Source organism: Elaeis guineensis, chromosome 3 (assembly GCF_000442705.2).
Source record: "Elaeis guineensis isolate ETL-2024a chromosome 3, EG11, whole genome shotgun sequence".
Classification (NCBI taxonomy): Eukaryota; Viridiplantae; Streptophyta; class Magnoliopsida; order Arecales; family Arecaceae; genus Elaeis; species Elaeis guineensis.
In genome coordinates this window covers 2,926,557-2,998,645 of record NC_025995.2, presented here as the reverse complement: position 1 = coordinate 2,998,645, position 72,089 = coordinate 2,926,557, and the positions used below count along the sequence as shown (strand labels likewise).

Below are 72,089 nucleotides of genomic sequence, written 5' to 3'. Positions count from 1 at the left end.
ACTTTATATCTTTTATCACAAAATTGACTAATGCTTAGTAAATTATGCTTTAAACCATCTACTAACAAAATATTTTCAATATATTTGGAGGGAGTGATACCAATGTTACCTATACCGATGATCTTTCCTTTGCCATTGTCTCTAAAGGTGACCATCCCTCCATCCTTAGCATCAAGCGTGATGAATTGTGATTTATCACCAGTCATGTGTCTCGAGCACCCACTGTCAAGATATCATTTCCTGTTTCCTCCTTTGGATGCTAGACACACCTGCAAGCAAAAGTCAAGTTTTTGTTTTAGGTACCCAAGCTTTCTTGGGTCCTTTTTGGTTAGTCATAATAGTTCCTTTTGGAACCCATATTTTCTTTATAGTTGAGTTTGCAGATTTGTTAGAGAAGCAAGTGTATGATTTATGTCCTACTATACCATATTTGAAGCATGTAATATTAGAAGTCTTGTTGCTTAAAGAATTTACATAAATATTTTTCAGATATTTCTGTTTCTTCAAGGGATTATAGCCAAGTCCAGCCTTATCATACACGGCTTTTTGATTATCAAGAATCATATTGAGTTTATTTGAACTTAAGGTGAACTTTTCTACTATTGGTTTTAGCTTGGCAATTTCATTCTTTAAGCTTTGATTTTCTTGAAGCAGGGTGGATTTTTCAATTGAAATGTTTTCATTTTGTTTCAATAAAGATTGATTTTTCAATTTTAGATCTTTGTTCTTCATCCCTAGTTTCTTTAATTCATCAACTAAATTATAGAATGCTTCATGTAATTCTTCAAATGTAAAGTCACAAGGACTTTCGAAAATTACCTCATTTTCGTGTGCCATAAGGCACAGATTGGCTTGTTCGGTTGAGTTTTCCTCGTCGGAGCTTGAATCATTGCTCGCACTCCAAGTGGCCATCATGGCCTTCTTCTTGTACTTCTTGGGACCTTTCTTCAGTTGTGGGCATTCGGATTTGAAGTGTCCAGGCTTCTTGCATTCGTAGCAGATAAAGGGTTGGTCTTTCTCTTTTTCTTTGCTTTGTTCCTCTTTTGTGAATGGCCTCTTCCTCATCCCCTGTTTCCTTTTTCTCAAAAATTTCTTGAATCTTCAGGTAATGAGTGCCATCTCTTCATCCGGTTCTTCATCTTCAGTGTCATCAGTTTCTTCATCTGGTGGAGCTGTGGATTTGAGGGCAATGGTTCTTTTCTTTTTGACTTCTTCCTCTTGATGTTGCTTCATGCTCAGCTCATGAGTCATCAATGATCCTAGAAGCTCTTCCAAGGGTAGAATGTTCAAGTCCTTAGCTTCTTGAATGGCAGTCACTTTGGCTTCCCAAGTTCTTGGTAAGGACCTGAGAATCTTTCTCACAAGCTCTCTGATAGTATAGGACTTGCCAAGACTCTTTAAACCATTAATAAAATCAGTAAAGCGAGTAAACATTCCAGTTATGAACTCATCATGCTCTATTTTAAACAATTCATATTTATGCACAAGCATGTTGATTTTAGACTCCTTTACTTGATTGGTTCCCTCATGGGTTACTTCTAACCTATCTCATATTTTTTTAGCAGATGAGCAAGTAAAAATACGATTAAATTCGTTAGCATCAAGAGCACAATAAAGAACATTCATTGCTTTAGCATTTAATTGGGCCATCTTTTTATCAACCTCATCCCATTCTTTCTCGGGTTTGGTTGATTCCTCACCATCTATAATTTTAGTGGGTGTGTGAGGACTGTTCACTATGATACTCCACATATCATAGTCGAGTGCTTGAATGAATATTTTCATCCGAGCTTTCCAATAGGTGTAATTAGATCCATTGAAAAGTGGAGGTCGGTTGGTGGATTGCCCCTCGACTAGAGAAGTGCCGACATGGGTTGCCATAGATCTTTGGCTCTTTGATTGTTTAGATCAAAGAAGGGCTAGAGCACCGGGCTCTGATACCACTTGTTGCCCAGCTATGCAACCCAAGAGGGGGGGCGAATTGGGTTTCTAAAAATTTTAAGCTTAACTTATGACTTGAGAGAAATGTTTGACAAAGCTTAATAGATAAAGTAAGTACAATTAATTCAAGGCTAATAGCAAGAGCAAGAATGCAAGAGAATAATGAAGAGATAAAGAAGAGCAATTAGACACACACCAAACAAAAGGATTTATAGTGGTTCGGTGCCAACCTTGTACCTACGTCCACTCCCCAAGCTCCTACTTGGGAATTTCAATCCACTAATCTTGTATTCAACCTGAATACAACGTTGGAAACTCCGACTCTAGCTATCCCAAGCTAGACCACTTATTTTTCGGATACAAGCCAACCCAATACACTCCGATTCTAGGTTCGGATCAACCTTCCCTTATTTTGGAACCCTTCCAAAACAAAAACAATTACTCAAACCGAGTATAACAATTTTTAGCACAAATAAGTACAAAGAAAGCTCCTTCAATGAGCGAATATAACTTTAAATACACTTTACTCAAGAGAAGAAGATCCTTTTTGGATTTCCTCAAGGAGGTTGGAGACTTGAATGTGCACTTGAGGAGTTGGTGAGCTTGGATTAAAGGCTTCTTCAAAGCTTTGAATGAGCTCTTGCTTAGGGCTGAAAAGTTGGCTTGAAAAAATCCTTTTTCAAAATCTCTCTTCTTGAATGCACTTCTTGATTCCCACCTTTTTGTTCCTTTTTATAGCTTTTTGAAATAGAGGAAATCATTCTAGACTGAAAAAGAGCCGTTAGACTGCATTAAATGAGCATTAAAAGCATCTAAAACGGGTTAAAAACTAGCCGTTGCGGAAGAATCCCGTCACAGGGGTCGACTCATGAGTCGACTCATGCCTGGGGGTCGACTCATGGGTCGACCTCTGTGAAAAAATGACACAGAAGGGAACGGGATCCATGGCTCTGTAAAACTGGCAAAAAGATCCGCAGAGGTCGACTCATGAGTCGACTCATACCTTGGGGGTCGACTTATGGGTCGACTCACAGGCATTGCCAAGTCTGTGCCAGCCAGAAAATTTGGCGTGCCAGTCATCTCGTGTGCCATGAGTCGACTCATGGGTCGACTCATGATATTCAAACATGCATATCTTTCAAAATATAAGTCCAAAAATAATGAAATTTTTGTCAATAGATCACAAATTTTTTGTTCTATCATTTGATGCTTTCAAATCAGGATTTTGGTAAAATTATGATTTTGCCCCTGAAGAGCAATAAGTCTTTTTCAAGCGAAAATCATTAATACCCCTTCAACTGCTTTGTAATCATCAAAATCAATCTAGGGAGCAACAATCTCCCGCTTTTTGATGATGACAAAATACTTGAACAAAAGCATCTATGTGAATCATGAATTTCAAAGGAATGAATGCATTATAGGTAGTTTGAAGATAAATAGAAAATTTATTACCAACTTATAAGTGCATTTGCTTGAAAAGAAGATTGATTCTTTTGGTATGTGATACAAGTGCCCATTTGCATAAATAATTTGGTATGTGATACAACTTCATCTGGACTCTTACGGGAGATGGACTCCGCCCCCGACTTCTACTGCAGGTGGACTCCGTCCGGACTCCTACGGGAGCCGGACCTCGTCCCCGACTCCAAATGCAGGTAGACTCCGTCCGGACTCCTACGGGAGCCGGACCTCATCCCCGACTCCAACTGTAGGTAGACTTCGTCCGGACTCCTACGGGAGCCGGACTCCGTCCCCGACTTCTACTGCAGGTAGACTCCATCCGGACTCCTATGGGAGCCGAACCTCATCCCCGACTCCAACTGCAGGTAGACTTCGTCCGGACTCCTATGGGAGCCGGACCTCATCCCTGACTTCAACTGCTGGTAGACTCCGTCCGGACTCCTACGGGAGCCGGACCTCGTCCCCGACTCCAACTGCAAGTAGACTTCATCCAGACTCCTACGGGAGCCGGACTCCATCCCTGACTTCTACTGCAGGTGAACTTCGTCCGGACTCCTACGGGAGCCAGACTTCGCCCCCGACTTCTACTATAGGTAGACCCCGTCCGGACTCCCACGGGAGCCGGACTTCGTCCCCGACTTCAACTGCTGGTAGACTCCGTCCGGACTCCTACGGGAGCTGGACCTCGTCCCCGACTCCAACTGCAGGTAGACTTCGTCCGGACTCCTACGGGAGCCGGACTCCACCCCCGACTTCTACTGCAGGTGGACTCCGTCCGGACTCCTACGGGAGCCGGACCTCATCTCCGACTCCAACTGCAGGTAGACTTCGTCCGAACTCCTACGGGAGCCAGACCTCGTCCCCGACTTCAACTGCTGGAAGACTCCGTCTGGACTCCTACGGGAGCCGGACCTCGTCCCCGACTCCAACTGCAGGTAGACTTCGTCCGGACTCCTACGAGAGCCGGACTCCACCCCCGACTTCTACTGCAGGTGGACTCCATCCGGACTCCTACGGGAGCCGGACCTCGTCCCCGACTTCGACTGCTGGTAGACTCCATCCAGACTCCTACGGGAGCCAGACTCCATCCCCGACTTCTACTGCAGGTGAACTTCGTCCGGACTTCTACGGGAGCCGGACATCGCCCCCGACTTCTACTGCAGGTGAACTTCGTCCGGACTCCTACGGGAGCCGGACTTCGCCCCCGACTTCTACTGCAGGTGAACTTCGTCCGGACTCCCACGGGAGCCAGACTTCGTCCCCGACTTCTACTGCAAGTGAACTTCGTCCGGACTCCTACGGGAGCCGGACTCCATCCCCAACTTCAATTGCAGATGGCCCTCGCCTATAGTACTAATGCTCAAGGCACCCAACGGTGGACGGCCCGCCAGCAATAACCGAGCTCCTTCCAGATGGATAGCCACCACTCTCCGTCAGGTGCTTCAACCGAGCTTCGACCGACGGGCCTGGACTCCCTGACAGGCCACAATAACGGTCACGACTCTGCTCCACCTCCTGCGACGGATTCTGTGCAGCTCCACCACTCCCCGCAACAGGCTCCACGCGGCAGGCCGCAGCAATGGCCACAACTCTGCTCCACCTCCTGCGACGGATTTTGCGTGGCTCCATCACTCCCTGGCAGGCCGCAGTAACGGCCACGACTCTGCTCCACTTCCTGCGACGGATACCGCACAGTTTCTCCACTCTCTGGCAAGTCACGACAACGGATGTCGCTCCACTACTCACGACAGGCTCCACATGGCAGGCCACAGTAATGGCCACGATTTCGCTCCACTACTCTTCGTAACAGACCCCTCTTGGCTCTGAACGGCGCACTGACAGACGATTACAAAACGTCGCCATCAGTCTATTGCACCCTCCGCCTATAAAAAGGGAAATCCCAAATACGTTATTCTCTAAGCTCTCATTTTCTATCTAAAAACTTTGCTAAAATTTTCGTTCGAGCACTCCATTCTTGTTGAGGTAGAGAACTGACTTGAGCGTCGGAGGGTCTTGTCGGAGCAACCCCAACTCCAGTTTAGACTTCCTTTGTAGGTCCCGACGGCGACCGTGACTCCCTCGACTCCAGCTTCTCCGATGCAGGCAGATTTTTGCACCAACAGCTGTTAAAGATGATTTTATACCGATCTGATACTTCAGGTCGAATGGCAAAGTGAACAATAAAACTCAACGAGTTTGATATTCAATATCGCCTACGTCCATCAATGAAGGTACAAGTTTTAGCCAATTTCATCATCGAGTGTACCATAACTGACAATAATTCTGAGGATAAATCCATTGACGAAATAAAGCAAGTTTAAACTCTTGAGTCTGACTTAATATCGATGTGGGTGCTACATATTGATGGAGCATCCAACGCACAAGGTAGTGGAGCCGGTCTCATCCTCACCAACTCCAAAGAAATTGTAACCGAATATGCTCTTCGATTTAATTTCAAAGCTTTAAATAATCAAGCCGAGTATGAAGCTCTCCTAGCCAGCTTGAAGATTGTCAAAGAGCTTGACATTGACAATCTGAAGGTGTTCATCGACTCACAGTTGATTATCAGACAAGTTAAGGACGAGTTTAAAACTCGAGACCCCATTATGATGAAGTATCTTTAGAAAGTAAAAAATCTTACATCGATTTTAAAATATTTTGAGATCTCTCATATTCTAAGAACAGAGAATACTCGAGTTGATGTACTTTTTCGACTTGCAACTACTACATTCAACTCATTGGGTTGGACATTCATCAAATATCTCGAGCAACCGAGCATTGATAAAGTCAAAAAAGTACTACAACTCAATAATGAGCCAAGCTGGATGGACCCGATCATTCAGTACTTGACTGATGGAACTCTACCTGCAGATCCTTTAGAAGCCAAACGACTATGATGGATGACCTCACAATACATCTTAATAAATGGATAACTCTATAAAAGGTCGTTCTTTCTTTCCTTACTGAAGTGTTTGAGACCAGCAGATGCCGACTATGCAGTCCGAGAAGTTTATGAAAGAATTTATGAAAATCACTTGAAGAGCAAATCTTTAGCTTATAAAGTTTTACGACAAGGATATTATTGACCCACCATGAAGAAAGATGCAGCTGAACTTGTCCGAAGATGTGAACCATACCAGAAATATATTAATATACAATATCAACCGACCAGTCAGCTGACATCAATTGTTGCACCATGATTCTTCGTACAATAAAAAATTGACATATTTGGTCATTTCTCTCCGACATTCGATCAGAGAAAGTTTATTATAGTTGCCATCGATTACTTCACCAAATAAGTAGAAGCTAAATTTTTGACACAAATCACCGAAAGTAAGATGGAAGACTTCATTCAGAAGTCAATCATATACAAATTTGGTCTACCACACACCATCATCACTGACAATGATCGATAATTCGACAATCAAAACTTCAAAAAATTTTGTACGAAATTTTATATTACGCACAAACTCACATCAGTCGGCCATCCACAATCTAACGATGAGGTGGAAGTAACCAACCAAATAATTTACATGGTGTCAAGATCAGAATGAACGAAGCTAAAGGCCTCTGGATAGAAGAACTGTATCTGATCTTATGGGTATATCGGATAACTCCTCGCATACCGACGGGAGAATCGCCATTCAGCCTGGCCTATAGAACAGAGGTGATGATTTCACTTAAGATCAGATTGCCATCAGCAAGAGTGGAACAGTGTAATGAGCCGAGCAATTCAGAATATCGAAGAGTCAATCTAGACTTACTTTCGAAAGTCCGACAGTAAGCTCAAGTTCGGATGGCAGCATATCGGCAAAGAGTAGCCCGATATTATAATGCAAAAGTTAAGCCAAAGGTCTTCTGTACAGAAGATCTGATCTTAAGAAAAGTAGAAATTTCAAAGCCTCTGGATCAAAAAAAATTATCTCCAAATTGGGAAGGACCTTATAGAATAATCGAGATACTTCAATCGGATGTATATCGGTTAGAAACTCTTAATGGAACAACTATTCCTCAGATTTAGAATGCTGATAATTTGAAAGTATATTATCAATAAAGTTGATCACATGTACAATATTCAGAATGAAACATTGAAATTCAGAAACGTGAAAGCTTCAATCAACTACATCTACAAAATGTCATTAGGCTGATAAATAATCGATCAATATTTATCGACTATATCTTAGTTTTCTACTGTAAAAACTGACATACCAACTATATCTCAATTTTTCACTGTAAAAACTGACTCTAATCGAATGACTACTTATGCCGATTTAGTTTTAACTAAATGAAATATTATGCCAATTCGACTCTGATCGAATCAAAAATACACTGACTTGACTACGGTCAATCGAAGGATATTCGACTTACCACCATCTATCAAATATCTAAACATACCGACTTGACTATGGTCAATCAAAGGATTTCGGCTTATCACCATCTATCTAAATGCCTAAAAGGCATATAAGGTATGTCAGCTGACACTCGACTAATAGACAAAAGCTACTGCAATTATTATTGAACATCCGATTCACAAATGGATAATCGATTGTATGACTGTCATTCCACAATATTGAAAGTACAAATAAAAAAAAGAGTCTATACTTAGAAATTTTTTTTTTATTTATTGAAGAGAAGGTTACAAAATTGGACCCAAGATCTGATTATAAAATTTGTCTGATTACAAAAAGGAGAAAGAAAAGTGTTACACCGATCATCAGTCAATTTCTTCATCATCTTGCTCCAGTACAGCCTCGGTAGTTAGAGCAGGACTTGGTGCAGTCGGTGCATCTCCTTCAGCCGGCGTGGCACCCTCTTCAGCAGTCTCTTCTCCCGAACTAGGAGGAATGATGCTGCTCAAGTTCAAATTTGGATATAATTTTCTGACTGCATCTCGACCGTCCTCGTATCTGACACAATAGGAGACGAATCCACCCTCGAGATGAATCCTCCCTCAAGAATCTTCTCCTTGAATTCTTCTAAATCCTTGAAGTTCTCAATAGCCAGATTCAAGACACCTCTCGCCAACTCTGCTTCAGCCTTTACGGAGGCTGACTCAGCATCGGCTAGTGCCAGCCTCTCTAGGGTGGCCCGATGCCTTCCGCACTCCACTTCCAGCTCATGCAGCCATCTCTCTCTCTTCGGAGCCGACTGATGGAGTGCTTCTTGCTCTTGATCTGAGACTCGAGAGACATGATGTTCTGATGAGCCGACTCAACCTCGGCTCTGGAGGACTGAAGGTTGGCTGTTATATGGGAGATCTCTTCTTGAAGCTTCTTCTCCCGTTCAATTACCGCTTGGAGTTGTTTGACCACAGCAGTCTTTTCAGCATTGGCGGCCGCCACCTTATCCATCCATGATCGACGAAAGTCGGTGATTTTTTAATATCCACTCTCTAAGGCGTGCATATCGTGCGCCCATTGAAAAGGAAAAACAAATCAAGTCAAATCAAAAAAAAGAGAGAAGAAATATCGAAAAATTATCCCAAGTATTATCGGGTAAAAGGAAGAAAATATCTAGGACACTGTCTGATTCTTCCTGTTCTCCCTATCAGTCGAGAAAAGAGGAGCTTCAATGAGTCATCTAGCCAATAATGGATTGGCCAGAGCCATCTCACCGGTGGGGATCCGGATGTCGAAGAAGGTGGGAAGGCCCGCGGACGACCCATCATCGGCAGAAGTGGCCAACGCCTTCCCACGATCTCTAATCGACAATCAAGCACTTGAGACTGCCATGAAATCATGGCTTGACTGTGTCCGAGACCACTCTACTAGAGGAATAGCTGGCGCAACAGCATATTATTTGGGTTCGACCGCGACTGTTGATTCGATCCGAACCCCCACTAATGGAGCCACTGATGGTTCTATCGCGGTCCCTTTGTCTCTCGCTGTCCCGACTCCAACGGACGGTGCATTAGTTGGAGGAAGCATTGTCAGGGCTGACAACGCTAGGACTGGCTCGGGAGCTATCTCCGATGAAACATCAAGTTCTCTTGTCCATACAGATGGGGTGTCAACCCGACTCTTTCTCGACAGTCGAAAAGATCCAGCATCGATCGCTGTCCTCTTCTTGGTAGCATGCAGGCGGATGTCGGCAGTCGAAACTCGTGCCCTCTTCCGCATAGCTGCAATCAAAAGAAAAAGATCAGTACATAATCTAGAAATAAATAAAAAAAAAGTGAAGTGACCGACTATGTTATACCTAAGGAAGTTATCGAACTAAGTCTGGCATCATAGAGAGCTTATTCGGTCATCAGCTTTCGTTGCGGTGGAAGTTCCATATCTTTTAATTGGAGAAAGTCTTTCCGATCGACAGAATCTATCCGAGAATTCTCGTTGGGGTCAATTCTCAGATCACCCCAGTACGAAGGAAAGCCCCAGAGAGATGAAGAAGAAGCAAAAAAAAATTAATTTTTTCATCCATAAATGGACGATGGAAGATCGGAGATAAAAGAAAGACCCTTCCTCAGGTTGAAAAACCACTAACCCTTAGCTTTAGGGTGAGGATGGAGAATAAAGAAAGCACGAAATAAAGAAGGATGAGGATCAATCGGAATAAGCCGATATAACAAAGCAAAACTAATGTTCAATCGGATGGAGTTCGGAGCCAGCTGAGCAGGACAGAGACTGTAATAATCGAGAAGATTCCAGACGAACTCTAGATTCGAAAATTGAAGATCGGTCTGAAGGTCCTCGACATAGAACACAACCTGATCCGGAAGAAGATAATTCATCCGACCATCTGAATCAGAAGCGGAAAGCTGATATTGCTCTAGAATACGGTACTGTTCTTGGAGCCATTCAACATTGGGCCCAGATAAGGAAGAGACTTCCATCTTCAGACCCGAAGGAGAATTGTCGGTCAAATTTTCTGACTGACTATCTCGAGAGGATGAAGCCTTTTTACTTGCCATTGAAAATGAGAACAAAAAAAAAATCCTAAGAGAAGGAAAGAGAAACTCGACCTGGAGCTAAAAATGACGCAAGGAAGAAGAAAACTCAAAATGCTCCTAACACTGGGGCAGAACCTTCTGTCGCAGGGGAGAGTGATGAATGCAAAAGTAAAAAATCCAAATGAAAGCGACTTTATATATATAGGATCCCTCAATGGTCCGGATGAAGTCACTCAAATCAGGATCTCCTCAGATGTCGACACATGGCTACATCAAGATCGATCGTTGATCGGACGGTTCGACGCATCTACTCTCAAATAACGCCACCTCACCATTATCCGTGTGAACAGTATAGAGCCAATGACATCCAGACACGTGGCCAAAATCTACTAGTCAGAATTAAATCGTTCGGATTCTTTGAATACAGAATTATATTTCCGAAATGACATCTCAATGATGATCTTACAGTTATCGAAATGACAAAATAGCTGAAAATCTCTCCTATTTCAAAAATTATTAATGCCTGCAGTCGAATCGAAGCTCGAGATAACACGTGACAAACTTCCTTCATCCAATGTGACAAATCACATGACAACATGCATGTCGGATTACTTTGGATTTGGAAGTGGGGAGCAACTGTTGGGACAATTCAACCGACTCCCAATTTTGACTCTAAATCGACTTCATGGATACAAAATGCTGACTAACAATCAATTGACCGACATACAGTCGGCTATCCCCAGCCATCAACAGACTTAGCCATGATAATTCGACAATCTTAGACCGATGACCATCGACATATCAGAGTTACCGATCGATGCTAATTCTGATCTTTTCGACTACCGACATACGATCGACATACTATTGTTATCGACATATAGTCGATTTATCTGAAACTGCCAGCACAGAAAGCACATGATGGCCAAAACATGATCAGTGGCAGATATAACAACCCATCCCACGATCATATAATATCAAAATATGCGGAACCCACGTGTTTAACTGTTACACACGGTTACCAGCTATTCATCTATAAAAGGAGATAAATGAACAGCACTTGGTGAGGGCAATTCTGGGCTGATACTCTATCACTTTAAATATTCTATCTACTGTTCACCACTCTCCACTGACTTAAGCATCGGAGGGTCCCCACCGGACACAATTTCGATCAGTGTGGACTTCATTTGCAGGTGCTCTTCTCCGACGACGAGCGCAACAAGAGATTGACCGTAACAGTTTTCATTTTCTTCCATCCTTCCAACATACGAAAAGGAGAGTCAAACAAGGAAAGGTTGGCACCACACCAAGAGAGGGAGAGAAGCAGATTATGTAAAAGAGTTTATTTTATTTTCTGTTCCAACTTCAAGCCTCGTTAATGGTTTAGGAGTTAAAATTTTTGTATCAAAATTTTTATTCAATAATAAATTAATTTTTTTATTTAATTTATGTAACTTTAATTTTTAAAATAAAGTAGTTTAAATTTTTATATTTTTTAATTCTGTAATTTTTAATTTCTGCAAGTTAAATTCCAGCAAGTAGAATAAGATTTTATTTTATTTTATTTTTAGGCTCCAAATCAAACTATATCTGGCTAAGCAATCTCTCTGGAATTTGCAATGAAGCTAGACCATGAATAAAAGTCTTTTTCTTTAAATTTTTTTTCGAACTTTTAATTTTTAGAATCTTTCTCCCTTCATCTCTCTTGTCAAGAGACTTGATGGGCTATCATTGGATCAGAATCCCTTCATAGTCCATGCTTAATTCGGTGCAAGAGGGGATGACTGGTAGAAGGCTCATAAATCTCTAAATCTTTTCTTCTCCTTGTGAAAATTTTTATGAGTTATAGTTGGATTTGAGCCCCTTCATAGCTCATACTTGAGTAACACAAGAAAAGTAGAGAAAGGAAAAGTCTTTTAATTAAGGTAAAAGTGAAATACTTGATGGATCATAGTTGATTTAAATCTCTTCATGATCCATGCTTGTTCATATTTTACACCTTAATTAAGGGATATTATAAGAGAAATCATAGAAAGGCTCTCTAATTCATTGGTCTAGTAGATTCAAAAGTTCTAGATCTTTTAGATTTTTTATTTTTATAATTAATTAATTTACTGCTTTGATAGTTAGTAATCCAATAAACAATCTCTCATCTTTTTCTTTAAAACTTGCCTGAGCAAGTATTTGAACATACTTTAAAATCCAATTCTTCATGGGATCGACCCATACTCGACGGACGTGCTACATTGCACACCGTGTGCTTGCAGTAAATTTAAGACACATCAAGTTTTTAAAAAAAAAAGATGAGAGATTGTTTGTTGGATTACTAACTATCAAAGTAGTAAATTAATTAATTATAAAGATAAATAATCTAAAAGATCTAGGACTTTTGAATCTACTAGACCAATGAATTAGAGAGTCTTCCTATGGTTTCTCTTATAATGTCTCTTAATTAAGATATAAAATATGAACAAGCATGGATCATGAAGAGATTTAACTCAACTATGATCCATCAAGTATTTCATTTTCACCCTAATTAAAAGACTTTTTTTTTTCTCCACTTCTCTTGTGTTACCCAAGTATGGGCTATGAAGGAGCTCAAACCCAACTATAACTCATCAAAGTTTTCACAAGGAAGGACTATGAAGGGATTCTGACCCAATGATAACCCATCAAGTCTCTTGACAAGAGAGATGAAAGGAGAAAGATTCTAAAAATTAAAAAGCTCAAAAGGAGAAATTAAAAAAAGAAGGCTTCTATTCATGGTCTAGCTTTATCGCAAATTCCTGAGGGATTACTTAGCCAGACATAGTTTGATTTGAAGCCAAAAAAATAAATAAAATTAAATCTTATTCTACTTACTGAAATTTAACTTACAAAAATTAAAACTTACAGAATTAAAAGATACAAAAATTTAAACTACTCTATTACAGAAATTAAAATTATAAAAAATAAATAAAAAAATTAATTTATTATTAAATAAAAATTTTGATACAAAAATTTTTAACTCCTAAACCATTAAAACCTAGCTTCTCTCCTTCTCTTGGTGTGGGGCTCACACAGATCTCTACAAGAATTATGGTGTAGAGTCAGAGTAAAAACATTGAAGCCTTTTTATAGGTATAAATTTTTATGACTAAGTAATGTAGGATCAAAGGAAGAGTTTTTTTTTTTTTTTTTTTTTTTTTTTTTTTTTTTTTTTTTTTTTTTTTTTTTTTTTTTTTTATTCTGTGCACGTCCGCGCCGCTTATCCTTCTTTTAATTCCATGCGCTGCCTTCTGTTGCCTTTTTTTTTTTCTTTTGCGTCTTTTTTTCCGTGTTCGTTCCGCATGAAGCTCCAGACCGCGCATTCCCTGCTCGCTTCGCTGTTTTGCCACGTCCGCACACCTGCGAGCCCATGTCGCGTATGCCCAAAAAAAAAAAAAAAAAACGCGCCAGCTCCCACTTAAATGTCCTTGGACCCACACATCAGCCAGCAACCAGCTAAATTCATAATTTAACTTTAAATTCATCGGATCCCACCATTTTAAATGCCATCTTGTTCCTTATGGACCAAGTGAACCACGATGGACCACTAGCTTACGAATTAAATTGAATTGATTTTTGATTTAAATTTATTTTAATTTTTTTTATCCCATTTGATTTTTTTAAGCTTGCGGATTGGGTTCTTCATATTGGTGCACCTCTTTCTTATAAAATACACGAAGAAACATCAATTTTAAAAGAATAAAGATAATTTGATCCATAAATTAATATTTTATGGATAAATTTATGCACTTATCAGTGGTGCAGAGACTGATAAGTCTGAAGTGCTTTGAAAGTGAAGCGTCAGGCCACTTTAGAATGAGGATTATCAAAGTCCGCTTCCACACCGCCAATATACCCCTGGACTGAAAGGCCGTTTGCACTACCTCCACAACCTCCACTTGCATAGACACCAGAAAGGAGCCAGGGCCTCCTAGACTGGTCTGTGATGACAAAAACCACCTACTGCTCACACCAATAAAAAGCATCCACTCTAACCAATCCGTGACGCCATATCCCCTTACCTATTCATTTTATATGCCGATGCTTTATCCAGGGCTTTGCAAGAGATGGTTCAAGGGCAGACCCTGGAGCCATATTGGCCTGCCCTTGGTGCTCTACCTCTCTCTCACTTTCTCTTTGCAGATGACTGCCTTCTTATCAGACACGCTTTGGCCTAGAATGCGAAGCACTTTGCCTCTATTATCAGAGCCTACTGTCGGTCGTTGGGCCAGTTGGTCAACATTCAGAAGTCTGCGATCATCTTCAGCTCGAAAATGAAGTCCCAAGCCAGATCGACGATTAGGGAGATCCTAGGAATTTGGGAGCAAACTGAGATGCTGTCCTATCTTGGGGTTTTGATCACGGGCCATCGACTCCGATAGGCTAAATGCAGACCTCTGGAGCAGTGGGTCCAGGAGCATCTTTAAGGTTGGCAGACAGATGCCCTATCTTTCATGGGTAGGATCACTATAGTGAGATCGGTGCTGAGCTCTGTTCTGGTATATCTCTTAATGAATACAATTATACCAGTTGCTTGTATCAGAGAGATAGAGTAGCAGTTTCATAACTTTTTATGGGGTTCCGGCCACGATCGTCATCATGTTCATCTTCTCTCCTGGGATGTAGTGTGTCAGCCCATGCAGGATGGTGACCTGGGGATCCACTCCTTGGCGACGAGGCGGGAGGCTTTGATTGCGAGGCATGCAGCCAGATTCTTGATCCAGCCTGACTGTTTGTGGTATAGAGCAATATTGAGGGCCCGCTATAGTGGCTGGAGCCTCGAGACCCCCATCCATTCTCTCTGGGGTTGCTCTTTCATACGGAGGGAGATTTGTGCTCGTGGATCCGATGTTATAGACCAGATCAGATGCTTGATTGGGGATGGACGATCGGTAGAGATGACCCAGGATGCCTGGATTTCAAGCATTTCTCTCTCCCACTGGCCGACCCTCATCAGCATTGAGGTGGACAACCACATGAGGGTCTCTGACCTCATTACTGTTGATGGCTCCAACTGGAGAAAAGAGGAGATTACTCGACTCTTTGAAGGCCCACTTGCATAGTGGATCCTTGCCATCCCCGCTCCTCTGCACCCCACTCAAGATGTGAGGGTTTTGGGGGTGTTCCTGCTGCCTCAAGGTCTCCTTGAGGAATCTTTCCCAGTTGTATGCACCCGTACCTACTAGGAGGATCAACGCTACCTGGACTTGGTGAGTTGCTGCCCACCCCAGGGTGAGGATCTTTATTTGGAAGCTGGCTTGGAACCGGCTTCCTACTTGGGCTCTTCTCAAGGATAGGGACATGGAGGCTCCGACCTCCTGTCCGATTTGTGGGATGGAGAATGAGTCCGTGGAGCATGCTGTATTGCACTGCGCGAGGGCGAGGGTCATTTGAAAACTGACAAGCGATTCTCCTTGGGAGACGAGAATTGGTCTCTGATTGGATTCCTTCTTTATCTTGATTCGTCAGAGCATGAATGACGGGTTAATTGCTGTTGCTGGGCGGCTGGCTTACATTGCTTACCAGATCTGACTGTCTAAGAACAGTCTCGTCTTTGATGGTGATATGACTTCTACTCATCGAGTTTTTGATATAGGTGTCTGTCTCGCTCAGGAATATTGTCAGTTAGATACTGCCACGCCGGTCTCGGACACCCCCAATCCCTGGAGCTCCTTGGCTGCTCCGGCAGCAATCCGCAGGGTTCTTTCTATCTCTTCAAAGCCCCCACCCCCAGGCTTTGTTGAGGTAAACTTCGATGGTAGCATCAGAGGCAAGAGAGGCGGAGCTAGGTTTGTTATCCACAACTCTGATGGTAGATTTTTGGCAACTGATGGCTCTCACCTTTTTGAGTCTTCTGTCCCCAGTGCGGAGCTTCATGCTACCTGGGTAGGGGTCACATTTGTCAAGCAGTAGCTTCATACGGAGCGGATCTTCCTCGAGGATGACTTTGCCACTGTTATTGCCTGACTTCAGGAGGGTGCTAGGCAGCCTAGAGACTATCCTCTTATCCAAGATGTCTGGACCTCTTTTCGTCACGCTACTGTAGTCAAAGTCCAGTATGTTTACTGCAAGGCTAATACTATAGTAGACGGATGGCAGCTTTTGTTACTGACCACTCTGATGACTAGATCTGAAGACATGGAGGGGATTGCTCGCTTAGCTTACGGAATTTTTATCTCGATCTTTTGGGCTACTCACACACCAGATTGGTATGACCGCCCATTTGTACCAAAAAAAATGATGGTCATTTTTTTTTTCTTTTTATTTTTTTTTATTTCATTATCTTTTTCAAAGATTCATGAGAAAAGAGAGCACTTAAGAGAAATTAGAGGGATTTCTTGAGTTCCGATTGGATTTTTCAATCGACCCACGAGCTCGAGTATAAATCAGAGTCATCATCACCACCACTAGGACCAGCACCGTCCCCGCCATTGTCAACACCGCTGATGGCATCCTCAAAATTTCCACTGATGCCATTGCGATGCTCCAACGAGCATAAATAAAAAAAAAAATTTTAAAGAAAGAGATGGCTTGGATAATTAAGATGATTTTCCAGACTTGATGCTAAGAGTACAACGGAGATAAACTTTACTATATAAGATGATGGATACCCGGCATTTATGGATATGCAGTCTCCTGCCTTCTGTCTCTAATCTGCTCGAGGCATTGCCGATCATTTTTGGAAGATAAGTCCAAGGCCAATAATTTTTCAGGTTTGAGATTTTTTTCTATGAACTTTTATAAATGCCCAAAATAAGCCCGAAAAATTGCAGTCATCTTGGAAAAGTTTTTAAAATTGTCCCTGTGTGTGCAAAATGTGGGATTATTTTGTTTTTATCAAAGTTCTAAGGTGTTATATGATTTCTAAGCGTTATGTCACCATTGGGAAATAGCAACAAAGTCTGGCTATTATTTTTTTGAAAAACTTGAGCACCATATTCTATTTGTTTCTTTTTCTTGTGGTTGCCTATTTAAAGAGTGCTCATGTTTGAAGTTTGCTTTTCTCACTTTAAGTATGCCACCTATCTTTTCTTTCCTTAGGCTTTATCAAATTTTTGGTCCATTTTCCTTCTTATACATCAACCATGGCAAGCTTTGATCCGAAGATATCTGAATTTTAAATTAGTTATAGGCAAGTTAAACATAAGTACATAAAAGCATGTCTACAAATATTGTGAGAAATGTTTCTCTTTCATAGGTCTTCATGAAAATATTTGATAGAACTACAATAATAAGTTTTGGAAGATGGGGATTTTTATATTTCTGTTTCAGTGAAAATTGTATTTGGTTCTTATATTTCTAGTCTCAGCAAACATGATAAACCTTTTCCTCCAAATTTCTGGCAAAACTTGGGGATGTACCACCGGAGACCATTCGGGAATGTCCTTCAAGGAGAGAAAAAAAATTGCAACTACCAGGGCATCACCCATTTCACCGCCAAAACAACTCATACCATTACATAAAATTATTGAAAAATAGATGGATCATTCTAAATCAAATTAAGTGTTTGGTATTACGGATGACTGATCCAGTTTAGAAAGATTTATGTTATTATAATGTAAGTGTTTGATAATATATATAACTGATCCAATTAAAGAAGTGCTGGTTTTGGCCGATGAGAAGAAGCTAGCTTTGGCATCTCATGCATTACATGGTATTATAAACTAATATTATATGATAATATATTAATATTATTATTTATATAAAGTTTATAAATAAAAAGATATAATCTTATATCTATTAAAAGTATAATAGATATTTTACATAATTTTTTTAAAAAAATAGATGCTCAACCAAAAATAATCTATTCTGCAATAAATTATTTTTTTATAATTAATCAAATATGTCAAAGTAATATTAATTCTTTCTACAAATAAAATGGGTCCTTTATCTTCTAGAGAGATGCTTATAGCTAGATGAAACCATGGAGTTAGGATATGAAATGAAATACTTATTGGCTATGTACAACCTTGCACACAAAATTGAATTCTGATCGTACCAATTGCTTGTAGAAACTTCAGGTTCTGAGCCAATGTTTTAGAGATTCGAGGGTGCAGAACGTTAATGAACAAAGGATCAGCTTGTCCCCAAAGGGACGAGGCAAAAGCATTAATCCGGATGGAGCATTGGGTGGATAATTGTCTTTAAGCCACTAACGGCTAATTTCTAGCACCAAAATCTCGAATAGAGATAGAAAATGGGGACCCATCCAAACGTCAATGTCAAATGTGGCAGGTCATTGGAGGTATCGCAATTCATGTAATATTTGATACTATGAATCTAACATTTGTTGGATACAGCCCTTCCTAATTGAAACGTGTCATGTAGCTACACCAACCTCCAATATCATTGTGACAAAGAAATCATGAAAATGTTTCAGTTTACTTTTTGGGAGCTTAGTATCTTAGGAGCGCAGGCATTGGATAAGTTTGCTGAATACAAAAAACTGATGGATCCGCCCTATCAAGTGAATTTATCAAGATTGCTAATGATCTTGCTTGAAGCTTTCTGGTAATTCTTCAATATTAATTCTTAGTAAGGGTCAGTTTGCGAAATCTAAGAATACTAGCTGGACTTCCTATATGAATTAGCAGAAATTCTTTGTGCACCGTGGGCGGTGTAGAAAATCCAGCCTGGAGTGCACCGTCTTGTCCGATTGGTCCACATAGTACTACTTTCCAATGTGTATTTAATGTTTGTAAATCATCTTTTTCGTTTAAAAATTTTATATGATGAAAATATCCCTACCCATTGATTATGACACTTCTTCAGAAAAATTATGACATCCCTTCAAAAAAAATTATGACACCCCTGCCCTTTAAAAAAAAATACGACATATTATGACACCCCTTCACAAAAATTATGACCCTTCAAAAAAATTATGATACATGCATTCAATTTTTTGTTTAGTACCAGAGTGTCATAATTTTTGTGAAAAGACGTCATAATTTTTAAGAAAAGATGTCATAATTCTATTTTCTCATATATTCATCATCTTTTTTTCTCCGTGTTATATTATGATATTTTGAGAGTCATAATTCAGGCTACAGATGATAGAAAGTATTGGTAGGAGGAGTTAATGTCTTCGATTTTTTATTTAGTACCGGAGTATCATAATTTTTTTGAAGGGATGTCATAATTTTTGTGAAGGAATATCATAACCAAAGAGCAGAAGTATTTTCGTTATACAAAATTTTTAGACAAAAAACTGCAAGTATTAAATGCATATTAAAAAGTGGTGACTATGTGGATCAATCGGACAAGACAGTATGCTCCACATTGGATTTTCTACATTGCCCATGGTGCATAAAGAATTTTTGTAGGAATCAAATATGTTGGTACGTTGGCTTGCCCAGTCCATACCTCATCTATGGATCTGTTGGTTTGCAAGAATTGTAAAAAAGATCCCTGAAGAACTTTTCTTCTCCTATAGGATTTGGGCTGGGGTATTAGGTTGATGAGAAATTCTTTGTGCACCACGGGCAGTACAGAACTACGTGCACCACTTGTGGTGATTGGCTCATGCACGAAGCTAAAAGAAAAAAAATTCGCACATCACGCCCCAACCCCGTGCGTGAGCCAATCAGTACAGGTGGTGCGCACGTTCTACACTACCTGCAATGCACTAAGAATTTCTCTTAGGTTGATATAGGCTCTACCCAAATAAATTGCCAATTCCATGATTCCAATAGGAAATACTGCCTAATACTATTACATTTCTCAAAAAGGCTTCCAACATATCTTGTTAACAGAGCAGGATAGAAGCCTTTTGTGCAAGAAAGTTTATAGGCTTTCATGTGACTTGTCATAAAAAAAAAAAAAGGATGTACCACACATAGGGCTGACAAAATATGATCCGATCCACCAATCCGATCATGTTCGATCTGTCATAAACAGATTTGAGTTTGGTTAAATATATTTGGATCATAAACGGATCGATCCATTTAATTCATTTAATAATTATGTCGGATTTAGATTTTAGATATCTGATTCATTTAACCCATTTAACCAGTTTAATATTCAGATCGGATTAAGTCAAATAACTAATTTAATCTGTTTAACCTATTTAACCTATTTCTGATTCATTTAACCCAACCTGTTTAACTTATTTAACCTATTTAAGATCTGTTTAACATGTTTAAAACCTGTTTAACCTATTTCTGACCCATTTAATCTGACCTATTTAACCTGTTTAACCTAATTTGATCTATTTAATAAATAGATTAAACATATCAGATCAGATTATCTGTTTAATAAATAGATTGGGTTTAGGTTTGAATTTTTGATCCATTTAATATACAAATCGGATTTGGGTTGACGATTTTTTGATCCAACCGGCATTGATCTAACCCATTTATGCCCCGACCCAACCCGATTGCCACTCCTAACCACACATTAAAGAGGTCCTTAGGAAGGAAGCTTGAAAAATTATAGGTTTGCATAGTGGCCACGAAGGATGATGATCTCAGAGGTGATTGCTTGTTTTGTGATTTTCAATAGAAAAATATCTATCACATTCTTCTCAACTACTCTAATAGACTACTCGATATAAGTGACAAATACTATAATTAGTTGGACCATGCCAAGCCTTGTAGAAGCTAGCAGATTTGTAGTTGAAGGTCTTAACAATTCAATATTTGATTATTATTCAATTTTTCTATGATTTTTTAGAAAAAATTATAGAAATATCTCTTCAAGTTTGAGTCATTTACATTCAGACTTCAAAAATATAAAAAGTGTCAAGTAGCCACCAAAACTTCAAATTTATGACCATATGGCCTAATTGTTTATCTGGATCTTACTTTAGAAAGGCTTGTCCTTTGTCCTTTATCTTTCTTTACAAATCTTTAAAAACTTTATTATCTATCTTTGATCCATTTGCACAAGTCTTAAAGTGCCCTATCTTCTATTATTCATTTCTCTATATAGATCTTAAAGTACTTTAGCCTCAATCATTTATGTATATACATAGAGCTTAAAGCGCTTTATTTTCTCATGCATCCATTTGCACAGATCCCAAAATGCTTTATCTATGATTCATTTGCCTAGATAGATCTCAAAACACTTCATCTATGAAATATTCTTCTGTATAGATTTCAAAGCGCTCAATCCTCTATCATCTATTCGTTTACTTAAATCTTAAAATACTCTTTCCTCTATCATCCATCCATTTGCATAAATCTTAAAATACTCTATTCTCAGTGATTCATCTACTTGCACAAATCTTAAAGCACTCCATCTTTTATCATCATCCATTTGCATATATCTTGAAGTGCTCCATCTTTTTTTGTCTATCCACTTGCATAGATCTTAAAGCATTTTGTCTTCTATCATTCATCTATTTATATATATATCTTAAAGTACTCTACTCTCTATTATTCATCTACCTACATGCCTTTTGATATGCTCTATTTTTTATCATCCATCTACTTACATAAATTAATCTCAAAGTGGTCTATCCACCGTCATCCATCTATCCACACAAATCTTAAAGCACTCTATCCTTAATAATCAATCCATCTACATGGATCTCAAAGCACTCTATCCTCTATCATCCATTCGTATGCATAGATCTCAAAGTGCTCTATCTACTATCATTTATATATCTGTATAGATATTAAAGTGTTCTCTCTTTTATGATTTGACTGCCAACATAGATCTCAAAGTACTTTATTTTTTATCATTCATCCATTTGCATAGATTTTACAATGCTCCATTCTTTATCATCCATCCATCTATATAAATCTCAAAAGATGAAAAGTTATACACCAACTGGCATAGATTTCAAAGTGCTACTTTTCTTTCCTTTATTTTAATTCCTATCAAAACAAGAGCCTCTTGCCAAGTTAGTGAGAAGGACGGTTCTGAAATTTGACAAAATAAATTATCATGTGACCCTCACATACATTTTGTAGTGGCAATAGATGGCTGGACTATATTGCAACAAATTTTAAGTTTTGGTAGCTAATCGATGTTTTTAAAATTTTTAGGATCTAAGTATAAATCATTCAAATTTGGAGGTGTTTATATAAATTTGTTGTTTTTTATTAGAGATATTATTAATTTTTCTTTAATTTTTGGATTTTAGTTGACTAGTTGTAGTACATTTCTTTCTATTTTTAGCTGAGTTACTGATTTCTCCGGTCGGCTTTTGTAAAGCTTATCTATATGATGTAGTCTAGATTTTTATTTACAATTGGAAAAGACTCTTTTAATTGATTAATAGTTTTTTTTATAAATTTATTTTTATTTTTTTTTCTTGTTTCTTGTGCTTTTTTCTCTATGCTTGGTCATCCTCCTTTGCTAGAATTATCTGAGGAACTGTTATGATCTCTCTTAAGTAGAAATGCAGAGCCTCTGCCTTCATTTCTTTTTGGATAACTTGAAGAGGCAAGAGAATACCCAAAGCATGGAGAAAACTTATGTTGTGTGGTCCCTTATGTGGGGCCCATAATCTTAAAATAAAATAAAAAGGAAATGTGGGTGTTTTAGGTCATGTATTTTTGTTTGGGTCGGAATTGTTTCACAACAGAGGAGTTGTGCAACATAAAAATAGAGGCCGCAGTAATGTGAAAGAAGAAAAATAAGAGAATTTTGGTATTATTTTATCAGATGATCGAATAGTTGATTGTATGTCGATTTTGATGAAAATTCAGTATGTTATTCTTAGCATCGAAAGCTATAAGTTGAATGATTTTGATCTTTAAAAAGTCTTATTCATTAATTATTGCAAGCATCTATATATTTGGTGAGATCAACCTTCTATTTCTATTTATTCTGAAAATCTGCTTTATTTATGAAGATTATTTTTAGTATGAAAGCTAAGATTTATTCTTGATGATATATTTGTATACCTTCTAGTTAATCTAAAAAAAATCTACAGTAATTTTATTATTCTAAATAGTGAAAGATTTATATCAAAATTAGGATGTCCTTTTTTATGGCTTGCTATGATTATTTTTATTTATTATTTATCAGATTAATTATAGAGATTATTATTGCTTTATAATATCCTATTTATTACACAAAGAGTAAAAAGAAGTTTGCAGCATTATTGTCCATGACTGCAGTTTTTTTCCAACAAAGTGGTATCAGAGCAAGATTGAAACTGGTTGAATTTTTTTTTATTCATTAAATGGAAGAACATAAAGGCAGAAGTATGGATAAACTTACATCTTCTAAGTATTTAATTTGAAAGTTTTGAATAGAAGTTTTATTATTCTACAAAAATTTATATAATCCCATTAAAGGAGATGGTGCCAAACCAAGTGAGAAAACTCAACAAGAGTTGTAAAAATAAATAAAAAAATAATTAGATTAATTAGGCAATAGATAAATGATAGTAGTTTTTTATCATGATGCGATGGAGACTAATACCCATAGTTTGTGGAAGAAACTAGAATACTTGATGATGAAAATTATCATAGCCATTTTGATGAAGAAAAATGAAAGTTTACCAAAGATTCTCTAATGATAGCAAGAGAAAAAAAATCAAGCATACTTTATATGATGTAGACAAAATTGTGCAATATGAAAGTAAATACAACTGAAGATTCCTCCACTGAATTAGGGTATAAGCAACTTGGTCACATGAACGAAAAGGGACTTGACATCCTTACTAGAAGAATATTTTTTTCTATCAAAGATATGTCTTTGAAGACATGCACTGATTGTTTAATTAGCAAACAACATAGTATTACATTTCATAAATCTACTCCACATAGAAGATCACATATTTTAGATTTGATTCAAGCTAATGTTTGCGTTACGGATGCTAGAACTCTTGGAAATGATTTATATTTTGTTACTTTTATTGATGATCATTCTAGAAAAGTATGGACTTTTGTTTTGAAATCTAAAGATCATGTGCTCGATATATTCAAGCATTTTCATGCTGGTGTTGGAGGAGAAATAGAAAGGCACTAAAGTGTATTCGAGTAGATAATGATGGTGAATATATAAGAGTCTATTTGAGAAATATTATCGAGATCATAACATCAGGCTTGAGAAACTATTCCTAAAACATCTTAACATAATAGTGTTGTTGAGGGAATGAATCCTAGTATTTGTGAAAAAATTTGATATATGCTCTCTGATGCTAAATTGCCTAAATCCTTTTGGGATGAAGTGATGAGAACTATCATAGATTTAATCAATCTTTCTCCTTCAATTTCTCTGCAAGATGATGTACCAGAAAGAGTTTGGATTAGGTAAGATGTTTCATATAATCACTTAAAGATATTTGGCTGCAGGGTATTTATTCATATCCCTAAAGATGAGAGATCCAAGCTTGATGGAAAGTCTTAATAATGTTCTTCCTAGATTATGCACATGAAGAATTTGGTTAAAGAATTATAAGATCCAGTTGATAAAAACATTATCAGAAATAAAGATATTATGTTTCTAAAAGATCAAACTATTAAAAATTGAAAAGGTTAAGAAGCCAAAGCCTATCACTAAAAAATATGTTGATCTGGGTCTAGTGCCTCCTACCATGATGAATAATGATAATAGAAGAGATGTATAGGAAGATGATGGTAATATAGTTGATGATCCCATATCTGATAATGATATGGCAGATGAGCATACAGAGCAAGCCCCTCTAAAATCATCAATTGAGCCTCAGTTAAGAAGATCTACTAGAGAGCATCATTCATCTTAGAGATATTTTGCTCATGAGTATGTGATGATCACTGATGAGAGAGAATCGAAATGCTATCAAAAGGTCATAAATCATGAGCAAAAAAAACAGTGGTTAAAAATCATGTAGAATGAGATAAAATCTTTACATGATAACTGTACATTTTAGTTGATAGACTACCTAAGGGTAAGAGAGTACTTAAGAATAAGTGGGTGTTTAGAATGAAGATTGAAGAGGAGCTCACAGCCAAGGTACAAGACACGGTTGGTTGTGAAGAGATTTCATTAGAAAAGGATATTTTGAAGAAATTTTATTATCTGTGATTAAGATGTCTTCAATCAAAACTAGTTTTGATTTAGTTGCAAGCATGAATTTAAAAATTAAACAACTTGATGTGAAAACTGCTTTTCTTCATGAAGGCTTAAAGAAAAAAATTTACATGAAGTAGCCGAAGAATTCACAATTAAAGGCAAAGAGCATCTTATATACAGATTATAGAAAAACTTATAGGGACTCAAGAGGGTACCTCGATAGTGGTATAAAAAAATTGATTCCTTCATAATGAATCATGGGTATAAAAAAATTATTTCTAATTATTATGCATTTATAAAAAAATTCTCTGATGAAGACTTCATTATTATCTTGCTTTATGTGGATGACATGTTAATTATTGACCATGGTGCTAGAAAGATTGAAAGCTTGAAAAGAGAGTTGAGCAAATCTTTTTTAATGAAAGACTTGAAGTCGGCTAAATAAATCCTTAGCATAAGAATTACTCATGACAGAAAGAGAAAAAAAAATTGGTTATCTCAAGAGAGATATATCTAAAGAGTACTTGAATGGTTCAATATGAGCAAGTCTAAATCGATATAATATCCTCCAAGTGAGAAAGATAAAGAAAAAATAAAAAAATATTTTATACATTCATATTTGATAGTTTGATGTACACTATGATTTGCACAAGATCAAATATTGCTCATACAGTTGGTATTGTAAGTTGGTTTCTCTATAATCCTAGTAAGAAACATTAAACAGCTGTTAAATGGATCCTCAAGTATCTTAAAGGTACTTTTATAGTCTATTTGTATTTTAGTAAAGACAAACCTATATTGAATAGATATATAGATGTAGACATGGCTGGTGATATATATTCTAAAAAGTCTACATCATGATATTTAATAATTTTTTTAGGGGGAGCAATGTGGCAATCTAAATTACAAAAATGTGTTGCTTTGTCACTACAGAGGTTGAGCATATTGCAATTGCAGAAACTTATAAAAGAACTTTATGGATGAAAAATTTTTTAAAAGAGTTGGACCTAGAATAAGAAAAATACATACTTTATTGTGACAATCAAAGCATCATCCATCTTTCAAAGAATCTAATATTTTATTTGAGATCCAAGTATATTGATATGAGCTATTATTTAGTTTGAGATACTTTGGAGATGAAGTTGCTTTATCTTGAAAAAATCTATACCGATGATAATAGATCAAATATGATAATTAAAATCTTGTTCATGCAAAAGTTGATTACTTGCAGAGAGAAAGCTGGCTTAGTGGAACCTCCCACATAAGTCAGGAAGAAGAGATTTGTTATGTGGTCCCTTCTTATGTGGGATCCACAACCTTAAAATAAAATAAAAAGGAAACATGGGTGTTTTAGATTATGTATTTTTGTTTGGGCCCGAATTGTATTCGCAACAAAGGAGTTGTGTAGTGTAAAAATAGAGGCGACGACAATAGAAAAGACAAAAAATAAGAGAATTTTGGTGCTATTTTATCAAATGATGAGATGGTTGATTGTATTTTGATTTTGATAAAAATTCAATATATTGTTCCTAACATTGAGAACTACAAGCTAAATAATTTTGATCTTTAAAAAAAATTATTAATTATTTCAAGCATTCACACATTTGATGAGATCTGCCCTCTATTTCTATTTATTCTTGAGATCTGCTTTATTGGTCAATATTGTTTTTATTGTGGAAGTCAAGATTTATTTTTGATGATATATTTATGTAATCTCTAGTTGATCTAAAGAAGACCTTCAGTAATCCTGTATTCTAAATAGTGAAAGATTCATATAAAATTATGGTGTTCTTTATGAGTTGCTTGATTATTTTTGCTTATTAATTATCTCATTAGATCATAGAGATTATTGTTGCTTTGCGATATCCCATTTATTTGCATATAGAGAGAAAAAAAATTATGGCATTATTATTCATGATTATAATTTTTTCCAACAACTTGAGACCGGCCATTTCTCTCCATATGTTGGCACTTATAGAAGGAGAGGAATAGTAAGTTTTCTTAAAGAAATCATCTTCAATATAATAAGTAGTTTTGAGCAATTATATATTGTAGTTTTATATCTTTTTTTGGAAAAAAATATTTTAGTTTTATCTTGGAGCTCCTTATCGTGGTCAGCTTTGAAGTATTACAACATGTTCGCTCATTGTTGAAAAGCATTTTACTTTTAGGTGCTTGACTCCTTATTCTATATGTTTCTTTTATCAACATTTTTCTTAAGTTCTCCTTCTCTTTGTAATAGAACTTTATATTTTTTTTTCCATAAAAAAATGCTGATAATTCTCTACTCACCCTTTAGAAAAAAATTGCAGCATACCTATGAAATTAGTTAGTGCAAAGCTTCTTAGCTATATTACTTTCCAAATAGTAGTAGGTCTAAATAGACATACAACTATGTTTATGAATATGCTATAGAAGTTTTGAAGCATATTATGTTTGAAATCACAGGACGCAATAAATTCATAAGTGGTTTTGAAGTATATGAACTTAAGATGTCAATTTAAAGCCCTATCTATTTAGAAAAGTTTTGACAATAATATTTATAATATAATGAGTTATCCTACACTGAGCTTGAGAGGCTTGGGAATTATCAATGTTGCTGCTGATTCTTGAGCTAACTCCAAGATCAGTGGGTCTTATAGGTGCTGAGTTGAGGTAAAGGTCGGTCCTGACTAAAGTGAGCCGTAGTGCACAATGCACTAATCCGTAAGGATTGTGCCTGCAAATAAAGTTTCTAACTGGAAGTATTTTCGGAAGGACCCTCCAATACTCAGTGGATAATCGAACAAGAGGGCTTGCGAGGGGTTATGACTTACCTAGGGTCCCCCTTTTCCCCTCTATTTATAGAAGGGAAGCAGCGGTCCTTCCCACTTTAAGTGGTGGCCATTATGGAATGTGTACGTGAATCGTATTGGTAGAAATTACATCTTGCATTCGAGATGTGATGTAGGCTAGCCTTGTGCAGTTAGAATTGCCTTATCTGGTTTACCATGATTAGAGGGATGATCTCTTTCTAGATCGAAAGGCCTACCTAATTGGACCAATCTCCTCCTCATCCTCAACCAAGGATGTCGAGTTGGCAATTTTAGGTGATTCCAGCATTGACAATCAACGAGTGAAATCTCCATTGAAGTTAAAACCATAACATACAAAAGCCAATCCACTTAATCCATTGTACATTAACATTAGGCATGATGAGATAAATATATGTACAAAGAGACTTTGCCCTTCTAAAATGCCCTGGTTTGACTCATGAACTTCGCCTTAGTCAACCAAACTCCTACTAAGGTTAACCAAAGGCTGATGTAGCATATTAGTAAAAAAAATGCAATATGATTTAGTATTGCTTTATGCTACAAAAAAGAGTAGACTTACCATGTGGTATCATCCTATATTTATGTTATGGACACCTATTAGATAATATTTGATTATTTTTTACTTTCTTATTTTGGTCAAAAAAGTTCAATTGTTAAAAACTTTATTCTCAACTAGTTAATAAATTTTAATCCCACATTTGAAGGTCTTTTGTAAGTCAAGGTGCATTTGATACTTCCTAAATTATTGGGCCCTATTTGGATATTCAAGCTTTTTGTGTCACTCACCACACATGCATGTGTATGCTCAGTTCATCGAGGTTGCTACATCTGCAAATGATAACTGGAGGATGTGATCGTTCTCCTCGATCATTTTGTCAAACGATGCTCTAGAGCTTAATGAGATCAAAACATTGGTGGTGCTAGCTCTCTACTAATTAGTCAGGAGAAGAATGCAGCTAGAGTTTCATTCGCACAAGAGAGGGCGGCATGCTTGTTTCCTTTTTCTTCCTTATGTTGAGGAGACTAGATTATCAACATGCTGGAAAAGAATTGGCCTGATGTATTGCTAACCTAGTACACCGAGTGGAAAATATAATTTCCCCTCTTCATGTGATTGCTATCTTTTACTTTCTCTTTCTTTCTTCAACCTTTTCCACTATGTTTATGAATGTGATTGTTCTCCTTGATCATTTTGTCAGAGGATGCTCTAGAGCTTAACAAGATCAAGACACAAATGGTGCTAGCTATCTATTAATCGGTCAGGAGATGGATGTAGCTAGGGCGGAGTGCTTATTTTCTTTTTCTTCCTTATGCTGAGGAGGCCAGATTATCCATATGGTGGAAAAGAATTAGCCTGATGTATTGCTGAGCTAGTACACCGAGCAAAAAATATAATTTCTCCTCTTCATGTGATTGCTATCTTTTGCTTTCTCTTTCTTTCTTCAACCTTTTCCACTACTTTTGCGATTCTTTTTCCATATATAATTTTTCCTCCTATTTGTATATGTTCAAATGTATTAATCTCGGACAATTGAAGGAGTCGATCAGATCAAGCTTTCCATGTGTTTATGCTGTCCCAAAGAGAAACAAGGTTGAACAAATCATATTTGTATATGTTCAAATGTATTAATCTCGGACAATTGAAGGAGCCGATCAGATCAAGCTTTCCATGTGTTTATGCTGTCCCAAAGAGAAACAAGGTTGAACAAATCATATAGAGCGGGCATTATAAAAGATCATATGGGGTGGGATTCATAATGTGCCACGTGTCCCTTAATACTAATCTTAAAGTATGAGTCTAAAAGTCAAAGACTTTTTCTATTGAAAAAATTATTAGTCCCATGATTAAAGCATTCTCTTTCTTTCTCGTTTTCAGTACATAGCGATACATACTATATAGCCATATGATACACACTAAATATATAACCAAGTGATACATACTGTAAGCTTTTTTGATACACATCCAGCAATGATTTATTATATACCTACAGCTAAATTGATATATAATTTACCAAACTTAGTATTCATCAATACACATTATATGATTAGTTGATACACATCTAAAAAAATATTCATCCAACATCTCAATACACACTTCTAGATAAAGCGATACATAGTTTTCAAAATATAGTATTTATCAGTACACAGTATATGAGCAAATGATACACACTAAATAGCTTATTGATATATATTATAAATATTTTTGATACATTTATCAGTATACAGTATATGAACAAATGATACACACTAAATAGCTTATTGATATATATTATAAGTATTTTTGATACACACCCAGTAATGACCCAATACACACCTCGAGGCCCTTTCTCCTCTTTCAAATCTCTCTTCTTTTCTAAGATTTTTATATTTAAAAGTTTATGAAAACTATATATCGTTTCATCTAGAGATGTGTATTGGGACGTCAGATAAATATTTTAAAGGTGTATATCAACTGATCATAAATTACTACTTAGGTCATGCCTTCAGATGGAGGCGTGACAAAGATTTTCTATTTTTTTCAACTTGTGCAGCTACATCCTTTTATTGACAGAAATTAAGACTCTTCTTTTTGAAGAAGGTGGTCAAGGGCTTCTTCGATGGATGTATGATAAGTGATAGAATTGAGACACGTTTAAACAAGAGAGAATCTCTTTCCTAGACCGTACTATTTGGATTAAGAAAATAAAAATAAGGGAGAAGGCAAGTTTCTATCATTTCTTTGGAAAAATAAGGGAAGTAGAGAATAATAAAGAAATCACTATTCTCCAAATCAATAATTCTCTCTCTAACAATGGAGAGACATGGAGAGAAAAATATACATTGACATAAAAAAAATATTGCTTCTCTCGTCTGCATAATGCATCCACACGAGGAAAGAATGTCTCATCTCGTTCGCTAATGCAGCTTCTCTACCATGCCAGCGTTTTCAGAGGATCAGAAGAGACCCGCTGCTTCTCTAATTTTAGCAAAAACTTCCACTAAACTCACACCAGACTGAAGGACGAATGGAGAGATTCTCCAATTCCAAAATTGACTACGTGCCATTGTATAGGGCAGAATTATGATTTAATTCCGAGTGTCAACAAGTAATGAAAGAAAGCACAGCCACAAGATGACGGGAAATTGCAGGGGCCAAAAAATTTAATGAAAAGAAAAGAGGAAGAATGGGAAAGCAAGTCCATGATTTGAGAGCCAACGCATGTAACTAGCTGCGATGCTTCAAAAATTATTAGGACATGGTTATTCATGATGGCCTTGAACCGAACCTCTATAGGATCCTTACAATTTATTCAGATGGTACCAGGTTGACTAGGTGAGCACCACACGGTTTTCTAATGGCTCTTCTGCACAACAGATCCCGCAAGCCAAATTAGCTGGGCATCGACAAGGACTGCAACGAGTTACACTGCAACTAGCAGGAGAAACCCCAAAAACACAAACTCTCGTGATCCAGTTACTGAAGAACTTAGTTAGATTTGTCCAATGATAGCAAAATCAGAGGCAGCAATAAAGCTGTTTACCTGTGCCATGTAAAATTTATGACTTACAAATGTGCACTGGTTGCAAGAAAAATTTTGGGAAGTGATGCCGCTGATGCTATCTTATTCCCTTTTTCTTCTTTTGCAAACTTTTAGAAGTAACACCTCTTTTCTTTTGTCTGAATAGGCACTTTTAAGATACATGGAGTATAGACCTTGGCAGTGTGCTAGTGATATGTCGTGCTTCTGTTGCCTGAAGGTGGAAAAGCCTGGCGGCGCCGAGGATGCTGAAAGCCCTTCACTTTTTCTTCACCTCGAGACTGACCAGATGCCAAGCCTTTATGCGTCTCTCCCGAAACTGATGAAGTTTGAAGCCGATTATCACTTTCAGCTATGTCCTTTCCTCCGACCTCTCCAAACTTCATATTTTTCCTAGCAGCAGCATAGTCAAATGGCTTCAACTGATAGTTAACCTCCGGCTCTTGAGACGGCTTATGGTTCTGACGAGAGCTTCTCCTCTCATTGATTGACCGAAAGCATTTCTCAAAACTGGAGGAAAGATCCAAGGATGATGCTAGCCCCTCCGCATTATCAGATTCTGATTGAAAACTTCCACCACTGCCATTTTCTTGTAGAGGAGGGAACCATTCCCTGTGCTTCCTACTATCATCAGCCTTCGGGCTATCTGCAGCAGACAGCGAATTGTCTGGTTCCTTCTCCAATGGTATGACCTCTTCCAATTTCATCATCTCGGTGACATAGCCAGTACACTGCTGCTGATTCTCTACCCGTCGATGGTTGAGGTTCACCTCAGGACTCACCTCCGAAAGCTTTTCTCCACCAGAAAAATGATGGAATGGAAGGGCTACTGTCGATTTTATCTGCTCTACTTTGTTCTCATTCTTGACCTGCAAATGTAAACCAACAAAAATGATCAATATATGCCACCATGGTTGTAATTGTGCATCCATAATGGACTCCCACTTTACAAAGGTCAAGGTGACAAGTTGCATAATATGATTTTTTTCTTTTTCTTTTTTAACTGAGGAGCAAACCAAACATACAAAAAAAAATTAAACATAGAACAGTATTATTTTCTGTTTCATATTATATTTATCTACATTATTAATGTGAATCAGTAAACCATTTTTCTGATATATCTAGTTATTGGGAAACCTGTGTCCTGAAATAAAGCTTATTGACTTTTCTTGTTTCATGCATTAATTTCCAACGCCCAGATAGATTGCAATCCAAATGCAATTCAGTTTCTACAACTGTTTCTGAAAAGTGTCTCGTCCTCATGAGCTTTGACTTCTACAAATGAAATCTGCAACAGTGTTGCAACTATGTAACTGAGAGTGTGCTTTGAGATCATGATATTAACCAACAAATTAAAACTTATAAAAGTAATTGCATGTTTAAGCACTTGACTAATGGAGATTCATGATCATTTTGCCAATCCAAATAATTATTTTCATCAAAAGAACTAAAGGAAAGTAAAGATTCAAAAAGAACCAGATATAGACTATAAATAATTTAAACACCTGTTCAGCATTCCCTCCTTTATCAGCATTAAACTTTCTCCTGGAAGAAGAATTTCCTAACAACGTTCCAAAACCACAAGATGGCTTTCTCAATATTTGGACCGAAGCAATGCTAGCCTGAAAAAAGTGTTTTCATAGAATCAAAACGAATTCAACCTCGTGATTAAGAAACAATTAGCAGAACCATGTACCCACTTTCCTAGCAGGTTGTAAATGCTCAGTGCTTCCACTATCCATCTTCTGCATTGTTCCAGCTGTGTCAGATAGCTTGAGTGAACACCCATTTTCTGGCAATAACATATTATCTGATTTTTCTTCTTGATGACATTTCCTCAGTGCACAAATGGGACCACTGAAAAGTCCAGAATCTGCAGGTTTGGTGCAATCACCTATAGTAGCTGTAGAAGCTGCGGCCAATTCAGCACTATGAGTGGTATCAATGTTCCTAGCACCAATGGTATGATCATCTTGACCAACGGCAGTGACCAAGTTAGAATTGCAGCTGATTGCTTCCATATCTTGCTTGGGTGACTGCAGGCAAGAAAAAGTACAATATCATGCCAACATATGTAAACAAAAAAAATTAAAAATTTCATAATCTCTACTCTGAAAGGTATGTGTAAGTTACAGCTTCCAGCCGCCCTTTCTTCAGCTGTACAGCAATTCTCTCAAAAGCAGCAGAATTTGCAATTGAACTCCTAATAATGCTTATAACAGAGTCGATATAGCGCTCGACAAATGGGTGCTTTGATTTCACCAAGCGGCGTACTTTTACAGAAGTGACGGGCGTCTGCCTCGCTTTTAGATAGGAGAATATCAAAGAAGTCAAATAGATAATCCATATCTAGCACCAAAAGAAATATTAATATTAATTCATGGCACTTCCTGCTCAACATTCAAATTACCAATCTCAAGTAGAGTTTTATTTGGCAATATATAGCCAGTGCTCTCATCCTCTGCACGGGCAATACTATCTCTCCATTGAAATAGCCCCTGTTACAAATGCATGGGAACAGTCAGATGAACAGACGAGATAGTTTTACAAATTCCAGAAGTTCCCACAATAAATTTTAGATACGTTCTTTTCGAAAATTATCAAATCGATGAAATGTTATTTTACAACAGTGAACAGCCAAAAAGACATTAAGAATGATGAGCAAGCAATCTCTTGAAATCCGAACTTTCAAGACAGCTGGCAATAGTGACTCCATTGGCTTCAAATATGTTCCAGAAACAAGCCTAACTCAGATAGAAAAACAATATGAACTTCTCATTTTTAATGATATCAAAAATGTGGCACTAAGACCATGAGGAAAGAAAATTTTGATTGGACAAAGAAATATCGGCTTGATCATACAAAATCCACAAGCCTCGCATCATTAATAACATAAGAAGATAAGTATGATTCCAGTTCTCAATGTCTAAAAAGAACCGATATCAATCTAAATCAAACAATGAAGTGATATACAATTTAAAGTAGATTGTGATGTACTTACAGCAACGACAGCAAGTTGCTTCGAGTTGAAATCAGCTTCCTGTAACCTGTCAATGATGCAGTTACAAATGTGGTCAGGAGAGAAGAATCAAATGGCAAAGTATGGTAAAAGCAATATTTTAACAAGAAAAATAACACTGCAAAATGTCATCTTGAGAAAAATGATTCCCTACACAACACTAGCAAACATGCAAAACTGCGAACCCGTATATATGGAGATATGATGTGTCGGTCAAGAGTTCTTTTTCATAAAGCTGCATACAAATTTCACTGCTACGTTTGTAGACCTGCAATTAATAGGAAAAAATGACTGGTTTTTGGTACAGGTAAATCCAAGAACAAATTACCAATGATTATGAAGATGATCAAATAAGGCTTGGACCACATACATCAGATTATACAAACAAAAGCAAACTATTTAATACTGTTCAAGCAGTCAGTTTCTTCTCATATTTAAACAGAAGACATAAAACAAAGATTTTGGACAACAAAAGATAGAATCTACTTTCTCCTCCATGGTTTTAAAGTAATCCATTTTTTCATCCGCCTTGCATAGGCTTCTTCTAACATATCCAAAACAAAAAATCTATCAACCCTAAGAGCTGTACCTCTAACAGAAGATCATTTTCATTTGTAGATGCTGATATCAACCTACTTTTCATTAAATCATATATATGTAGGAGATAGTGTGTATCTTCTCTGGCATACCTGCAAAAAGTAGAGCACACATAGAATGTATCATTGGCTCAGATTCCATGGTCTAATGTTATATTCATTCAGGTAAAAAGTGCAAATAATGAAAATGATCAGCTGAGTTTCGTTATAATAGATAGGCCCTTCTTTCCAATGAAATATTACTTGAGCATTTCATCAGGAAGTGGGCGCAATCTCCAATCTGCATTCTGGTATCTGCAAGAAACAAGGTAAATTGGTCAACCTCTGACTGAATGTATTGAATTTTAAATTAAAGAAACAACTACAGAAAACTACAAGGCCATTTCATAATAAAAAGATATACATATTACATATAATTGTAAAGAATGCATCCAAGGGTAAAGACACTACTCTTTATTTGCATTAACTCCACAAAAGTAATGCAGAAGATACTCCAGACTATTTCTCTCCAACTGCAAAATTCTTGATGCCTGTACAGGGGGAAAAGGAAAATCAAATCAATAACCCAAGGATAAAAAATTGTGCAAATGCAAAATCCTTTGATGCCTGTACAGGAAGGAAAAGAAAAAAGAAAATCAATCACCCAAGAAAAGTTGTGCCCGTATTTAACTTTCCAAAGGCTAAACAAGAACCAAAGACAAAATCTAATAAATGAATGTATGAAGGAATGAATTTAGTAATCTCTAACCTATGCATTAAAAATGATCGATGCCATTGAAAATGCTACGAAATCAAAAATCATGTATTTAGTAATCTCTAACCTTTGCATTGAACTGATACATCATAAAGCATTGAATTGATAATCTACCTTATTGACCATAATCTAAGCATGTTAAAACATGCATAAATTAAAAATCAATAAATTGTAATGCTTAGATCATGATAAATGGTGTTGATCTTTGATCTTAGTGTCTTACTATTGATTTTCGACTTGAAAGGAGAGAAGCATAGTCCATCTACACACACACACAGACACACATACATACATGCATATTACATATGATAGACCAAAATGTGCATGCCCACACAACAGCCCCACCAAGGCCAATCTTGACTGAATTACCAGGGACCCGACTAATGATCCAAGCTACTAGATGTGATCAACTATACCCGAACTGCTTGTTGTCAAAAAGTAGTCATATATATATATATATATATATATATATATATATATATATAAAGAGAGAGAGAGAGAGCCGGACTAGAATCAGATCAATCGGATTTGGACTCAGATCCGGTCCGATCAAAACTCTATAATAGGGGTTCTACATCAATGATCCAAGACGTTAAATGTGATCTACTACCTCAAATATGCTTGCATGCAAAAAATCATATAATTTGGAGACCCCTAGCCTATGCATCAAATAGTCAAAAATTGGACAGAGTGAATAAAATTGAATTAGATATATTTTTTGACCACTTGATGTATAGCCTAGGGGTCTTCAAATCATATGATTTTTTGTATGTAAGTAGTTTTGAGGTAGTAGATCACATCTAATGGCTTGGATCATCAATCTAGGATCCCCATTGTCCGGTTTGACCTGACCGGATCTAAGTCCAAATCCGATCGACCTTACCCAAGTCTACCCCTATATATATATACATATATACATATATATAGACATATATACATACATATATATATATATATATATAGACATATATATATATATATACATATATATATATATATAGATTGCACACCTTATGTTAGCCTCTTAAAAATAGAATTAACAATTTTAGGATCAACAATAGTCCATCTAAATTGAAGATCAAAATCACTGCACATAATCTGTACTACATAAAACTCCTAGAAACAAAAAATCATATATTTCGACAGTCTGTAATGTACGCATCAAATGGGTATGAAAATGAGCAGTACAAATTGCATTAGTGTAGTCAAATACAAGACACAGCATATACATTCAAAATCCACTTCATAGATCATGATCTACACTTCTTAAAACATGAGTAGACTTAGAATTAATAGATTTTCATCATTAGATCATAGTAAAACACGGTAACATGCTATTAAAACAGTAAATTTTAATACCTATATGATAATTAGGTTAAAGACCATTAAAATACATGGATTTTGGTTTCTAGGCTTTTTTTTTTTTTTTGTAATGTAGATCATGTTCGACAATAATCTTGAATTTGGATGGTCCATCGTTGATTTTGAATCATTAACTCCTTTTCAAGGAATTAATATAAAGTATGTAGTCCACCTCTCATACAGATGTATATACATACATATGTAAATACATGTGTGTGTGTGTGTAGTCCTCGATTCCCTGATACCTCAACAATTACAAATAGCTATTAAAGTAATTATTCAAACTCCCAGGCATAAAAATGTATATTAAGACCTTAAACTGATAGACAAAAGACTTTTCCTTGATAACATCTAAGCCTGAAGTCAATATATTATGCAATTAACAACATTACGTGCCTAAAAAGATTGATTTTGCATTATGCGACAAATAATGGCAAAATAATAGAAACACGTGCGTGCAGACACATGCAGATAGAACCATGCGTGCGCTTGCATATACACACACACAAAATTCTTAGGGCTGGAAATAGATCTGGGCCACCTTCAGGCGAGGATTTATGCTCAACTCATCACAGTTTTGGGTTCATCCAGACCACAAAATTAATAGCTGAAGAAGCTTCAAGCTAAGCTCAAGCAACACTTGGCTTCACACAAGGTACACCAAGCCAAAAACAAATACAATATATTTCACAGAAACATCTTAGCGATCCTTTCAAAATGGAATATTAAGAACAACCATACTCTAAAACAAATCTTAACCACCTTACTATCCTCATTCCATCTCTTGGTGACCACTTGATGCCCCCTCCCCCAGCCTTCCTCACCTCTATCAACAACCCCAACCTGATGGCCTCCTTTCGTCACTACCCATAACCTGCCTTATTCCCTGATCCCTACTCTCAAGCCCCATAAACCAATCGGCCTCCTTTGTCTGCAATGCCCAGGCCACACTATTACCAGGCTCCCTCTAGTCTATAGGCTTCCCATCAACTGCTACCTACTACTAGCCTCATCCTTTAGCCTATTGACTCTGTCCATCTCATTCTCCACCAGACCTCCCACACCCGATCCATCTCATCACCTATAACCCAAACCCTGTCCAACTCATTATAGCATCCATCTGCCTCATTTCGTGGATCCCAAATTACACCATCACCCAATTCCACTAGGACCTTTACAACTGCCTCACCTTTAACAACCTCCTATGCATGTCCTTGACACACTCCTTCCAATCTCAGCCCACCCATCCAAGCCAGCCTCCTCCCATGCGCATGCAGCTACTCACTAGCTCCTGAGCACCCTTTCCATAAGGCCTCTCCCACCAACTTCATGACAACCTCCATGCCTTCCCTTCTCACCATGGCCATAGTGCCCAACTTCTTCAAAAACCCCTTAATGCTCATCAAGATTGTGACCTCAAGCCAAAATCAAAATTGGGCTAGAGCCTAGCCTCAGCAAAATGTTAAATTTAGGCCCATGCTAAAACTGAACTTAAATACCTAGATTTGAGCTTGGACGATCACAATTAAGCTCGGCCTGTTTCCATAATTTTGTGCACCTGCCTAACTCCACCTTCCAAACCCCCATCCAATATGTAACTATCATATCAAAATTCAATATGATTACATTGCCCAACCTCTTTGAAAACCCCTTAATGCCCATCAAGATTGTGACCTCAAGCCAAAATCAAAATTGGGCAGGAGCTTAGCCTCAAGAAAATGTTAAATTTAGGCCCGTACTAAAACTGAACTTAAATACCTAGGTTTGAGCTTGGACAATCCCACCTAAGCTCGGCTTGTTTCCATCCTTAATTTTGTGCATCTCCCTAACTCCACCTTCCAATATGTAACCATAATCTCAAAATTTGATATGATTACATATAAACTAAATTAGATGTCTCATCATCATCATCATCATCATCATCATCATCATCATCATCATTTCAATACACCATTTATGTACATAGAAACATTCACAGAAAAAGTCCAGAAAATGCAAATTGATTTATGTACATCCTTCCTTCCTTCTTAAAGCCCAAAAAATAAAAGCACTAAAATAAGTTTTTTGGTCCAGAAAATGCAAATTGATGGACATAGAAACATTCACAGAAAAAGTCCAGAAAATGCAAATTGATGGACATAGAAACATTCACAGAAAAAGGTGGTGGTAAGAATGCTATTAGGCTACAAAGGTTGCAATTAATAGCATGCCGCACATTCACTTAACAGCACATACGACTGGGGATAGGTATTGAATTGTAAGATCAAGATAGTACCCGCCCTGTATCAAAGAGGTTGCACAAGTATATGCCAAAGTCCTGTTGAAGCCATAATATGTCGCGGTCTGCCCCATGTAGGACCTATTGAAGGAAAACGTAAGAACAAACAACAAATTGAATAAGCTATCAAACAAGATTTGGACAAAAGAATATAAAGAAAATCACACCTTTCTCTTTGAGGGGTCTTTAAAGATTTCTCTTAGGTATGGACCAACATGAATACGCAATTTCAAGGTGTCTATTATAAAATCCTCTGTTCTTGTAGAAATTTGCATCAAACAAGTCAATCCTTGAAATGACCTATATTGGTTGTGCTCCAAATCAACCTGGAACAAGATTCTCATAATTAGTACAAGAATATATACAGATAGATAGACAGACAGACAGATAGATAGACAAACAAATAGATATATAGATAAATAGAGAGTGTGTGTGCGCGTGCGCGCATGCGTGTTTGTGTGCAAGGTTTGCCATCTTGGTACCTAGCCCCATAGCGCGCACCAATACCAAACTGGTACGATACACCCCATACCATCCACTTTGGTAAGGTATAGCAAACCTTGTTTGTATGCATGTATGTATACATCAAAAGTGATTAGCAACAAATTCCATATAAGCTAACTTGTAAAAAGATTTACCTTGAACACCTTATCACTAGCAAAGCCAAAGTCGTATGAGGCAACCATAATTCAAGAATAAAGCAAGCATAAAAATGACATGCAGTATATCTAGTAAAGAGACCTGAGAAGCAAATGCAATGATTCTACAACCTACTTCAAATTCATTCCCACAAGGACAAGATAAAGTTAATACAGCCTTGAAGATTCTCTTGAAATCATGGAATACTTTACTACTTTATCTTTTGCCATGCACTTGGGGGGAAAGACATCACTTGTGAAGTTCTAACTCTTTGAGATGTTGGTTGTGTTAATACCTGAGTTGTGGAAGTTAAAATTGCTCCTAGTCAATTCTGTGCTCTCCTGCATTAATATTACAATGCAAGCAAGGTGGCTCTTAAACAAAAGAATTTCTTCTGTCATTTGTTTCCAAGAGTGGTCAGGAGATTGGAAGGGGTTTTCATGAATGCCAAAAGGAAGGTAATATCAATATTGAAAGAGTGTGCACAGGCATGAATTCAATCAAATCAATTAGAGAGGAGATAGTCAAGGTGCACCAACAGGAGCGAACTAGCTTGTCAATGCACAACGAGATTAAAAAGAACACTCGGCTTTTTTAGAAACATAAGTGATTACATATGGACAATTTACTCATTAGTTTCATGGAGATTTCAATGACCTCTAATTTGACAGATTAGTATAAGCATTGTTTGGACCAGAACCTGTGATGAAAAAAATCAAGTACCATTTCTCCCTGACGACAACCCAATAACCAAAGACTTGAAGAATGGGAAAATGATGCAGCATGAAAACATAATAGGTGCATTAATATCTAAAAACAAAATCAGAAAATGGAGGAATTTTCTCTATAGTGCATATCGATTACTAATTTTGCCCCCAATTTGGAGAAGACATTTTCACAAGAATTTTTAAGAACGAGATTTGATATCTCATGCAAACTAGTTACATACAAAACCTTCAAGCTAGCAAATAAGTTTTTTGTTTTTGCTACTTGATTGTTTAACTTTGGAACTGTGTTCTGAGTCAAATGTTCACCTCATAGTTTATTTCTCAAAGATAGATAAATCTCCCGGTAATATCAAACCAAGCCTTCTTCATCTATTCTCAATATCTAAACCATTTTAGATTGTTGCTACATGAGCCATCAAAAAAAACCTGCGTAACAAATCATGTATGTTTGACTACGTGCCTCATAAATTCTCATGGATGTCATTCTCTCCTAAACTTGCCTTTAGAGTAGGACTGGCATTAAGAGGCAGTCAAAAAAATAATTCTGAAACTTATAATGAATCATATCTTCATCCTTAAAGTCTCAAACAGATTGACCAAGACTCTCAGGTTATAATGTGTGGGAATATCTGCAACCATATTGACGAGTTTGTATTCTTTGCTTATAAAATCGACAATCCAATTTTGGTCAATGTTAAGGTTTTGAGAGAGGCCTTCCTAACTTCCCTGTATATATTAATTTTAAACATAATAATTTGGTGTTTTCTAACATGAAAAATAAGGTTGTTCAAGTTTGGTCCACCCCAAACCTCCTAAAGTGTCCTTTTCAGCTTTTTCCACAAGCACAGTTTAAATGTTCCTTGGAGATCATTCCAATCTATAAAAGCGTAAGGAATGGTTTAAGTCAATTCCTTATCAACATAAGAAGATCATAAAATCGGTAGATTTTTGTCCTTGTGGTGCTTATTTCCTTTATTTAGAGCCAAGTTCCTAAGCTCACCAAAAAAAAAACCGCAATTTTGTTGCAAAGAAGCTCAAAATTCCTAGAAAAGCATAATTCAAACATGAAATTATGCAGGCAAGCCTCTTTTACATAACTAGGAAAAGAAAATTCCCCCAAAAGCACACAAAGGTAAAATTTTCAGATTTCTATGGCAATAAAGGTACATATCAATAGGAAAATTGCTAATCATTTTCCAACAAGCTTGCCCAAACAACATGCAGAATTTCATTTTTTTTTCCAATTAAACAACAATATCATCTGACGATCTAGAACCAAAAGGATATTTCCACATTCTTGTAGCTGCAACCAAATCTTCTTATTGTTATAGGAAGTGGATTGTTTGAATGCTTAAAATAGGTGGTAAACATCTGACTGAAATTAAAAAAATGCTATAGAAATATTGGAAACAATGAATAGACATTTGGAGATTTTAGCATTATTCTTTTAAGCACTGTGAATTCTAGCATCCGGCACTCTGGAGTTAATATGCTCTCGCATGTGGTTTTATTGATAGAATGGCAATCTAATGGACATATATTCAAAATCAATGTCATAGCATGGGCTATCTTAGTTTCTGACAAAACTAGATTCAAAATTGATTTAATATTTTAACCTAATATACAGTTAGAATTCACCCTCATTTAGTGTGCTGAGGATTAACCATCCAAGGTGAACTTAGATGGTTTGGAAATGTACAGCATAGGCCGAAAGATGCACCAATTCAAAGGATTATTTTGATGCATGTAGAAAGGAAACAAGGTTCAACATAAACCAACAAAAAAAAAAAATCACACGGAATGATGCAACAAGGAAAGACTTGATATCTCATTATCTCTCAGAAAGTATGGCCCTAAATCGAGCGAAATGGAGGAAAAAGATTCACGTAGGCAACCCCAACTACTTTGGGATTTAAGCTTAGTTGAGTTTGAGTTGAGCTGAGTTCAGTTTGCTAAGGCAATGCCTTTCAACATTAATAGGCATGCTTAGACAATAGTATGAACTAACCTACCTAATTATTTAAACATGTTACCAGGGATAACTTCACAAAGCATCAATAGGTCTTTTAAGAACATAATAACCAACTACTTATGTGCAAAATCTGAAAGTAAAATGTTCTCTATACCAGTGATTCAAATCCTGCTATGACGAAGGGGGACCTGGTCGTCTGGTCCCATTCCCATCCAGTTGCTGTGAGATAATGGGATCTAAATAGGGCTGAGACCTCAAAACCCTGGCACAAGTGTCGCACTTGTCACATGGTGGCCCTGCCTTGGATGGTGCCTAAAACATCTGATTTGCCCATCCGTCCCATGGAGGAAGTTTCTTCAATAGGGACTTTGCTGCATCCTCCATGACTACAAAGAAAACCTATCATGGAGAAATGAAAGAAAAGGGGAAAACCAACAGAGGTTTGGAGAGGGATGAGCAACTTGGCAAAGTGGATGTCCAATTTCACCGAGACAATCAAGGACAAGGGCACGAGGCTTCCATTTGAAGTCCGGTCTAGGGTTTGGTTGCTTCCATGTGGGCGTCCCCTCCGCCCTCATGAATTTCTTATTTTCCCCTAAGAGTTAAGTGGGACCAAAGCCCCAAGGCATGTCTCAATCTTAAGCCCCTTTTAGGTTTTTAAGCAGGACCGAGGCTCACTGATGCCCATCCATGATCAAATCCACATGCGATTTTTTCTTTTCAAATTAAAAGTGGGACTAGGTCCCACCAAGGTATCCACCATCCCCCACTGCCTCTTTTGAGCCATCACAATGTCCATCAATTGTAAACCAAGAAAGAGAGGAGGAAGGGGAAAAGAGGGAGAAAAGGAAGCAGGGTTGCACAATTTGAGGTCTCAAAAATTGTAGTCAATTGATCGTGATCAATTGATCAACCCCGGGCAGCTCTTAGTCAAGGTGAGCTGTTCTCTTTTGCTATTGATTTGGCCAAAACGAAGAAAAGTGGGGAAATCATGCCCAGTTTATTTCTAGCATGAAATTGTAATATGCTATAAGGATCAAGCCATAGGAATGAAATTTTTTTCAACATATATTCTATTTTATATAAGATAATAATACTTTAAAAATAATTATTAGAATAATAAAAAAAACTGCAAGGAAAAAATGTAGCATGTTTTATTATTTAGATTATTATTATACACATGCTCTTTAATTTTTGCATTTTTTGGATAAATTTCAAGCATGTTGGATAACACCCAAACATACACGTAAAATGAAAATTAACTTAGATTATCCTAAACAAAATGCTGTTGTTTAGACAGAACAAACATATGAATTACCCATGTAGGTATCTAGAAAAACCTTAAGCAAATAATATTCAGAGTTTCAGCAATTTTCAATTTAATTCTCAAAAAATATTTAAAACTTACTAAAAAAAATATTAAATGTAAAAGAGTGGGGGGGGACAAGGCTAGCAATCATGAAGGCATCATTCTAATTCAGCATATAACTTAATAGCAAACATAGTTAACAAGGTTTATTGAAGATTATTGCTGAAATTTAACAAACATCAATAAAGACAAAAATATATACAAGAATATCCATAGGTTATAACCGTAGAGTAAACAAAATCAGGCCTGAATAACCTATAATATAATCATCAATGTTCTTGTTGTTGCGTTCGTCAATCATGGAATATCAAAAAAAAAAAAAAATCTGCAATCATTAACATTCTTGCTTAGTCAAGCAATATCACAAGTGACAAAGAAAGTTACAAACAGATTACAGGTCAAATATAGGCATACTTTAAGGCTGAAGAACTAGAAGGTTTCAAAGACTATAAACACTGCTTCAACAACTGTAAGCTGCACAGCAAATCATTCTTAAGCAATAACATCCATTTAATGACAACCATAAACTGTCATGTGAGAGATTTAGTCAACAAGGCACCAGAACACAGTAAGTATAAGACCCAAGGTTCTACAACTACCAACATAAGTCAACAGCTGCATCATTTAATGCATACATGGAACAAAGTTTGCTAATTTCGCTTGACTTTGCACCATGTGCATGAAAAAACAAAAAAGGGAATCACTTCAGTACATGCTGCAAGGAATAAACCAAAAGCATGAAGGCATAAAAATAAAAAAACAAGGCATGCATATGATGTAACTAAACAACTTTACACCACAACAAAAATAATCGATAAAATAATAAAATTGCATGAGGGCCACAATAATGTTCACTGTCTATCAGTGGCAGGAAGCCCCAACAAGGTATGCAGATAGAGTAATATTTAGTGCCAATAAAGGTAACCAGATAGAATAGCAAAATAATTTCACTGAGAACTAACCGCAAATTCATTTACAAACCGCAACTTGGAAGCTAATTCCTTTAACTCGTTGAGTTCCTCCACAAGCTTAAATGGGGTACTCTCTACAGGAAGGGGTTTAACTGGCTCATGTTCCCCAATGTTTCTATCAAGAAAGTCCAATACAGACAGCTTCTCCTGTGTATAAAAGATTTCTATTGATAAGTTTAAAACTGCAGCAATAAATGATGGCTGAAAGATGGAAAAAATGCCCGGAATATTACAGCTTATTTGTTTTGAGTCCAGAAATGCAGTCACAAGTAAACATCTAGAAGATAGAATAATCCCCATAATTGACAATATTTTATAAGCTACAGATAGTCATGCGTCCTATTAAGAGATACAAACCACAAAAGCAGAAATGAATAAGTATCATCATTTCAGGAGTTGAGGATAACCTATAATTTTTTGCAACCTTTTATTGTAATCATCAAAATTTATGAAGCCATTGTCCCATTAACAGAATAACCTAGAATGTATTTGTCCGTGGACCATTACTTTAATTATTTCTATACCCACGTAAAGATAATTTTGATTAAAGAGAAAATTGCCCATGGAAAATATGCCTACTGTAACATTGGTGATGATTGAGCAATTCGGTTGAATTGAATCCTGTCAAGACTGATTTCTCTCTTTATTCCAAACAGGTTGTAATCTCTATCAACCAAAAGACTGATGACTGTTGGGAATTCCCTAAAATCTCTCATCTAATTGTAGGATATTTGTATAGTTCCCTATTTTTCCTCTCTTTCTTTATTCACTGTAACTAGATTTTTTGGGATTTACATAGAATTTGATCTTATCCCTTATTTCATGGGATTTATATAAGATTTGATCTTATCCCTCATTTCATGGGATTTACATAGGATTTGATCTTATTCCTTATTTCATGGGATTTATACCAAATTTGATCTCTTAAGAAGGTCATCCTTTTGTATATTTATATAGGATTGATTACCCACATAAAAGATAGAAGAAAATCACTCTTTTTCTCATGGTGTCCGAGCCCTTTCTGAAGGGCCTATTTTTTCTACCGCTGCTTCTTTTCTATCTTCATCGCTAAAGTCCACAGTCTTCATCACTGTTGGTCTCATTACTATCGACCTTGTCTGCTTTTATTGCAGAAGTCATCGTTGTTCGTAGCTTTTCTCTGTCGGCCGAATCTAATTGCAATCTTGTTGTCGGTCAGTCTTTCTGTTGTTGTTATTTGATCCCTTCTCCTAGTCAACATGTCTGAAGCTTCTGAGGCCACGACGTCCAGCCCTTCCGAACCCGTCTTTGGGATAACTCGATCCGTTTTGAACGGTAAACTGTAGGCCATGAACCCTTCCTATCATCTTGATGGAAAGAATTATCTTCAATGGTCACAGTTGGTGAAAACATTTCTCAAGAGACGTGGTAAGCTAAATCATTTAATTGCTCCTGATCCGAGTTCCTCAGATCCAAAATTTTCTGTATGGGACAAAGCTGATTCCGTGATCATGTCATGGCTCTGAAACTCAATACAATCCGAAGTCAGACGCAATTACATGTTTTTCTCATCTGCTAAAGAAATATGGGACACTGTTCAATAGACGTATTCTAAAGTCTAGGATGCAACTGTCATTTATGAACTCAAAAACAAAATTTTCCACACCAAACAAGGTTCTCTTTATGTCACTGAATATTATAATCTTATGAATGGCTTGTGGCTTGAGTTAGATCACTATCAAGCCATCAAGATGTCTTGCCATGGAGATACTAATACCCTCCTAAGTCTTGTAGAACAAGATCGTCTCTTCGAGTTTCTTGCAGGACTGAATGTCGAATATGATCAAGTTCGTGTTCAGATTCTAGGAAGAGAGCGACTTCCACAATTAAAAGAGGTCTCCTCTATCATCCGAGCTGAGAAAAATCGTCGAAGTGTAGTACTCAAACCCCCCTCTTCGGAAAAATCTGCCTTAGTATCCACCAAGAATCCAGATGGTAGTCTCAAGCCAAATACTTTTGGAGCAAAATCAAATGATCGTGCTTCAGACAATCCTTCAGTCCAACCATGATGGTCTTTGGTGTACTTACTGCAAGAAGCCTCGCCACATAAGGGATAATTGTTTTAAACTTTATGAAAAAGCACAAATCTTGAGTAGAACCGGCGGATTCAAAGGGCAACAGCGGAATCAGGCTCATTTCACCAACAACAAAGGACCTATACCTAAAAAATCTTAAGGGGCTGAATTTCGAGAATTCAACAAAAAGAAGGTTGAGAAATTATGAGATGTTCTAAACTCTTTGTCTACTTCCTCTGGTTCATATTCATTGACTCAATCTGGTAAATGCCTTGTTTCTAATTCTCTTAATGTCGATATATTGTCTCATTCCTCCGCTTGGGTACTTAACTCGGGAGCAACGGATCATATGACCCATAGCTCATCTCGATTTAAGACCTACAAACCAGACCCCGAAAATCAAACAGTTATCGTGGTTGATGGTTTCCCTATTACCATAGTTGGCCAAGGCCAAATTTTCTTAGCCCCTTTCTTTCATTTAAAAAATATGTTACATGTTCCAACATTATCCACTAATCTAATCTTCATTCATCAGCTTACCAAAGATTTAAATTGTCATATCACTTTTTTTGATATCTATTGCATCTTTCAGGACAAAGTCACGGGGAGGATGATTGGATCTGCTAAAGAATGGAATGGCCTTTACTACCTTAATGCTGCCAGTAGTTCTTCCACTCCTACAAACCGGTTCACTCTCTCCTGCACATCTCCAATTCTGCTCATCCTCTTCCAACGAATCTAAAATCTGGATCCAGCATCTTCGTCTTGGCCATCCACCCTTCCTTTTGTTGAAAAATATATTTTCTTTATTGTTCAATAATGTTGATGTTCAAAGCTTTCATTGTGACACTTATGAATTTGCTAAACATCATCGTGCGTCATTCCGTTTGAGTATTAATAAATCTTCCAAACCTTTTCTTCTCATACATATAGATATTTGGGGTCCATCTAGAATTCCTACTCGTACTGAGGCAAAGTAATTTATCATTCATTAATGACTGTACTAGGACCACATGGATATTATCTTATAAAGAAAAAATCTGAAGTCAGCCATATAACTTCATCTTTCCACCAAATGATAAAGACACAATTCGAGATATCCATACAAAGGATTCGTTCTGATAATGCTCAAGATTATTTTAATTTCCCTCTTACTTCTTTTATAAAGAAGGAATCATTCATGAATCCTCTTGTGTTGACACATCTCAACAAATAGGATAGTAGAGAGAAAAAACCAACATCTACTAAATGACACTCGTGCCCTTCTTTTCCATTCTAATGCCCCTAATTTATTTTGGGAAGAGACTGTCCTTACCACAACTTTCTTGATTAATAAAATCCCTTCACCTGTCCTTGGTAATCAATCTCCCATTCACCTATTGTTTACCCTTCATTCTGAGCTTCATTACCCGAGTAATCTTCCTCTTCGCATCTTTGAAAGTGACTCCTACGTCCATATTCATAAACAACAATAAAGAAAGCTTGATCCTAGAGTTCTAAAATGTATTTTCGTGGGCTATTCGAATACACAAAAATGTTTATCTCCATGGACGTCACTTTTAATGAGAATCAATTTATTTTTCCAAACCCCATTCTTCTCTTCAATGGGAGAAGCCTAAGGAAGATTCGGAATGAGTTGTCCTTGATAATCTCGAAAGTCTACAGCCCATGCCTCCTCTACATGAACCATCCTCATATGAGCCAGGACGAAACACTGAAAATCAGCAACAAAAGCAACCTGAATTACTACAATATTCAAGGAGAAAAAAAGTGATTTCCGAATCAATGCAGACCCAAGACTCCAATCCGAATGAACAAGAGCCAGATAAACCAATTTCTTTTACTAATTTTATTCTTAATGAATCTGTTCCTGAAAAGCCTATTTCTCAAGACCTAGATCTCTCAATTGCCTTAAGAAAGACCATCAGAAAGTGCATTCAACATCCACTCTATCCAATTTCATAGTTTGTCTCCCTTCTTCGCCTTTCTCCACGACATAAAAGTTTCCTCACTACCCTAGACTCAATTGATATCCCTAAAATCATACAAGAGACATTAAAAGACAAATTGGGTACAAGCCATGAAAGAGGAAATGACTGCATTAGAGAAGAATGAGACTTGGGAGGTTGTGACTAGACCAAAAAAAAAACAACCAGTTGGATGCAAATGGGTTTACACTTTAAATACAAAGCAAATGGGTCTCTTGAGAGATACAAGGCAAGATTAGTTACAAAAGGGCAAACACAAACCTATAGGATAGACTACAAAAAAACTTTTACACCAGTAGCAAAAATGAATACTGTAAGAATTCTATTATCTCTTACTACTATGTTTGATTGAGATTTGCAGCAATTTGATGTGAAGAATGCATTTCTACATGGAGATTTGGAAGAAGAGGTCTTTATAGAGCCACCACCCGGATTTGATGAAGATTTTGGAGCGGATAAAATCTGCCATGTGAAAAAGACTTTGTACGACCTAAAACAATCTCCTAGAGCATGGTTTAAAAGGTTTACAAAGGCAATGCTGAGAATAGGATACAAACAAAGCCAAGAAGATCACACATTATTTATAAAACACTCAGATAAAGGTGAAGTTACAGCCTTACTAATGTACGTAGATGATATATTGTAACAGAAAATTATGTAGCTGAAAGAGAATCTTTTAGAAAAAGATTGGCTCAAAAATTTGAGATCAAAAAACTCGAAAAACTGAAGTACTTCCTAGGCATTGAAGTGGCTTACTCAAAGAAGGGTATCTTTATCTCTTAACAGAAATATATACTAGACCTTCTTAAAGAAACTAGAAATCTTTGCAGCAAAGCAGCAAGTACGTCTATTGATTCTAATCCCAGGATAGGAAGAACTGAAAAGGATAGCTCAGTTGATAAGGGAAGATATTAAAGACTTGTAGGAAAATTAATTTATCTCTTACGTACAAGATCAGACATAACCTACTCTATGAGTGTAGCCAGTCAGTTTATGCATGACCCAAAAGAAGAACATTTGCAAGCAATTTACAGAATCCTCCACTATCTTAAAGCTACACCAGGTAAGGAAATCTTATTTCAGAAAAGAGAAGAGCTTACTCTTGAGTCCTATATTGATGTTGATTATGCTGGATCACAAGTTGACAGAAGATCAACATCTGGACACTGCACATTCCTAGGAGATAATCTGATGACTTGGAGGAGTAAAAAATAGAATATGGTAGCAAGATCTAGGGCTGAGGCTGAGTTCAGAGCCATAGCTTAGGAGATTTGTGAACTACTGTGGGCAAAAATAATCCTAGATGACTTAAAGATCAAAAGAGAGGAAACGATGAAACTATACTGTGACAACAAATCTGCCATTAATATTGCATATAATTTGATTCAACATGATCGGACCAAGCACATTAAGATAGACAAACACTTTATAAAGGAGAAGTTGAACAGTAGGTTGATTAGTATCCCATATATACCATCAGAGAATCAGTTAGCTGATGTTCTAACGAAAGGCCTACCTACAATGAGATTTCATGAAATTATTAACAAGCTGGGAATGAAAGATATCCACTCACCACCTTGAGGGGGAGTATTGTGAATTCCCTAAAATCTCTCATCTAATTGTAGGATATTTGTATAGTTCCCTATTTTTCCTCTCTTTCCTTATTCACTATAACCAAAGTTCATGAGATTTACACAGGATTTGATCTTATCCCTTATTTCATGGAATTTACATAGGATTTGATCTTATCCATTATTTCATGGGATTTACATGGGATTTGATCTCTTAAGAAGATCATCATTTTATATATTTATATGCGATTGATTGCCCACATAAAAAATAGAAGAAAATCACTCTTTTTCTCAACGACCTATAACTTCATTTTCCCACTAACTATGATGCTTTAAATTGCCTTCAATATAATTTTGACCATTCACCCAAGTTGAAGTCAAATTGGGGTCAACTATTAATCACATAGTCTGAATACTAACATCGTAACCATCGTTGCATCAGATACAGGCTAACAATTAACTCCATATGTCTTCTAAGATCATTACAACAACCAAGATTCAACAATTATATGAAGCTACCACATTGGTGTTTGAATTAAGTTTTATTGCCAATTAATTCCCAAGTACATAGAACCAATGTACGGATAGAATCTTGCTCAGTTAAGCCATTCCATGATTTTAAATCTGTAGCTTGCTTACGGAATGCAGACTCTTAATCAGTACACTTCTTAATATATGTCACATTATGAAAATCTAGCTGAAATTTGAACGGTATCAAGTAAAATATTTCTCTACATGTTGCAACTGGCTGAAAAGGTGAATCCATCTTTTCTGTCCAATCTGTGAAAGGAAAATAAGCTAATTGACTTCAGGGCAAACTAATTGGAATCAGAACTTTCAAGAAATCAAAAAGACCCTGAACAAGACCTTCAAGATTAGGATAACCGATAACGGTATCCTTCAAGTTCAATGGAGTTTTTACATGCCCAGCTATGATATTCATGGATATCTTATATAACAAAGATGTACATGGATTCCTATCATAGTGCATATCCAAGTAGTTAAGGAGTTGAAACCAAACATATTTGCATGCATGTTACTACATTCAAGAGTTGGAAGTATTGGTACCTTATTGGTACATTATAGACCCATATGGTGGCATACCAAACCAACAAATGGTACTCCTAGCTGTGACAGCAGGACAAAAATAAGATGATGTACCATATTTAGGTACCATATGTTACTGGGAAGCATACCAATTCCTACCCATATGATACAACACAGTATGGCCAATATTGACAAGTATAAAGCAATACATAAATCACTAATGCAATCAATTTCAAATTTAATCTGTCGCATCAAAATACTATCAAGACTTCATAACTTTAATTGTTAAAGGCAATTTTGCAGAAAAGATTATGATGTTTCATACGATGCAAAGTTAGAGAATTTAAAAACCCAGAAATTTCTTTGGCTCTTCAAGTAGGTAACTGGCCTCATGGTAAAATACAATTCACAAATGTGCCCAGAAACTTCCCATATGCCTCCAGGACAAGGGAGAGGATTTCCCTTCTTTTTCCAATAAAAATTGGCATCCCATGATTAATATTATCATAGTAATGTTATTGTATGGAGTATATTGTTATATATAGATTTGACAATCATTAAGATAGAGTTCATGGATATTCATATTGTTGTATGAAGCATGGACTATGTTATAATGAAAATCCATCATGTTTTATGAATAATTTTTTTTGACATATTTATGCTATACTAAAAAGAGCGAGTTCAGGTCTTTCTCTAAAATCAGCCCTAAAAAATAAACAATCTATTTATCAGAATTTTATACCATAAAGGAAATACATATGGATAAAATTAGAGAAACACATAGGTCCTTCGTTGGATAAGAATTACATTCTAAGATAAAGATGAGATTACTTCTCTCCTCTCAACTAATCTACCTAACCACCTGTCATGATAATCCACTAATAACCTTCCCTTTTTGTCCCTCTCTACCTTTTTCAAGTTTTATCCACTAAAGCAAACCAGACGGCTTAAATTATCGGCAATCATATTTTTTTCTTATATGTATGTTTGTACTTATCCCTATACCAGTATGTAGAAAATATACATTTATTTGCTGACATATCCTAATTATATCATATTGTAATTTCCAACAATGTATCCATATTGTTTCACATTCACATCTCCCATCTGACTTATGCTTTTAAGGATGGAGTAAAGGAGAAAAGAAAGGGTTAATACACTTAGTAAGATCAGAGAAAGTTTGCTAAAACAAAATCAGGACAATAAAAATGAAAATATGAACCCTGCTCTGCTAAAAAAGCAACCTAGGAGAGCTAAAGACTGACCATGGATGGTGATGAAGAGAGGAGAGGGTTTGTTAGGCTGCTATGCCACTAAAGTAGCTAAGGTTGCGTTTGGTGCATCGCCAAGCAATATTGGAAGGTAATATGGATTGCCTTCACGATAGATTGCCACCACTAAATTGCCAATAATGTTGATTACTGTGTTTGGTACACATAGATAATGTTGCAGTAAAATTACTGAAAATCTTGACTGATATGTTTGGTATGACAATCAGATTATCGGTAATGTGAAAATCAAATTCCTAAAATATCTCCAATAATTTTATCCAGGTGCTCTTCTTTTTCTTTGGTGAGAAGTGGTGAGAGTGGTGTGGGTGTGGTGGTAGCGCGGGGAAGTGGCGAGCCGAAGGGTGTGGAGAACCACGAGCAATAGGGGAGTGGGGAGGGGGCGGCACGTGTGGAGCCATGAGGGCGGTGGGGATGGGTGTGAAGAAGCCAGGGGGTGGTGGGAGACAAGGGTGGAGGAGCCGCAGACAAGCAAAGGGAGATGAAGGAGCCGCGGGCCGAGGACGCACGCGGAGGAAGTGGGGAGAGGGGGCGGGTTGGGCAATGGGTTTTGTGTGATTTTTTTTAGAAATAATTTTGTCCAAAATTTTTATTACAACATTGCCAAAGAAGTGATAATCTGGATAACCACGTCTCCCCAAGGCAATTCAGATTACCTCCAATGAGGCAATCTGTATTGCTAAGATAATCTGGATTACCACCTAACAAGCATACCAAACGCAGTAATCCAAATTGCCAACAATCTAGATAAATTGCCAGCTACCAAATGCAATCTAAAAGTTGGATACATCCTATCAACAGAATAGGTCCTATGATAAGTAATTTTAGAATCATGCACGTGCTCAGTTTGGTTTTGTCCTAAGTAGATAGAAAGAATCCAAAATCAATAGGTGGAAGGGTAATACAAGCAAATTTCTATGAGGTCATTCAGGTCAGAAATATTAACATGTCATGAAATTTCAAATTCACACCCTTCCATAGGCAATAAACATCAGAGGAAGTCTGAATAAATCTTAAAGTACTCTTTTCCTCAAAAGTTCTGCCTCATTGAATTGTCTGTTGAAGTGGATGGTGCTTGTAGACCTAGAAAGGATGACCACTGAGTTTATGGATTTTCTACAGAAGGACCCATCAATAACAGCTGATTTTCTTTTACCATTTATCAGCAAACAAAAATATAGGCCCCCCAGCCAAAGACAAGACCATCAAAAGGCAACAAACATAACGGCACACTGAACAGCAATAAAACCAATCTCATTATGTATAAATTCCAACTACCAAATCTATATTTTGAGTCTTTCACTACCCTTTCATCTCGTACATTCCCTAAGACACCCCTACCCTCTCCCAAGCACCCACAATATGCAGAAGGAGACACTTGCTGTCGATCAAGGATAACCTCATCAAACCCATCTCTATCCACAAGAAAACAAGAAAGAAGAGTAAAAGGAAAAGAATCCACAAATCTTGTCCGTAAAAAGGAATCTGTTCTTAAAGATTTGGTTTCTATATAATTACGTCTCCATCCGAGTTATCAGCAAGAGGACTCTTTCTTAACATGATAAATCAAATTACATGACCAAACTACTGTGATTAAAAAATAATAATAATAATAATTTAAAATAGCAAAAACACAAAAAAAAAAAAAAAAATGAGAGAAGATGAAGGAAAGCAACCACAGGACTAACCAATGGATGGATGAAGCGGCTCCCATCCTCGCTCTTCTCCAACCAAACATGCTCAAATGGCTGGTTTTTGTTGTTTACCAGGATATTGTACTTATCTTGTGGCCTGGGAATGGATGGTATATGAAAGGGCACCTTCGAGCGCGGGGCTGTAGTCTTCTTGTCTCTCGACACTACCTTAACCCCGGCCGCCGAGCTCAAAGCCCGATCCTCATCATCTTTCTCCGATTCCCGCATGCTCCCCTTCTTCTTCTTCCCATAAACCATCTGAAACCCACCGTCCAAGTCCATCGAGCTAATCTTCCCGCCGCTCTCCTCCTCCTTTTCCCTCAAGCTCTTGAATTCATCCACCGAGACGCCGAACCGCTCAAGAAACTCGTCATTCAGGTTGACAAGCCAGTCGAAGGCATCGTCAAGATCGTCGGGCAACCGCGGCGGCTTCTTGCTCCCCCAGAGAGGGCCCGAGGAGGCAACACCCCTCAGGGAAGAATCACATTTGGCTACGATCTCCCTGGCCGGGGCCTTGAACACGTCGAAGTTGTTGTAGAAGTGAAAGTCCTTGCCGGAGGCAATGCCGCGGGAGCGGCCGGAGAGGCGGGCGGAGGCGGCGGCGAGGGGACCAGAGACGAGAGCTTGGAGGGCTTCCGCCTTGTGTTTCAGAGACGATTCGGGGTTAGGGAAGTCCTCTTCCATCGATTGGAGGGGCGGGGGGTTTCTCCTCGGGTCCAGTTTCCACAGGGACGGAGAAGGGCTTTTAGGGCCTGGAAATGGAGCGACAGGAGAAGCAAAGAGAGGATTTTAAGTGAAGCTTGGGTTTTCCTCCTCTTTTCTTATTTTAGGGTTTCTTCGGGAGGTTAGGGTTAGGGTTTTGAATCCGCCATGGGCAGCAGAGCTCAGAGAGAAGTTTCCATTTAAGCGGTGATGTTAAATACAAGCAAGAGACAGCCGCCGTGGCGAGGTATTTGCTTTCATTGCTCGCTATGCAGGAACTTTTATCTGTTTCTGGGATTTCCTTTCTTTAAAAAAATATTTTATATATATATATATATATATATATATATATATATATATATATATATATATATATATATATATATATAATTATTATTATTATTTTATAAATACGTCTTTTTTAGATTTTTGGCTCGCCATGTCAATAAATAACCGTTTTAAAATAATTTTATTATCATGGTAGGCTAATAATTTTTAAATTTAAAAAAATATATAGCTCACCAAATATTAACTTTTTATAGGATACTAACCTCAAAGGATGGTGGAGTCAAATAATATTCAAAGTGATTATATTTAATGAGATGGGTAAATCTACGCAAAAAAAACATGATAAAAGATATATAGAAATAGAAGATAAATATATAATAAGTCTTCTTTTGGATATATATATATATATTAAAAATTTAAAAATGTGTAGTGGAGTTGTATTGTGAACATGTCACGTTAAATGGATGAAATCATGAAGTTATTATTTGCTTGGTCATGTTTCGGACACCTTATCAAGTAAATTCATTTAAATTAAGTAAGATGATTAATTAATATGCATATTAGTTTATGGATTGATTATATTTTTATTAGTTGAATTTATAAATATATATATTTTTAAAGAAATATTATAAAGGTGCATATAATTCTTTTTAGGCATGAGCTCCATTTCACATCCATAATTTTTAAAATTCTCCAAAATCAAAAGTATCGTATATTCTATTAAAGAGCAACAAATGAAATATTATAAACATCTTAATACATTATATATGAACATGTTATATATAAGATATACAATAAGAAGAGTATATATATCATATTGATATAATGTAACCAATCTGCATATATTTATCAAATATATTCTATGACTTTATCTTATACAATCAACATCTACTTTTTGTAAGGATTGGCCATGAAATCCTCTTCTTGGGGATCAACGGTGTGCACATCCCTTGACAGATTAGTGTAAATGCTCAAGTATGCAATCATTGTCTATAATCAGAAAGAAAATTAGTTGAAAAATTGATAGTACAGGTCCTAATATCTTAATCTTCAAAGATTTTTATGAATGTAATACTACCTGTCTGAAAGAGAAAAAGATAGGATATAGCTAGGGCTATAATTTTATACTATAACTGTGAATACTCTAAAATAAAATAGGATAACTAAAAAACAAAAGGGATAAATGCAACGGTAAATTAAAGATGATAATAAGAATAAGAATAAGTGTTTGGTTAGGTCTTCCTTCTCAGTATTACAGATATTTATAAGTAGCTTGCATTAATAACTAAAATTAGTGTTACTACATAACTTTTGACACTTATCTTTATAGGTTTGTGCAATACGGACCACTATTATTATAGATAATAGATATCTTCCCTTCATGACTCTTATAGTGCTACCACTTCTCTCATGTTCTTATTGATTTTGACACATGTTCTTATTGGTTTGCATCAAATAGATCATTATTGCTATGCATCATAGTAATCTCTCTCCATTATTTTTAAATTCTAGATAATACTATCATTCTTCACATGTATAGAGTGGTCGTAACTATTGGTTAGCCCTCTCTTGACTTTTATAATATAAAAAGTCTTATCCTATATTGATAGCTCTTACCCTCCTTGACTTATACCATGATCGCTCAGCTTGCACTCTTGGTATAACAACCTACACCTTCTTTGGTATATCAGTCTTCAAATTATCGCCATTGGATTGAAAACAATGCCCCAACATCCCATCAATTGACAATCAAAAGGGTGATGGGGCATATCTAACATCATATCCATCAATCTAATTTTGGACTTAGATGTCATTCAACTTGGTAGATTTGAAGAAAAACCAATAGAAATCTTGTAAATCCATCAATCACTTCACTCAATATAGAAGTTGATAAGTTCATCTCTCATGAAAGGTAAACTTGAGCAACAGATATAGACTATGAAGGATTTAATAGAAGTGAGATCGAACTTAAGCAAGAGATAGAAATTATGAAAGATCTAGTGAAAGATCCATCACCATGCTTGCCATTTGGCCCATGGGTATAATGGATATGGCTGATTTGGAGGTGAAAGTATCTAATACCTCCCATCTCTTTGATTTGGAGGCACATAGATCATTGGCTTGTTAAAAAGTTGATCATTGGCATATAGATTTGGTAAACATAGTTGTTGATAATGAGGACTCACCAAGATGTTTGCCCTTTAGCCCTCGAAATAAGGATAAGCTGCACTATAAAAGAGTTGAACTGCTACCCCCATCTATGACCCAAAGGGGATGACTTATTCCAATAGTAGGATTATGTGTAAGCATGATTCTACCAATATTTTTCCTAACAACCATTTGCAAACTTGGATATCTATTATCTATCTTAGGTTCAATTATGAACATGATGTCAATCGAGCCATCGATGACTATCTGTTCAATGTAACCTCTTAAGTTGATTTATAAGATACCTTCCTTATCACTTCAACCTGTAAGTACTAAGGACTCTTTAAAATGATCTTCGGTCTTGTTCATCTTGTAGGCTTTGAAAATCTTAAAATTTTCATGTTGTAGGAGTTGACAAGCTAATTTATCCACCATAGAGGTAGGAACAGCCAATTTCACTATAGTATATGCTAGAGTATTGTAAGGCTTAGGCCGTTAGCCAGCATAATTAAATAAAGGCTTGGCTCGTTTGGCTCAGCCTAATATGATAAAGGGGGCCCAAAGTCCTATTCTCAAGTTCAATTAGAAAGTTGGGAAGAATCGCATTTCCAATCAAAGATGAAGATCATCTTCATCTCAAACAATTATGAGATCACCAACTATTTAAAGGCCTCTAATCCTCTATTCTCCTTATTAAAAATTGCTATAGCCATCGCCATTTTTCTCTCTCTTTTTCTCTCGGAAGGCCAAGCACACCATGGCTGCTAGAATTTGATACAAATCCCTTGTCAGAGTTAAGGTAACAATCTCCGATCTGTCTCTTCCTCCCTTCTCCAATCCTAGGACCATATTTCTAGCCGAACTGGTGCTAGATAGTTGCCAAAATTCGTGAATTCAAGCTGTCATGTTTGGTGTTTTCTTGCTCCTATTTTTAGATATAAAAAATCACCTTGTTCTTTTTTTTTGGCCTTTTTCACTATCGATGCTTGTTGCCGAAAGTGAAAATTTGTCTCCTATGCCACTCTCAGCTATGATCGGAGCCCCATCATTGGGATCATGAAAATAAGCCAAAAGGGACCAAACCCCTATTTTTATTTGGCCATTTCTTCTCTTTTTCCATGGCCAGCCACCGTCGGGCTGTTGGCCATGAACACCATGGCCTGTAAGCCCTTCTCTTGTTTTGCCAAAAAGGAAAAGAAGAAGAAGAAGAAGAAGAAAGAATAAGGAGAAAAAATGAGAGGAAAGAAAGAAAAAAGAAAAAAAAATAAAGAGTGAGTTCCTCTCATCTATTTCCTCCTGTCTCTCTCTCTTTCCTCTCTTCCCCATGTTCTATCTCCTTAAACCACTCTAATAATCGGGCAATAAGTCAATTTCCTATCTAATCTCTATGGAGCACCATTAAATTTATATCTTATCACATCGATATCTCAACTTAATCCCTTAATCTTGGTTATCTTGATTAATCCAATCCGGGTCATCAGGCATGTCGTCCGGTCAGTTATGTTCACTTTTAATCCTAGTATGGATATGGAGCCATATCCCAAGTAATACCTTAATATGATATATCTGAGTTCTTTAGGATTTCTTACTTTATTAAGACTTTTAAGTTATTGACAATAAAATTAATTATTTATTAATGACATTAAATAGGTGAAGCCAACTTATTTAACTGAAGCTGGATTTTGAATTATGACGAGACAAGTAACCTAATGCTTCAAGTATAGTTTCGAATGATCTTTAAAAATTTATAATTAGTTATTTAATTTGATTTATGCTCCCTATTTTTTGTTTGAGAAAATGGGGCAAGCATGTATCAATTTATTATTGAAAATAATTTATTTTGAACATACAAACTACTTTGAGAAATGAATTTGAAAAATTTGACTGGGGAATTTGTGTAATTACTCTTATATATATTCTCAATGTGGCTATAACATGGCCTTGCCAACAAGAATTATACGTGAGACCTGTTGACTTATAATCTGAGAAACAAGCTTTGATACCAAACCACCAGTTATTAGAATAGTGATATCTGTTATTTAGCATTTTGTACAATATTTTTCTATTATTAGACCCGTGCCACTATGTTACATGGTTGTAGCTTGATGTTGAGTCCATTACCAGTTTATGAAAATAAATATTTTTAAAGAAATATGTATTATTTGATATTTATTTTTCACAATCAATATTATATGATTTATTTGCTTAGCATGTTAAACCCCAATTTGATGTATTATGCTGCTTATTGGGCTAGAATGGCTTGTTGTTATTATTTTTGTTGTTCAAATCATGAATCATGATTGTATGGGATTTGGGGAAGCATCCTATATCGTTTGGAGATATTTGAGCTATTCAAATTTCTAGCTTAGTTCGATTTATCTTAATTCAATTTAGTTTGATTATTTGATTCAGATGAAATAATATAATTTATATTACGTAAAGATATTTATTATGAAAAATGATTTATTAAATTTTATTAAATTAATTTTCAATGATTGAAGGCTTATTATTATTATCATTATGAAATTTTTAAATTCTGTAGCCTTGCATGCTTTAGGACCATCTTGTAGATATGCAATATCCTTCACATGCTCGATTAGAGGTATAACAAGTATATGCTGTAGTGTGTGATTTTGGCTCTCACTAATAGAAACAAGTCTCTCAACCTACTTAAACATCAAAGATGTCTTGTGCCATTCCATAAGTGGGCTCAACATGGTGGCCGCTTAATAGGTGATTGCTTCTAACCGATCACATCAGCTCTCGTATATGTAGAACTTCAACTACACAATCATATCTCATAGAAAAGTGGCTGGCAAATAGATCATCTCTACTTGCAAAATATAACTCTCAAAACTAGACGCCTTAGGAGGAGTAGAGCTGATATGATCACTGAAGATGTTGATGCCCTATGAGATCGAAGAAACTAGTCTAGATGGCCCATCCTAGGACCTTTGGAGCTTCTTGATATAGTGTGATGGACTTCCTAATAGCCCTAAAATGTAAGCATCAAATTTTTCTTTCTCAGTGGTATGATGATAGCTATCAAAACTATCCCACCAAACATGTCAAAAAAGAATGTGTTGGCTGTGAAATCCTCTAATGGAGGGATTAACAACATGCACATCTTTTGACAAGTCTACGCAAATGTGCAAGGTATGCCATCATGTCAATAATCAAAAAAAAAAAAAAAAGAATGAAGATTGATAGCATAGATCCTGGTAACTTGACTTTCACAGATGTTGCCTACCAAAAAAAAGAGAAAGTAGGAGGAATTAGGATGTAGCTAAGGCTACAATTCAACACTATAATAATGAATAAACTAGAGTAAAGAAAGATAACTAAAGCAAGAAAATTAAAAATAGATGCAAGGATAAATTCAAAGTAAAGATAAGAATAAAGATAAGTATTTGATTGGCCAAAAGATGTACCTTCTTAAAAATTATAATTTGATATTTACATATGGCCTGCAATAACTGCTAGGATATATCTCACTATATAATTTTTGATGCTTGCCCTTGTTGATTTTTGTAACATAGGCCACTATTGTTAAGCATGGTGATTATCTCCACTTCATTACTCTTATATATTTAGTGTTATCACTCCTATATTCTGAATAGTGGTAAGACAGGTGTAGCTACTTGGTTGCACCATATAGACCACTAATGCTATGCATAACAGTCACCTTTTTTCCACTGTTATTATACTCTGGCTGGCACTATCGTTCCTCCATGTACTATAGTGGTAATTGCTAATAAGATATCCCTTAATTTTCATTATATAATAAATCTTGTCCTAGAACGATAGCTCCTGCTCCTCTTAATCTATATCATAGTCGCTTGACCTACATCCTTGATGTATCAGTATCACTTTTGGATCACAGTCATTGATCTGGATATGGTATAAACAGTAAGCCATGTAGTTTTGTATGCATACAAGCAGTGGTTAAACATTTTAATAAAATAAAGCAAATCACCTTGCTTAAAAAAAAACAAAGCAAATCATTTTCTTCTCGACTCTTCTTGGAACTTTGATATTTGAAGAATCTTATCCACAAAAATTGTTAGATCAAAATTGTAGGCTTCCCTTAGAAATAAATAATAAGAGTGCAAAATTGTTGTTATTCTTGATTTTAGACCAAATTATCAGGCAAACAAATTTGATTTCAGACTTGTATGATACATTAGATTCTAGACATTGACAATGAGTTCTCTGACAAGTTCTGCTGCAAACTTACTAGGCAAATTATATACCTTGCTAGTTTGATTTCATTGATGTCTTGCACAGATACTGATGTCTGCCGAAGTATCAGAGATTGGCGTATGCCAAAATGTCTTTAAAATGATGCTGAAGCCATTTAACAAGTGCATGCAGTTAGCCTTTTGGCAGGAAACACGCTCGTAATATTCCAGATTTGCACACAGATAACTCGTTATACTTCAACGAGGACCTAGCCCACTGGTTATGTAATCCTCTATCACATTACATAGATGGCTTCAGTCCCAATAATTAGTTCATTCTCTATTATTAAATACAACACCTGATCATCAAATCCCTGATGACCAAGAGACAAATTACCAATATAAAGGATATTTGAGGCGCTCCAAGAGAGAATGACATCAAGTGAGATCTAAAATATATCATCCATGGAGAAAGTAATGCAAATGATTATACTGAAACTTCAAGCTTTGAAATCCATGGCAACTGATAGAATTAGGGAGCAAACAGCAACTGATAGAATATAGCATCCAAAAGATATCTTCAAATTGTTTACTGCACAAGCATAACTTGAAAGTTCAAAGTTCTTTCTGAGTCTGTGGTGTATATTTCAGAAATCATATCAAAACTTTTGTTAAGGATGTGATACAAATACTCTCAAGAAGGGCGGCTCACAATGCGAACAGGAATGATGGGTATTGATTCCCACCACTCCCTAAGTCGCCTGTCACCATGAGCACTTGACATGGATTTCCCAGCCTTTGAATTAGCCATGAAGAAATACATTGTCAAACCCATCAACACAAACTTGAAGGGAACTGCCACCAGAAGAACTGCCCCACCAGTCATTGCCCACATGACCAAATTAGCATGCTGCGACGAGTAACAGATGCATGAAGCCATTAGACAATAATAGTCAATAGAGAAATTAGGCATTGCAATCTAGAGTGATTGAAGTTGCAAGATGTCTTGGTCAAGTTATAACATGTCACAGAATAAAACAGCAATGCACCCATAACCTACATTTTAAGGACACAGATGAGTTAACTACAAGATAAAACAACTTTGATTAGCATTAGATGCACCAAAGTACAAGGCATCAAACTAGCAGCATGCAAACTTTTGCAGTTTTATTTCTTTGTTGAGATTCAGATCATGCAGTGTATAAACTGATAGTCATTGATCAGATTGTTGTCGGGAATGACAGAAGCTGATATGACACATGAGGTAACAGAATGGTTTTTGAGATTATTACAGAGCACATCATGAATGCAGTAAATTGTGCTCTCATAATTTTAGCTTGATGTTAGCACTTGACATGTATTAGTCGCACTGGGGCATGTACCTTTTGAGTGCTAACAGCCAATGAACAAAAGATGGTAAAGCAATTTTCCGAGCAAGGGAAAAGGAAGAGCAACAACTTAAAAAGACATTGAATTTTTTGGATCAAAATGATAGGAGTTATTGAGACATTATTGCAATCATTGCCTCTAATTCCCTCATCTATATAAACAATGGCATAAAAGAACCCGTTCACACTAAACAGGCATTTCCTTGAGACATCACTTAATTGCATTCAATTATTCATCAACAATGACAGAGCCGGATCTTTTCAGCTATATATCCATCCTATTAATATGCTATTTGAATGAACGTACAGTTTCAAAGTTAACTACATAAACATCAAGGAGGCCAGCCAATAACAGGCTTTGCCCTGTCTCATATCTTCTTTTAAATAATATGAAGATAACCAATGACAATTTTTTAAAGGGAAATTGATGTAGAATGACGATGCATTATCAAGTACTCAATGTCAGTGTAAAATTCTTATTGGCATTTTAAGAAAACGGCAGAATGCTAAGACAAAGTAACCAAGGAAATACAAATTTTATCTACAACCAATCATAGAAAGTTTAAAGATGAGCTATTATGAGCTACCTTGGGGGCCTTTGATACTACGATCGACCAAAGTTTCAATATTGTGATATTTACTGTCTTAATCAATTCATGTAAATTTTTCAAACTATGTTGGGCCGCAACTATGCTTTCCATTGTCGTTTTGTCTGAGGAGGTAGATACAACCACCTCATTGCATTTTTCTCCCATTCGTTTCCTTCTAGCCCAAAGCATCATTCCAACACCACACATCAAGAACACTGCAATGGCATAACCAACCCATTCCCTGTTTTCATCAGAAAATGTGAATGTCAGTCCAACTCTAAAACTGTAAAATCTTATGAATTTAATAGGGGCTTATTGAAGGCACTTGACAAGCACTGAATTATATGCTTCAACAAAGTTAACATTTATAAAAGAAGAAAAAAAAAATAAAGACAAGTCAATATATTACTACAGGAGTCTAACAACCTACTTGTATATGATGACTAGGCTCATCACAAGGATGACAAAAGTGGTTGTTGGTATCTCCCATGACAGAATTCTTTGAAGCCAAGGCAGCAGATTTTTAAGGGGGTTCAGTAGGTCCTACACCGGAGAACATAAGCATTTGGCTACTATGAAGCTTGAAAAAAATGTATAAGCATGCAAGATAGACAACTCCAGTACCAAAACTTTGTGATGCTGCACAATGCTAATGATGGCAATGAAACATAAAATTACAAAAACAAGAATGAAAACTGCTTACCACTAGAACAAGAAGGCTGTCGCTGATACCTTCTGCTTTCATCTCTTCAATAGTAGCTTTGGCAATGCTAACTTCTTTTGCTTCCTCCCTTACTTGACCAATAGTTGTCTCTAAAGATGCCAGAGAGTCTGCTTGGCTGCTTGGGTGTTCCTCAAACCCTTCTTGCATTTCCATTGTGTCCATTGGAAGGGACATGTTTAAACTCTTCAATATAGTGGCAGCGTTACAATGTGCTATCCTATTTGTCTGCTTCAGACTATTAGATAATTCTTCCAATACATAATCACCCTTAGGGAGGTCATCATACAACGAGAAAATCAAGAAATTAGTGGGAACCGGTGGTGACATTCTTAACATCTCTCTTGCTGCATGGAGCCTCAAGACTCCCAAAATAGTTCTTGCATGCATCTCTAATGCTTGCATCGGGGAGTCTATGTTAAATCTTGATATAAAACGATGAAGTAGAATTACTTCCTTGATTAGAGTGAGCCAGTGCTCACGTCTAGTGGAGCTTGTCATCTCTGGAAACTCTAAAACCAAAGGTTCTGCGCTGCAAAGTTACCAAGTGTTTGAGCATGCAGGGTAAAGTTTCTTATGGAGAGACGCTCAAAGAAAGGTATCTAAAAGTAAATAAATATTTTAAAAACTTATCATATTGCTGAGTTTTCTCTAATGAGCGAACCAAGGTATGTCTGGCTTTAATTTAGAGATGAAGATCTTACAGCTGAGAAGACTCATAAATGATAGCTTTGTCAAACAATGGAGCACCCCAAGGCCCTGTAGATGCTGCCTTCACTTGATGATCGACATCAACTTTGGAAAGATCAACCCTTATGGCAGTTTCATATGATACTACTCCTGAAGCCTCAAAATAGAGTGCCTGATTTGTTAGAGTAAGCCTACCTGAAAAAGCCACCTTTATAACTAAATATTCAGCTCAAGTGAATCTGACAATTTCAATATAACCAGATTTACTAGATAAATTGGAGAAATTGGGACAAATTGATGTGCTGATAATCACATATAGACTAAAGTGATAATTATGAGGAGTGACCTGGCCAGCTGGTGGCTCCGATATGACGTACCACCCTCTGTGTTCCAGCAGTTCCCTCCACATGCAATATGAATTCATCTTCTGCTAATTCGAAACCGGTTGGTGCTGTTTGTTTCCGCAGGTACTTACTACACCTAAAAATGAAGGAGTTGAAGATAAATTATTAATGATCAGCATAGAGTAGCATGATTTAATAACTGAGCCTCATTTTTTGTGAGTTCATACAAAGACAAGGCTATAGTTGAGTTTCATTAGAAAAACTTTAGAAGGCATACGTGAAATTCCATAGAAGCACACAAGTTATTTCACCAAGATCAAAAATTGTCTAATAGTATCTCAACATTCTCCGGCAAAACCATATCCTGAGTTAGTTTTTGTTAGTTCATATATCCCAGCATTTGTCCTTCTCAAGGTGAACATCTCAATCAAGATTTTAAGAAACTTCTATCTATTATATTATCTATATGCCTCTTTACATATATCATCTCTAATATTGATGTTTAAATAGATTGCAAGATATTTCACTAAATATCAATTAGCATATGAAAGATAATAATCAACTTACAATCAAACTATTAGAGTAACTATGTTTTTACGACGGTATACATGTGTGTATATGTACATATGTACGTACATATTTTGAGGACTTGTCCCACATCAAATAGATTAGCGATTCTAGATGGTCTAGGATACTCGTGCGACCATCCATCTGCTAGCTTACGCTTTTGGGTTGGACTTTAACATAGTATTGAAGTTAGCTTTCCTCATTTCCTATCTAGAACCGGTCCAAAAATTAATCAGGTCCAACACAAAATGAAATTATTTGGATCAATCTTGGATTGAAACAATGACCCATTTCAAATATGGATTGGATTTGGATCACTAAGTTCTCAGTGTGAGCCCAAACCAACCCAAATCAATCCCAAACTATTATGCTATATATATTTCAGAACCCTCCTCGAATATAAGAAATTAATTTGTTTTCATAAAATAGTTATCTAATACTTTGATTTGTTCATTATAATTATATATGATTATCAATCAATCTTATGGAGAATATGTCTTGATAATTTCTACATATTGCTCATTATTAATTTGTCGCACAAATATATTTATAACATGATGAGGTATATGTTTGGATTATTTTTGACCCATTTTGACCAGAAAAATCCAATGGATTGATAAAAGTAATAGTAAACCCAATCTAGTCCATTCTGAAGGCCATTGGATTGGATTTGAATTCAATCTTTTGCCAGATTAAGTGATTCAAATATGGATTGGGTTTGGATTGTGCCTATACTTGATCCAGCACAAATTGCATATAGCCCCATCATCAGGCTCTGCATGTAAGGAGATATTAAGGAATAGTCCCCATATTTGATAGGTTAAGGAATTCTAGTCCGTCTCATATGAGTCCATGGACGTACTAGCTTAAGCTTTTGGGATGGATATTAATAATATACACGATGGATTGACTATAAAAGCCAATCCCTATACTAAATCTTGCCTTCCTCGCCAACCATTTAATTCATTTTGCAATCTTGGGGATTCTCCAAGGATGACTACTAGTTGCATAGACCTAAACAATGCAAAGGTTGGCTTTAATTTTCTATTATTTATTTGTTTTCTATAGAAACATCATCTAAGTGATTGCATGTAAATAGGAACTGAAATATACAAGATGATACAAAATCAAAACTAAGCACATACACATACAGTTACACAAAAAAAAGGGAGTGCAGCTGCAGGATGCAGGAGCATTTACCAAGCCCATATTCCATCAAAAGAAAAAGAGAGTGTAAAATAAATAAATAAACAAACTCATATATAGGTTTTTCATCATCCATGTATCTTTTACATTTTATGAAGGCAATTCTCTTGTCCAAGTTGCCTTGAATATGATTGACCAGCCCAAAGCTGGTCACCTCATGGATCATAACTTGTACCAGCAAGTCAAGGAGCCAAATTATCCAGGTGGAACCAGGCCTCTACAAGGTTTAGTGTCAAAGAGCTGCTAATATAGTGTTAGCTTTCAATTTTAGTTTAGATTTGATGAACACAATGGTTGGATGTATTTGCTTAAAAGAATTATGTATGCAACCTGAATAAGATGAAACCTTTAGGGCATTGCTTTAAGTAATAATTTTAATAATTGCTGAAGCAATGAAACTGATTAAGTCTTGAATCTCAAATGTTTTAGCTATCATATGCACTACATCTTATACTTGTAAACCATGTAATTTGCACAATATGCAACAAAGAGAAGTTTTTAAAACAATATTTGTTCATTAGCAGGGTTTCAAGTGTCAATAAAATAAACATTAATTATAAGCAATAAAATACTTGTCCATTTCTTTGAGAAATCTATCATAAGCAGGAAAATGAAGCCGGCTGGCCGTCAGCGCCGTAAGAGTTTCAAAAGTGAATCGTGCATTTACAACATCAGCAACCAGAGGAAGCAAGGAGGCCAACCATACAAATGCATCTTCTCCAACACTTCTCTCTTCATTGACCTAATTGATGATGCCAAACCGAAATATGTGAAAACAAGTTTGGCAAATAATTAGGAAAAAAAAATCATTATGGAGCATCAGTGCAACAAAAGAAACTTAATCAGACTACTCACAAGGAGTGGCATGATGTCTGAATAGAAAAGGGGGATATCATCATCTAACTGCTCTTCATTCTCTTTAAGAGGTTCCTTTCTATCTTCCTTCTCCTTGGCAATGCTTTCCTGCAAGTGTTGATGGAGAAAAGGAAATTACTAACTCAACAAAGAGCAATAGTAATAAATTTCTGCAAAAATCAGTAATGGTGCAAAATTTCAGTGGACTAATATGAAAATGATTTACAATTCTAGATGAATCAATCCGGTTGTTAGAGTGTTTAAATTATAGAAAGGACAAAATGCAAACTGAATCAAGCTCCTCATCAGCTGAGCTAGGTCTCTCCCATGCCAGCATCATATCATAAGTGAATCGGCTTAATGATCCATCAGTGATCTTCTCCTCCAAGTTACAACATTCATTTTCAAGTGCCTTTGAGCTGCAGAACTCAACTAATCTCCTTGAATGGTTATCTGTTGCAGGCTTCAAGCCCCTCTCAAATTCTTCCACCAGAGCATCAATGGAAGTGTCCAATTTCCTGAGATTCAAACTTTATAATGATGATTCACACTTTTAATTGCAAGAATCTGCTTGGAAATGAATGTAGATGGGTCACAACTTAACAAAAAAGGAAAATTATCAAAGCCTGTCCCTAATGTCGTAATGAAAGAGCTATACATATGAATAAAACTCTAGGTTGATTCAACTGAGTTATATCTAATGAATCTGGTAAGAATCAATATATCACTCGAAGTATGACTGCCAAATTGTTCGTGAGCTGCAGCTAGTGATTTCTAGAGGCTAGTGATGCAAGATGTAGCCTGTGAAAAGAATAAATTGCGAAAAAGTATATAAGTATCTGAGCCTAAATAGATATTTATAAAGACCAGTAGATTATGGTTCGGTTTGAAAACAATACATCCATGCATTACAATCTTCGAAAGGACGGTAAAAATTAGAATAAGCAGGTGGCCTCTTGAATGACCAATGGGAAACACAAGCACCACTAGTCACATGCTTATTGATGTTTTCATATGCACAATGGACAATAACTTATGCATTACCAGAACAAAATTTGTCTGAACTCTGGATTTTGTACTTGGATGGTTTTCTTTTCTCTTTTAACTGCTTCACCACCTCAATAACCTATAGGGCACAGCAATCCTTGTACCTGATGAAAGAGAATCCTGTTTGGCCTTATGCATGTGGAACATCTACTGAGTAATGCAGTACAATTGTTGTCAAGGAGCAAGATCTGTGACTAAATAAGTTAGCCTAGACCAGTACATTAGTTTCACTAACAAAAATATTTTTACTTTTTCATGAACTTCATGTATTTATTATTCCGGGTGAATTGCATTCTTTAATATATGAAATGAAGCTTTTCCTACTTCTCTTCCTTGTACCTCTAAAATTGTTACTAATTTAGTAACTACAAATCACGTGAGTAGACCAAAGGATACCTAGTTGTTAATTTGGGAGAATTCCAACTAAACAAGACTTTATCATGAATACAACTTTAAGACAAAGTGATGGGTGTTGAAAATAACAGACCATGCAATTTTTGGTGCAACATGAACACATAGAAGCACAAAATGCTAATAGTAAATACAATTCACATGGTTAGTCTTTACAGGCTATCATGAGAATCTGGGGGGAAAAAAAAAGTAATAATAAGGAACCAATCATCAGATTACCATTACAAAATCAGAAGTTCAGCCTTTTCTGGCTTTAATGATTACTTCAGCTGCTGCCCAACTCTAAGTGGAAATTTCTACAAGGAAAAGAACCTGCTGTTGTAGCGATTCTAGATAATTTGACAGGCTCAAGTGAGCAAAATGTCGATCAAGGGAGAGGAGTACTCCTATCTGTTCTTTCATAACAGCAAAGCTTTGATCTCTTATTCTCCTTCTAGATGGAAAACAATTGTTAGGGATGATGGAGTTCAGGTACCATTTATATTGATACCAAGTATGAACTACGATTCTACAACCAACCTTCCTTTATAACAGATACAGCCTATCAATCTTCTTCATCTTGATGTTCTCTTTACTATAAGAATTCATATCTGAACCTCATAATTCTAATTACATGAAGCTCAAACGCTCCCCCCACCATCACAATTTAATCAAAGCTCTAAAACATGAATCAAATATCTTATCAGCAGGAGTCATCATTCATCATGCCGCATATGCATGTGCATGTGTACATTCATGCATGTGAATACATGTATTAGAAGAAAAGGTCGCATATACACATCCATATCCTGTACTTGTAGGCAGAAAATGCTAGTAATAAGAGAGATCCTTGGATCGGCTATGCCAATATACATAAGGAGGTACATCATATTTGCATCAGTTGCACGTATATCATCATATATAGACATGCCCATGGATTCATGCATGCATGTGCACACACACACGCACGCACACACGCAGAGACAGAGAGAGAGAGAGAGAGAGAGAGAGAGAGAGGCGATTACTGGGAACATCTTATGAGCAGATCGTTGGCGATGGAGGATAGATGCTTCCTCATCTCTCTTTCTCAGGAGTGATTCCGTTTGGGGATTTGGGATTTGAATGCGGAGGGCTGGGGAGTGCTGCCGTTTTAAACGCCCATATAGGTGAGGTGTCTGCTATATAACATGACACGTGGCATACCCGTTACACCTGTTGCTCGCTCCAGGGTCCAAACACAAACAAGAGGCTGGCTTTTAGGGCGGGGTGTGGAAGGGGCTGGTTATGTGGCTGCCCCACAGCTTGAGCTATTAGGAGGTAGATCAGCTAGGACGGAGGGGTGCAATCAAGTCAGGCTATTGACCTCAAAATTTAGTTTGAGATCGATCGAATTTTAATATTTCAAGTTCGAACTCGATTTAATAAAAAATAAATAAAATTTGAGATCGATTTGACTTAATTCAAATATCAAACAAGTCATACTCGAACTTAAAATCGAAGATTAATCTATTAATAATTTATATATTAATATATATATATATATATTATAAATAAAAATAATATTATTAAAAATATATATAAATATAAGTAGGTTTATGAACTTTTGAGTCGAATATCTTGCTACTCAAACTTGATTCGAAAAACTACTTGAGCTCGATAATAATCGAATCGAGCTCAAATAGCTCGTGAGCGGTTCGACTCATTTATACTTCTACTCAGACCAATAAACCAATATGATATCACTTTTATTAGTTAATATGGGAACATAATAATTTTACCTACCATCTCGGTATCTCCGATGAGGTGTTCATATGGATTGTGATGCATAATAGATCTGGCTCTGATACCGATCGTTATAAGTTTACAGTCCAAAAGCTTAACTATCGAAAGGAAGATTAGCTCAAGCTAATAAACTCATATGGCACATTTTGATTAATTAATTTAGGATTAAGACATTTGGTGGGAAGGGAAACAAAAAAAAGAGAGGATGGGAAGAATTGAAACAATTGAAAAATGGTGATTTTGAGACCATCTAAATCA

At 36.6% G+C, this 72,089-nt stretch overlaps 2 protein-coding genes and 1 long non-coding RNA gene across 6 annotated transcripts; 1 reads left to right on the top strand and 2 right to left on the bottom strand.

Moving 5' to 3' along the window:
• Window positions 1-31,537: 31,537 nt before the first annotated feature.
• On the bottom strand, window positions 31,538-55,855 carry LOC105042368 (protein RRP6-like 2). Of its 2 annotated transcripts, XM_010919539.4 has the most exons (14): window positions 54,927-55,854; window positions 45,281-45,436; window positions 39,778-39,936; window positions 39,608-39,691; window positions 35,667-35,746; window positions 35,460-35,510; window positions 35,210-35,309; window positions 34,806-34,888; window positions 34,603-34,648; window positions 34,012-34,099; window positions 33,735-33,904; window positions 33,302-33,637; window positions 33,107-33,223; window positions 31,538-32,470 (listed from the first exon to the last, which is right to left on the bottom strand). In XM_010919539.4, the coding sequence occupies exons 1-14, from the start codon at window positions 55,614-55,616 to the stop codon at window positions 31,790-31,792; spliced, it is 2,841 nt and encodes a 946-aa protein (XP_010917841.1). In that variant the 5' UTR covers window positions 55,617-55,854; the 3' UTR covers window positions 31,538-31,789. The 2 variants fall into 2 exon arrangements, with proteins under 2 accessions (XP_010917841.1, XP_073109646.1); XM_073253545.1 differs by lacking the exon at window positions 45,281-45,436 and having other exon boundaries at window positions 54,927-55,855.
• On the top strand, window positions 55,743-62,607 carry LOC140856379 (uncharacterized). The gene is made up of 2 exons (XR_012139539.1): window positions 55,743-55,881; window positions 62,358-62,607. It is a non-coding gene; the product is annotated as an uncharacterized lncRNA (long non-coding RNA).
• Window positions 62,608-62,802: 195 nt separating this feature from the next.
• On the bottom strand, window positions 62,803-71,190 carry LOC105042369 (uncharacterized). Of its 3 annotated transcripts, XM_073253546.1 has the most exons (11): window positions 71,075-71,152; window positions 69,657-69,763; window positions 68,902-69,130; window positions 68,613-68,720; window positions 68,330-68,499; window positions 65,987-66,120; window positions 65,655-65,835; window positions 64,933-65,482; window positions 64,660-64,772; window positions 64,227-64,470; window positions 62,803-63,161 (listed from the first exon to the last, which is right to left on the bottom strand). In XM_073253546.1, exons 3-11 carry the CDS (start codon window positions 68,950-68,952, stop codon window positions 62,946-62,948), a joined length of 1,767 nt encoding a protein of 588 aa, XP_073109647.1. In that variant the 5' UTR covers window positions 68,953-69,130; window positions 69,657-69,763; window positions 71,075-71,152; the 3' UTR covers window positions 62,803-62,945. The 3 variants fall into 3 exon arrangements, with proteins under 3 accessions (XP_073109647.1, XP_010917842.1, XP_010917843.1); XM_010919540.2 differs by lacking the exon at window positions 69,657-69,763 and having other exon boundaries at window positions 71,075-71,190; XM_010919541.2 differs by lacking the exons at window positions 64,227-64,470; window positions 64,660-64,772; window positions 69,657-69,763 and having other exon boundaries at window positions 71,075-71,190.
• Window positions 71,191-72,089: the final 899 nt, after the last annotated feature.

Excerpts from the sequence above, each read along its gene's own strand:
- LOC105042369 (XM_010919540.2), bottom strand. The coding sequence starts at position 71,127 with ATGAGGAAGCATCTATCCTCCATCGCCAACGATCTGCTCATAAGATGT. Across the intron at positions 68,500-68,612 it reads CAGACATCATGCCACTCCTT|GTCAATGAAGAGAGAAGTGT; the intron begins GTGAGTAGTCTG and ends ATCATCAATTAG. Across the intron at positions 64,773-64,932 it reads ACAGCCTTCTTGTTCTAGTG|GACCTACTGAACCCCCTTAA; the intron begins GTAAGCAGTTTT and ends TCTCCGGTGTAG.
- LOC105042368 (XM_010919539.4), bottom strand. The coding sequence starts at position 55,616 with ATGGAAGAGGACTTCCCTAACCCCGAATCGTCTCTGAAACACAAGGCG. Across the intron at positions 39,692-39,777 it reads AAGACCCCTCAAAGAGAAAG|GTCCTACATGGGGCAGACCG; the intron begins GTGTGATTTTCT and ends TTCCTTCAATAG. Across the intron at positions 33,905-34,011 it reads TAAAACTCTACTTGAGATTG|CGAGGCAGACGCCCGTCACT; the intron begins GTAATTTGAATG and ends CCTATCTAAAAG.